Below are 72,089 nucleotides of genomic sequence, written 5' to 3'. Positions count from 1 at the left end.
TCATCCGAAAAAATGACGTTTTGCGATTCGTGCACCCAAGTTCGTCGTTGAGTACACCATCGCAGGCGCTCCTGTCTATGATGCAGCGTCAAGGGTAACCGCAGCCATGGTCTCCGAGATGATAGTCCATGCTGCTGCAAACGTCGTCGAACTGTTCGTGCAGATGGTTGTTGTCTTGCAAAGGTCCCCATCTGTTGACTCAGGGATCGAGACGTGGCTGCACGATCCGTTACAGCCATGAGGATAAGATGCCTGTCATCTCGACTGCTAGTGATACGAGGCCGTTGGGATCCAGCACGACGTTCCGTATTACCCTTTTGAACCCACCGATTCCATATTCTGCTAACAGTCATTGGATCTCGACCAACGCGAGCAGCAATGTCGTGATACGATTAACCGCAATCGCGATAGGCTATAATCCGACCTTTATCAAAGTCGGAAACGTGATGGTATCCATTTCTCCTCCTTACACGACGCACTACAACAACGTTTCACCAGACAACGCCGGTCAACTGCTGTTTGTGTATGAGAAATTGGTTGGTAACTTTCCTCATGTCAGCACATTGTAGGTGTCGCCACCGGCACCAATCTTGTGTGAATCCTATGAAAAGCTAATCATTTGCATATCAAAGCATCTTCTTCCTGACGGTTAAACTTCGCGTCTGTAGCAAGTCGTCTTCGTGTTGTAGCAATTTTAATGGCCAGTTGTGTAAAACGCGGCCGAAAAATATTTCGTGCTCCTTTAAGATAGACAAACCAAATTACATCATCGACGCCCTGGGCAAATATGTTAGTTGGGCTGTCTATCTTAAAGGCGTACGGGTCATATTGCATGCTATGTTTATTCGGTCAATCCTGTCACACTCTTCTTTACTTACCGGCTCACGGGTTGCGATCTGAGAAGTGCAGATCTGTCCTTAGACGAGAGCAGAGTAGTCTACGTCTTGGCCTTACTGGGGTCTTCGGTACAACACCTGTCGAAGCTATACCTGTAATACTGAGGATCTGCCCTGGCAACATTCAACTGCAATATGAAGGGACGTGCTACTGATCAGGTCGAGGCAGGCACGAGTGGGTTGTTAGGTTAGGAAAAATAAAACAGACAGAAAAGTCGAAACATCTAAGTGAATGAATAGAGCCTAATCTATCAAAGAAACCCTCGTGTCACGCATTAAGAAAATCTAAATGACACAAAGGAAATACATACATTAGGTCCCAGTTGAGATTGAGTTATGTCAAAGGTGAAAGTTGAAAATTTGTGTCAGACCGGGATTCGAAACCAGTTGTCCTGCTTACTAGGCAGATGTGCTGACCATTCCTTGTTCGCTCTTCAACAAAATCTTTCTTTTTCTAACCATATGACTCCTAGTAGTTTGAGTATATAGTAGTTAGAATATTTTTATTTAGCTTGCCGTTGTTGCTACTTGCTGTAATTGCTGTAGTTCGTGTTATGAAGATTTTCTGTGAGGTAAGTTGCTTACGAAAAAGAATGGGGTTTGCACTATCGGGATTCGTGACTCAAATGAGTTTAGGCAATTAACAGAGTTGGAGGTAGTTTCCTATTTCTTTAATTTCATTTCTTTTTGGATTTGTATGATTGCTAGGACTCCTTGCAATTCAGGGCCATTCTTTTCTGTTAATTATTGGAAATCATGTTCACAATGTTTAGAAGTCAGATTGCGTTGGGCTTGTATATTGCGTGTAATAAAAGAGTTGGTTAAGTTTGTGTTGTCTTTGTCAGGGAAAATTTTGTAGGTCAGTGAAATACAAAAAAAAAAAGGATAAACAGGCAGTTTTAAATTACTTCGTGTCAGCAAAAAAGAATGCCGTAAAACTTTTAGTCCAAAAAGGGTGTCAGATGGGATATGTTTCTAACAAATCAAAATACATTCTGAAACATCCCGCACACAAGAAAATGAGACTCCATTTCACTAGAAAATCTTCAGAGTCCTACCAAATCAACCCTACGCCTGTCATAAGAGACCGGTCCTTTGTACCCTAGAGCTCTGTTCTGCGGGTCATTTCTGTTTGCTCCACCCTGTACAAGCCAGCACATACTCGTTTGCTTCTACACTACAATAATATTCGATATTAATAACGGCTAAAACGAACACCCAGGGCCATTTGCCTATGTAACGGTGTCCAGCGGTACCAGTTGAGTTTCGGTGTTTCATACAATTAATAAACCGAATCTAAAAATTTCAGTTCTACCAGTATCTCGTCTCCTACCTTCCAAACTTCACACAAGCTCTTCTGCGAACCTTGCAGAACTAACACTCCTGGAAGAATGGATATTGTGGAGAAATGGATTAGCCACAACCTGGGGGATGTTTCCAGAATGATATTTTCACTCTGCAGCGGAGTGTGCGTTGATATGAAACTTCCTGGCAGATTAAAACTGTTTGCTGGACCGAGACTCGAACTCGGGACCTTTACCTATGCGTGGGTAGCTAAGATGGTAGAACACCTGCAAGCGAAGGCAAACGTCCTGAGTTCGAGTCTCGGTCCGACACACAGTTTTAATTTGCCAGGAAGTTTCATATCAGCGCATACTCCGCTGCGGAGTGCAAACATCTTTCTTCTGAAAATTTCAAATGGTGTCATAGTTAAGAGGTATAATATTACGTTCAAGGTTTAACAGAATAGCTACTAAAGTCGCAGACTGTGTATTTGTTTTGAGGAAGCGTAACTGCACAGCGTACAAGTTGCCCAGAATGTATTTATCCGGTATTTGAGATTGAGAGAATTTAGCCACTTCCAACAAACTTTACACATAGTTGCAAACCATCTTGAAAACTAACTCTCGCTAACATTCACACAAAATAATGAGACGAACAAAGTCTACAGGTCACAAAATTTACGCTGTTCGTGCAATAAAACTCCAGCATTAATTTATTACTACTTTACGACTAACTCTGTTCCCAAATGACTTTATTTTGCAGACGGTATCCACGTGTATCACTGAATATATCTGCAAAATTATATCATCATACATTGTTTTGTACATGGCAGTTGGATTCTTTAAAGACTCGGAGGTGTAGGGCTTACTGATATTTGACCATTTAGTGCCATTTTATGTTTTGTGTCGTCAGAAAATACATGCTAATGTGGCTGGATTTGATAAGGTATAAAGTGGAAGAGTTACATATACTGACACTATATATATTGTATTGGACGGCGTTTCGTCATGTTTTCTTTCTTATGCGTTTACAGGACGATGCACAAGTGTTGAAGCACACAGATTCCAAACAAACTACTGTGCCACACAAACACTTCACGATATACCTCATGTCAGTAGCAGTTTCTAACATGTGCGTTATAATTGTGGTCTTTGTTTACAATGCAAATACTAACCATTAAACATAGACATCACTTGTTTGAGTTTCTTGATATTTGAGTAAGAGAGTACCTTGTTTTATATAAGCAATTCGTTTTCAGACAGAAGATCATTGTTATTTAAATTTGTTTTACTAAAAGTCTGTGACTGAAGATTTACACAAAAAGTTTTATTCTAGAGATCTGCCCTTTTTTTATTCTTTTTCTTCTTTCAAAAAGTAGGCTATTCCAGTCACAGAGGAAGTTGTTACCAACATTTCCTTGATCTCCTAATGTCTCTTTCACCGTTCGGACGCGATGATAAAACTTCATATGTTACGCTTCCTTCTTCCATTCTCTGCAAATGTGACAGCTACCTTTTTTTTTATTTTAGTTGATTCCGTCTCTCTTTTAATAATGTTCATTTCTGTGCATATATTGTTATTTTTAAATATATTAAATTTCATGTGACATTTCAAGTAGTTGAGGAATATACTGTAGGTAAAAACATCAACATTATCATTGATTTTTTTTAAAAAAGGAAATTTAAAGAGATTATTAATTACACTAAACTCGTATTCATTTAATGTAAATACATAAAACTGCAACCACTCACTTTTTTGAATAATTATTTATTATTTCCTTTTAGAACCTTTTCAGGTTCATCTTCAGATTGTTTCCCGGAAGTCACATATCTATTTCTAGCATAAAGCTGGGTGCTGGCTTGCGACAGTATGGGTGGCTTTTTTCTGTTAGTTTCCTTTTGTCAGCTTCGGTTGTGATAGCCGGTTGGTACATCACTTCACTCACTTTTATACAATATGTTTGAAAATCACACTGTGATAGCGAAACTTTGCCAGCATCCGGCATGTGCTATACAACTCTTGATTGTTACCTGTAACAATGGAAGCAAACAGATGGGCACTAACTGAAAAAAGCCGCCCATACTATCGCAAGCTAGCACCCAGCTTTATGCTAGAAATAGATATGTAGCTTCCGGAAAACCATCTGAAGATGAACCTGAAAAGGTTCGATAATCGGTTCATGGAATAGTAAATGACTATTCAATAAAGCAAGTGGTTGCAGTTTTATGTATTTATATTCAATTAACATTCACAGGTTCTAAAGTACCCGTAGGGGATAAGCTTAACATGTTAACTTAGATTTAGGGACAAGACCTATCTTCTGAATTGCAAATAGTATTGGGAAATCAACACCACAACTCATTTACAAGGTTCTATTTCGTATTTATCTTTATATATTCTAAATTGAAATGATAACAAAACGATCGCTCTTAAAAATTTTGAAGATGTGTTAAAAAGCTTTTGACTATTATTTCTAAAACTCAGGAAAATTTCTTCCTCAGATGGTCTGTTTTCATATAGGAACGTGTGTGTAATTTTCAGAAATAGATCGCAAAAGAGCTGACACTTACATGTTTAAAAATCACCTGAAAGCATGTTGCAGCTCGCCAACATCGTAATGCTGTCAAACGCCGAATTCTTAGGGAACTGATGGATTGGAACGCTTCTCTATTCGTTGTTTTATTCTCGAAGTGTATTGATGATGTGTTACATAAATCTGGCGTCAGAGTAATTTTCGTATTGCCTTTTCTTCTGTTCTAGGTAAATTATGCCTCTGACTAACGAAGGGCGGATCCAAATGAGTTTGCTGCCAGGCGCTAGTAGCTAACGGTGAGTTGCTGCAGAATGCAGTAGGATACATTTGTAAAGCACAATTATAGAGCGCTTTTCACCATGCTGATAGACGACATCAAACGAACTAATGGTCCATATATCGCACACCGCTAAGAACTGTTGCTGGTGAGAACACCAGTAGCAGTGTGTTGCAAAACAATAGAAAAGGGTTACACATTTCAGCAACAATTTTTATGTAATATTGAGGACGCGTTTTGAGTATTTGTATCTCTGTGACAGATACAGCTGATTCTTATACAGGGTTATTTAGGTAATTCGTTCACCTCAGATATTTCCTGACCCGTTTTAATATATCGTAATTATGTTTCCACCCAAATGAATAATTGTGATAATGTTCTCACTAAACAACGTATATTATCTGATCAAAGCAATTTTAATTATAGGGTTATCGGTGTGAACAACGGTTTTTCAAGTGTAACTAAAACAATGTCCGCTCTTAATATCGTAGTTCAAAAGGGGTTGCATTCAGCGGCGTTTTACTCCCCAAAGTCTGATCATTTCTTTAAGAGAAATTATAATATTTACAACTTAGGATTTATTTGTTTTGAACTTGAATCTAACTGCTATCTTACGCTTAATTTCGTGTTGTCAGGTTGACGCGGCGCACCAAATGTATCTGACGACATTCAGAAACGCCTCTGGAGTCAGATGTTATAAACAGACATCACGTACACGGTATTATAGACCTATGCTTGGATCGTCATCAAAACAACCAATGGCAGTCACCAGGTTACCAAGGCGGTTAACTGAGTGTCTATAAATTGTTTTCTAGCCGTATCTTAAATATCATAGAAAATGAAAACTATCTGTTCCAGTTAACAAAACACGGTCATTATCAGTAGTATCAAACTAAAGGGCTAGGTTTCTTGTTACGCTTCTTATCTGCCGTGCAAATAGACATAAGGAAACCAAATAACCTTATAGTAGCTACAATAAAAAATAGCTTAACAAGGACGAAATAATGTAATCTGTTGGCTAAGTTGATTTTCTGCCCTGTTACCACACATATGTTATGAGACGCATGTTTCTAGCAGGAAAGTCCCTAGCATTATGTAATTTGTTAAATTTCATCAATAAAAACCGTAATTCCACACCTTTTAAGTGGAAAAACTTCACTAAATGAATTGGAGTGTTGTGAGTGGGTCACAAACGTTGCGGGAATGCCGTTTCAGTCCAATATTATGTTCAATGATGAGCTTGTTTTTGGGAAGGTCTACACTCAGAATATCTGGTACCGATCATCAGAGAGTAATCATCAGAGTGTCCTCATAGATTCATGGTTTCAAAAGATTAAGAAAAGAAAGTCACCGCATTGTGGTGTGATATGGAATGCGTACATTTTTCTTTTTCATTCTAGAATGATGCTGTATAAAAGTTGCTAATGCTCTGAGGGCGTAGGTATTTTCTCGGAGCTAATCGGGCTTTAATTTTACTTGCAAATCATACTCAAGTGAAGGTCAAGGAAGCTAAAAAAAACATGTCCCATTCTAAACAACGAAATGCTCTATTCTGGTGGCATGTTTCGGCTAGTGAGTGCAAAAACAGTATCTCCAAATGAGTGAGACACACTGTTGTGAACGTTCTGAACATAACTAAAAATCATGTTTTCATATTCATTTATATCAAAGTTACGAGCAGGCCGTAAATTAAAGTATCAGGGCTGTCGTTTCAATTTTCCACGATTCTTGTTCTCCTGACTACTATTTTTCTTCACAGGGGACTGTAAAATGTATTCATTTTTTCTGTCTTACTCTGCTGCCATTTTCACCAGCTCCTCTCGTCCTTCTCGCTTGAGAAATACAATGGAGGCATTTGACAATACCGCGCCGTCATACTGGACGATTCCCCTCCTATGACGTAAGAGCGCAGCGTTTCCAATGGACATGCTTTGCGCCGAAGCTACGTCAGAGCAATTAGTGAAACGAGGTTTTAATGGCGATTACATTACTCACTGAAGATTGCGTATGAGTTAAGTAAAAGTTCCGCAGTCACTCTGAGAAATTTGATATGCAATTTCACTCTCATTATACACTGTTATAAAGACGCTATTGAGCTAACTGAGAAGAAAAGAGAATATCAGTTTCATGTAGAAACTGTTAATGTACTTCCAAACTATCATCAGCACCCAGGGAAACGCTTATCTTTTATGTAGATGGCCTTGATTTGTCAGAGAAAACTGTATGTTTGTAGAAATAGCGACAATACAAAAAGCAGAGTGCAAAATCTTCCACAGAAATATTATAACACCACTTAGAACAATCCAACCTATTACTTAATCGATCCGAAAGGAAACTGTAGCCTTCACTGGCTTATATTCGAATTCAAGTGTGAAAATTCTGGATTAGCTATATAAGGTGACTCTTATTAACGCTAAAAAAAAGGAAAAACGAAGCATCCTAGGTGACGCTGAGATAAGTAATTTAATATAAGACACATGGGCCGCAAATGTCGGGTAATACCCTAAAGGCGGATGACAAATGTTGAGCATTTGGCGTCACCAGATGATGCATTTCACCATCCGTGTAGCGACTGTGCTTGTCGATCCTACCCTCACGGGTGTGGGCAGTGCTGCACATCGATCTTTTTTCGAACGCCTTTTGTACATGTGATCTGTTGTAAGTGTAGAGCCGGACGGTGTGGCCGAATGGTTCTAGGCGCTTCAGTCTGGAACCGCGTCACCGCTACGGTCGCAGGTTCGAGTCCTGCCTCGGGCATGGATGTGTGTGATGTCCTTACGTTAGTTGGGTTTAATTAGTTCCAAGTTCTAGGCGACTGATGACCTCAGAAGTTAAGTCGCATAGTGCTCAGAGCCATTTGAACCATTTTTTGTCCCTTCTTTTTTTTGTTAACAGCCTTCATTAGTAAATAACACGTAGGTCATTTCCTCGTAGCTAGGCATTAGGAAGATTACTGTACTTTGCAGTTAACCAGCAGAGACCGCGAGAACGGTAAATAAAATAGTAAGTCTACCTCATTGTTAGGATGAACAGGAGCGAGAGACCGATGGGCTCAACCACTGCACGTGTGACGAAGTGCGTCCTCCTGTGACGTCACATATTCAACATTTCTCCCCCCACTTTTGGGTTATTTCCCGAAATTTGAGGCCCCAAGTGTCTCATGTTAAATTATTTGTCTCAGTGTAATCTACCTCTTATCGGGGTTTTTTGAATACTAAGGTGGATGACAGAACGTGAAGGAGAACGTCTCAGTTCAGAATGGGTATCAAGTTTTAGTGTGGTGCATTTTTCAACTTAGACACTTTATCACTCTTCACCTGAATGTTATTTTCTCAACGTGCATTTTGTTGTGGTGTCTTAGGCTCTACAGTGGGCGCAGTTACGATCTTAGACTTATTTTGCGAAGCTATTTTATGTACGTAGCAAAATGTTACGGCCGCTCTGTGGAGATTAAATTATGTGGTTATGGATTTATTATACAGTCAAACTTGTGAATCTAGACTGGTGCACAAAATTAAAGCAACAATCGGAAATTTTGCGAAGTGACGTTTATTTTGCCATAAAACAGTATAAACAAGTGATAGCAGAGTAGAAATGACATAAAGAAAACAGAACGTAATAAACTGCAACATTTATAACGGTAGACTCAAATGTCCTTCGTTTTTCTCCAACTTAACGGATGTACACACACATTCTGACAACTGGTTAATGTGCTCAGTATGTGGTGCGACCACCTCTGGCACCAATACAGGCCTGACAACGACGGGACATGCCATGAAAGATGTCATCAATCTCCTGTTGAGGCAATAACGCCCATTCTTCCCGCAGAGCTGCTCACAAGTCTTGGAGACTGGTTGGTGGATGCTGACGTGATGCAACCCGTCTCTCTAGTGCATCCCAGAGCGTACACGTCACGCCATGCTTGCAATATCTTTCGTTTCCAAAAAACAAACATCACCTTGCTCTGTGAGGTCGGGTATTATCGTCCATCAATACGAAGTCTGGACGAACAGCAACTCGCAGCAACCGCGAATGAGATCTCAAGGTGTCCTCACGGTATGTGAGAGCAGTTAAATCTTGCTGATTCACCCGTGCAATTTCATGAAGAGGTGTTGGAGTGGTCAGCATAGTCCCTGCCCACATCATTAGGGATTCTCCTCGATATCGGTCTCTTTCCACAATGTCTGCGTCCCCAAATCGTGTTCCACTTGCTCTCCAGATGCGAATCCGTCGAGAATCACTCTATAGAGCAAATCGGGAGTCATCGGTGAAACGAACATTGGCCCACTGTTAGACAGATCGTCCAGGTGGCACGTTGATAGCTCCACTCTAGGCGTTCCGTCCTGTGAAGATACGCCAGAGTAAAAAGACAGCAGGTGTCTCAATGAAGGCCATTCTGCTGAAGCCTTATGTACACCGTTTGCCTCGATACAACACGTCCAGGGGATGCTGCGAGGTCAAATACCAGTTGCAGTGCAGTAATAAGGCGGTACCGTCATACCCCTACAGCCAAAACGGCCTAATTTTTATGATGTCACACGTGATCGGCACCGTCCTGGTCTCCGGGGTACAGTTTCGGTCTCTATAAACTGTCGCCTCATCCGAGAAACAACAGAACGATCCACATCAAGCCATCGGATCACATCAGTTTACGACTCTCCTGCTTCCATTCTTCCATTCGCCCTCCACAGCAGAGAGTCTGTAGGTGTCTTCTGTGTCCCCTACTGCACCGTCGGTGCCTGTGTGCGGAGCGATTATGGATGTGGGGCTACCCTGCAAACACTACCCCGCTTGAAAGGTGCCCTCACGTTATTGCTAGCGTGGTTTTCCGTTGATCGGAATGTCGTCTTTGGTGCAGAAAACTATCGTAACGACGTTGAGAGTTTTTGTGATAACATCGTGAATTAGACATAGGACGGGGAAACAACAGTTTGCTGCTTTAATTTTGGATACCAGTGTAATTTGTATTCACTATAAAAATTTTGTAGTTTTGTGCAGCGTTTACAATCAGTATCAGATAAAAGGATTACATGCACCAGATGCAGAAACTAAATTATGGTACATGATAATTGCTTTCATTTCCGCAAAATATTATATTTTGCAGTGTAGCTATCTTTAATGCAGTCACTCATTACCTTTCCCTCACACACTACGATCAAAAGGAAAACAATAATTTGACAAATATGCTGGTGATTATGTCAGGTTTGCTTCCCCCGGTGTTAGCTACTACACTGAGATAAATGGAATGATGGCAGGCAAACTTTTATCGGGAGTAGTGTAAACCTCCACGCTGCCTCACAGCATATTGGCGACAGTGAACGCAGTGCTGCACGAACAGAACAACAGCCAGCAGTTTCTGCACAGTCCAGGCTAGACCAGACCTTTAGCGTTAGTTGTGGCGTCTGTAGCTGGTAGCTATTGCTCCTACTCAGATTCAAAAATCACAGTGATCTCTGAGCACACATAATTGATCATAAGTATTCAGACACGAATATGTAATGCGGAATTGAGCACTACATGTCACGAGAGGCGAATTCGCCGATATAAAAGGAAGCAGAATGGGTAGGTCAGCAGAACTCAGTGTCTTCGAACCCGGACTATTGGGCCGATTTAATCCGAATAACAAATCAATCAGGGACATTACAACCCTTCCAAAACTGCCCAGGACAATCGTTAGTGATGTGATTGTTAAGTGGAAACGCGGAGAAAGTACCACAGTGAAACCTGGTAATTAAGGATGGCAGGATTGGGTTTCAACTGTGGAATTGCTATTGGCTTGCTTTGCAATTTCACTCCTTTATTTTAGTAAATACTTTTTGAAAACAAGGCAATGAGGTCGCAATCAGAATTTTAAGGCAATTAACCACTATCACGGCTGAAGACCTTTAACGCTCATAATGGAAATTATAAAAAACATTTAGCAAGCATACATAAAATACACACAGCAAATACTTTGGAAACAACCCAATGTGGTCGCAATCAGAATTTTAAGCAAGTAACCACAATCACACCTGAAGGCAATTATTAAAAGTTAAACAAACATGCATAAAATACAGACAGCAAATAATTTTGGAAAACAAGTCAATGTGGTTGCAATCAGAATTTTAAAGTAAGTAACCAATAACACGGTCGAAGGCCTTTTAACGCCAAAATGGCAATTAAAAAAAATTAACAAATATACTGTCAAACGACGACTGGCATAGCAAAGTTAATCTTAAACAAACAAACAACAGATCACCAAACAAGTGAGACAAATGATGGTAACTTAATAATACAACAATAAAATAAAACACAAGGGCCAGTGACAGACGGTGTTCCAGGAATCGACCTCTGAGTAGGTCACACCAAAACCACTTTCGCGAGCGAAGAGAAAGGCAGCCAAGAGTTGCATTAAGATCACAAAATGGTAACTCAGACTAATGGCAGTCTAACGAGCGACTAATGATAATCTTGTTGAGGCTACCTGACATCCAGCAAAACAAATGCAAGACGTAAAATTACGCCAAAGCTGGAACCGGCAGTCTGGGCTCCGGCCGCAGAATACTGTGCTTAGTACACATCTCAACAGACTGGTAACTGGGGCGTTAACGGCCACAAGACAGAAAAATACCACTGGTTGAACTTAACAGTGTAAGAATCTGAAAATAGTAAATAGTAATTAGAAGCTCAGGAAAGCTAATCAGATCCGCCTTCCCCAGGTACTCCACTCGGTGCTTTTCGCCTCGGCGACAGTACGAGCAGCAACACGAGCGGAAGTCAATGGAGAATCGCGAGATTTCGCAATGGTGGAGTTTTCTCTACGCGAATTGCAATGCACTCGGCTTAAACAAGCAGGATCCGGTTTCGACGAGGTCGTGCACCCTCATGCTCACTACCCTTGGATCCGGCAGTCCATATACGCCGTCAGCGGTCCCGGCGTGTAGTCGTTCTGTGCGGACCTCCCTGCTTCTCCGTACCCAACCGAACCCACACACACACACACACACACACCACATGGAAAAGGCACGAGGTCACTTCAAAGAGAGGGCAGCAGAACTACATATCGATAAGCGCCGCTGCTGCCACTAGCGGACAGGCAACGCTTACGAAACCGAGTGGCGCCAGTGAACACGAGAAGAAGACAAACAAAGCAACCATGCCAGCTTAACGATACGGTCTTGGCAGAAATCTACACATGGCACCAACGCGAGCTGCAGCGCGGCTCACACAGCTAAGCCAAAACCAGGGCAGGCGTCATCTACTAACGGATAGGGACCGTCGAGCATTTCCGAAGGTCGTTGTAAAAAATCACATGAAATCAGCTGCAGGAATCACTCGCGATTTCCAAAGAGCTACCAGCAGTCCCGCTAGTGTTGTGACTGTGTGTAGGGACGATTGTCGAGCAGTTCCTCATAAGCCACATCTCTGTAGCTAACCGATGCTTGAGATGGTGTTAAGAGCGGCGTTACTGGGCGCTGGATTACTAGAAGCGAGTTACTTGGAGTGAAGAATCACGCTTTACAGTCTAGTAATCCGATGGAGAAGTCTGGCAATGGCAAATGACTTGAAATCGTTGGGTGCCATCATGTGTAATGACAAAAATGAAGTAGAGGGGAGGTGGTGTTACGGTTTTTGGGGGGGTGGGGGAAGAGGGGGGCTCGTGATTGGATTGAGCCACCTTGTGTTGCCTAAGAAAATGCTATATGCATAAGCAGAGGCAGACCATTTACAGTGTTATGTACTGTGTATAGTAGAGAAGGAGTTCGGAGACGACGATTGTTTGTATCATCGTAACAATGATTCTTGGCACTTAGCAGCACCTGTCAGGTGATCGTTTGTGGACAATAACGTTACTGAAATGGACTCTACTGCCCAGCCTCCCGATACGAAATCATTGGGATGAGTTACAATATGGACTTCGCTCCACACTCCAGCGTCTGTCTTCACCATCTTCTCTGGTTTGTTCTCTTGAGGAAGAAAGTACTGCGATTCCCCCACATACATACAGACACGTCACTAACAGTGTCCTCAGCAGAGTCCTAGCCATTATAAAGGCAAAGAGTGGTTCAAAAATGGCTCTGAGCACTATGGGACTTAAGAACTGAGGTCATCAGTCCCCTAGAACTTAGAACTACTTAATCCTAACTAACCTAAGGACATCACACACACCCATGCCCGAGGCAGGCTTCGAACCTGCGACCATAGCGGTCGCGCGGTTCCAGACTGAAGCGCCTAGAACCGCTCGGCCACTCCGGCCGGCGGCAAAGAGTGGACACACTCCTCATTAATATCAACAAATAGGTGTCTGGATACGTTTGATGGTATATATAACAGTCTCAGGTCAATGGTATTATTACCAGTTTTCACTTATTAAGAAGTCATCATCAGATGATTCGCGTACATCATATAGTAACTTGTAACCTGTACAGGTCCGGACACACTTACAATGAGCTCACATCAAGGTGATACCCTGAAAATAAAAGGAAAATTTTGCTGTTTCGACAATACAATAACTATGGCCGAAGTAGAGTGATCGTGAAGTCCAGACAGGCAACGTCTAGAAGAGTATTTCAAAAAATGGCTCTGAGCACTATGGGACTAAACATCTGAGGTTCTCAGCCCCCTAGACTTAGAACTATTTAAACTTAACTAATCTAAGGACATTACACACATACATGCCCGAGGCAGGATTCGAACCTGCGACCGTAGCAGCAGCGTGGTTCCGGACTGAAGCGCCTAGAACCGCTCAGTCACAACGGCCGGCAGAAGAGTATTTGCGAAAACGAATAATTTGTTAACATTGAACATAGATTGAAAACTTAAGAAGTCTTTTCTGAAGGTATTTGTGTGGAGCGTAGTCTTGTAAAAATTTGAAACTTACAACAAAGTAGAGCTTTTGAAAGTTGTTGCTACAGGTGAATTTTGAAGATAGGGTGAGTATATAGGATAATTAATCAGGGTGTATTGTATCGAATTGGAGGAAAAAAATGAAGATATGACGCAGTTTGACTAAAGAAGGGGATCGGTAAATAGGACACATGCTGAGTCTTTAACGAACAGTCAGTAGTCAATAGGGGGAGGAGTAAAAACTGTAGGGAAAGGACAAAGCCTGACTAAAGCAAATACATTAGAATGGGTGTAGGTTCAAATGGCTCTGAGCACTATGGGACTTACAAACTGGTGTAGGTATCAGTAGTTATGCAGAGATGACAAGGCTTGCACAGAATGTTTCACACCAGCCCTCGAACTAAACACTACCCGCCGGTCGCTGTGGTCGAGCGGTTCTAGGCGCTTCAGTCTTGAACCGTGCTGCTGCTCCGGTCGCAGGTTCGAATCCTGCCTTGGACATGGATGTGTGTGATTTCCTTAGGTTAGTTAGGTTTAAGTAGTTCTAATTCTAGGAGACTGATGACCTTAGATGTTAAGTCCCATAGTGCTTAGAGCCATTTGAACCATTTTTAAACACTACGATAAAAAGAACCAGAAAAACAACAGGATAAAATAGAAATGTCCTATAGTCATTCGATTTCTTAATTCAAGTAATTAAAAGCCTATTCATAGTTACAGGAGTAATACCGCTTAGCATAAGGTGGTGGTGAACGTCGATGTGTAGTGCGCCCATTACAACAGTGCGGCAGCATGCGTCGGCTACCGCGTGGGTGGAAACAGGGCAGATCTTAAGCCTTCTCCTGAGACACGGCTGTGCTGTGACCTCACAGAGTGTGCTCGGGCCGGAGCTCGTCGTCTTTTCATTAGCGTAACAGCTCTTAGGACACCTGGCGGCCGGCCGACACGCGCAGGACAGCAATCACGGAGATGGCCAGCGCCCACGCCTGCTCCACGCGACCATTGTCAGCGCCTTCTCACGCACACACACGCACCTCCTCTACTCTCCCCTCCCTCACCACTCCTCCTTTCCCCCTTCCCACCACTCCCTTCCCTCCCCCTTCACCCTTCTTCTCCGTACACACTTTACACCCTCGTTCGCCGCTTCCTATCGCGCCAGGCGACGCGCAATTGCGCGTTACTTACGCTGGCGTTGGTAACTACTTCACCTCACCTTCTCCTCCTGCACGACTACACCCGCCAACACCACCTCCCTTTCCCCGCCCTCCCCCCTCCCCACTGGTGCTTTTGGATTGAAAACTTGAAAACACTCACTCGCCTGTTCTCTCTCTCTCTCTCTCTCTCTCTCTCTCTCTCTCTCTCGCTCTCTGTAGTTTTTCTTGCTTTAGTTTTCCCCCGGCTTTTTTCTCTGCGCACATACTTCTTATTCCGAGGGGTACAAACCCGTTGCGGATCGACACCCTAATGAGTTTTTCACCCCCGGACCCTCACTGGGTGGCATGTAATGCAAGCAGAGACCTCGATCGAGCCGAACATAATTAAAAGTGCTTATCACTCTTTTCTTGAAAAAGGCGGACGTCTGCTTAGCAAACGTGCTGTATGCTGTCTTACGATCGACTGCTCAGTTTCCCTCAAACGTGCCATGGTAAGTGAAGAAACAAATTTTTCTCCGGCTTGCTGAACGATTTGTGCGTGGCACTTAGTAAAAGCATTTAGGTGTAGTACAAGGTGAAACCTCCCCTTAGAAAAATTTATGAATTACTGTGCTGGTAAACCCCTTAAGTTATTTGATTTTCAAACAGCTGAGCAAAACTGAACATACCCAGACATTTTTCTATTTACTTATTCTCATCATCACTAAACTGACACAATATTTTTAGCGCAACGCAATCTGACTTTCAATAATCCCTACAAAAGAATGGCCCTGACTAGCAATAACATATACCTTTCATGCATCATTTACAAAAATCTTCGTTGTATTCTGACTACTGCAATACAGCGAGTGCCAATACTGCCAGCTAAATGAAAGATTCTAACTATTGAAGGCACTAACGACTGATAGGCATAGTTAGCAAATGAAAGATTTTGATAGAGAACAAACAATGTATTTACCTTAATAATATTCAAAAGTCATCATATATATATATATATATATATATATATATATATATATATCAGTTCATGATATACAGTATTACAAATTTACTCTTCCTGATAGACATACGTCCAGATCGTCCGCTCTCAAAATTCTGCCATCTCTCTCCCCACGTGCACCCCTGCTGACGGCTCACCTCCAACTGCGCAACGCTACGCGCTGTTCACATCCAACTGCCCAACATTACAGTAGCGAATATTCCAACAACGCCAACCAGCCACAGACTGCACACAGCACACCCAGTGATTTTGATACAGAGCGCTACGTGACGTTACCAACATAACAACCTAAACAGCCTACTTACAAAGGAAGCAATGTGAAAGAAGACGATCACGTAAAATCAGTATTAGGTAACACGAATTGTCACATAAATCTGTTGGAAGAGATCTGGAAAAATGTGACACATTTGTAGAGAAAGCTGTTTGCAAAAACGCTAGTGCAACCAATCATCAATAAGATTCTTCCAGTGTTCTGAGTCCTTAATAACTGCGGATAACGACATACAATACCCAGTCACATTAATGTGACCATCTGTCAAAAGCATGAGTAACCACCCTTTGCATTGCGGACCGCTGCGAAACGTGCGGGAGGAGATTGTTGTTGGTTGTTTTTTGGGGAAGGAGACCAGACAGCGAGGCCATCGGTCTCATCGGATTAGGGAAGGACGGGGAAGGAAGTCGGCCGTGCCCTTTGAAAGAAACCATCCCGGCATTTGCCTGGAGCGATTTACGGAAATCACGGAAAACCCAAATCAGGATGGCCGGACGCGGGATTAAACCGTCGTCCTCCCGAATGCGAGTCCAGCGTCTAACCACTGCGCCACCTCGCTCGGTTGTGAGGGAGGAGAGTCATTGACATTATGGGTGGTACCGATAAGGATGTGGAGCCATGAAGACTCCAGTGTCGTGGCTAGCTAAGCTAGGTTTCCCATTCAGGATCCGTGGCGCTTACAGCCCGATCGAGGTGGTCCCACAGATTCTTGATTAAGTTCAAATCCGGGGAGTTTGTTGACCAGTGGAGTACGGAAAACCCATCGTGGTGCTCTTGGAACCAAGCACTTACACTACGAGCTGAGTGACGCATTACAGTGTCCTCCTAGTGGACGTCATCGTGTGGAGGGAAAACTGACGGCATGAAGGGGTGGACATGATCCCCAGGGATAGATGCATATTTGTGTTGATCCATTGTGCCTTACCGAATGACGAGACCACACAGGTAATGTCACGAATACATTTCCCGGATCATAACGCTCTCTTATGCAGCCTGTACTCTTCCAACAGGTGTTTGCTTTCAGGCGTTTCACACCGTACACGCCAACAGCCATGAGTCCGATAGAGCATAAAACACGATTCATCTGGAAAGGCAATCTGTCATTATTCAGTGGTCGTCCAGCTGTCGTACTGGCGACGAAGAACAGACACCAATCACCGTTCGGATTGCGTGACACGCTCCTCTAATGTCTGAACATTATCGATGGGTTGGGCACACACCAGTGCCTCTAAACGGTCCCACAGAAATCCAACGGATTCGGCTCCGCATCTTCTCCACAATGCATCGCACATTAAGTGTTGCGGTGAGCTACTGTCGCACGATCCGTAGAAAATGGGACTGTGCCCCGTCGTGCATAAACCGTAGTAATAGTCTTTCAGTGAGGATAAAATTCTTCGATGGAGCTAGAAATTGATAGCGCCGAAATCAGTGATACATAGCACCTGTTAATCAATTAGGTAAAGAGTACGGCACTATGCGTCTACCACCGATCACTCCTGCCCTAACATTGTTACTGAAACGATCTTGATGCCTCACCTCTGGCTGCTCAAGGAGTTGCATCGGCTCGCACCTGCCTATTGTGGTAATTTACTTTGCCATCTCTTGCAAAGCCCTACACAACCGGATGCTACACATTACCTGTCACATGAAATCGGCCGACATCTGAGCAGGTATTGGTTTCCGGACAGAAACAAAGGTCATGCAATAAAAAACGGCAATACAATACCAAACAATAAAATCTTCTCAGTGTTCAGACCGCATCAAATCAAAGTTAAATGTCATCCCTCATGTCAGAACATTTTTCCCAACAATGGGCTACTTGGTGGAAATCTTCGATGTAAAAGTCTGCATTTTAGATGTTCAGGAACCTTTCACTACGAAAATTTCCTCAACATCGTATTGGACATGCCTGGGACGTAATGGTTTCTGCTTCTGGGGAAAGAGGAAGTCGTCACTGAGAGCCATGTATGAATATGCTGATGGGGCAAAATCTGATAGTCCCAAGAAGCAGGACGTGTTATTGTGTCCCGTGCAAAATGAGCTGGGGCACTGTCAACGAGCAGTAACATCCCCTCAGACAGCAGCTTTCTGTGTATTTTCATTTTAACAGCCTCCCATCATCTTGGTAGGATATGTCAATAGCATATGTGCCGATTTGCCCCGTACGAGCACATCATCTGTGAGTACCACGCTTTAGCAGCAAAAAAAAAAAAAAAAGGACCTCATAAACTTTCCCGATGGTTATTGGATCTACACTTGTGCACCTATCTAAATTTGAACTCACCAAATTGTTATACCGTTATACGAAGTTTTTTTTTTTAAAAAGTCCGGTAATTTAATATCGTATTGCAAATACCCCTTTGATTTGACTGATCGCTGACACCAAGAAATGCCATACAAAACAGTACTACTGATTAACGGTAGATGACTAGTGTAACTTATTCTTCATTTACTCTTTCATCGAAATTCTCAAGCCTTATCTAAATAAGAGGACATTGAAAGCAAACTTTGACGACGTGACAGGGCTTTGGAGTCACATAGGTTCTCGAAAGGGAGCGCTGGGAGGTGTGCAGGTCAGTGGCTTGTAGGCCACTGGACAGTCAGTCCTATGTATTGCCCCAGTTGTGTGCCAGGAGCACTGTAGACAAACACAGATATGATCTCCTGCGGCGTAAGACCCTAAGCCGTGACTCCTTTCAGAATCTAGAACTGAAATGAGGAGTGCTGTTTTTAGTGAAGTTCAAGAAGACACTATTGTCCACAAAACGTGGAAACCTGTGTTTTCTCGGGAAAACACCATATACCATAGATGCTATATCGAAAATGAATGGGAATCTGCAGTTCTGGGATGTTCGGAAGGTGTGAGACGCCGCTGGCTGTTAACTTCACAAAAACCAAATGTTTACTCAACAGAAGAATTTCCATGATTAGCTAATACGAACAAAGTAGAGGTTATACAGAGGATCTCGCTTGTGCCGATGACGACTTACACTCTGTGATAAAAAGTATTCGGAAACCTGGCTGAAAATTACTTAAGAGTTCGTGGCGCCCTCCATCGGTAATGGTGTTGGCCCACCCTTAGCCTTGATGATAGCTTTCACTCTCGCAGGCACATTCGATCAGGTGCTGGAAGGTTTCTTGGGGAATGGCAGCCCATTCTTCAAGGAGTGCTGCACTGAGGAGAGGTATCGATGTCGGTCGGCGAGGCCTGGCACCAAGTCGGCATTCCAAAACATCCCAAAAGTGTTCTATAGGATTCAGGTCGGGACACTGTGCAGGCCAACCCATTACAGGGATGTAATTGTCGTGTAACCACTCCGCCGCAGGCCGTGCATTATGAAAAAGGTGCTCGATCGTGTTGAAAGATGCAGTCGCCATCCCCGAATGGCTCTTCAACAGTGGGAAGCAATAAGGTGGTCAAAACATCAATGTAGGCATGTGCTGTGATAGAGCCACGCAAAACGACAAGGGATGCAAGCCCACTCCATGAAAAACACGACCACACAGTAAAACCACCGCCACCGAATTTTACTGTTTGCACCACACACGCTGGCAGACAACGATCACCGGGCATTCGTCATACCCGCAGCATGCCATTGGATCGCCTCACTGTTTACCGTCATCCGTCACTCCACACAACGTTTTTCCACTGTTCAGTCGTCCAATGTTTATGCTCCTTACACCAAGCGATGCGTCGTTTGGCATTTACCGACGTGATGTGTGGCTTATGAGCAGCCGCTCGACTATGACATCCATATTTTCTCACTTCCCGCCTGTCACAGTCCTTGCAGTGGATCCTGATGCAGTTTGGAATTGCTGTGTGATGGTCTGGATCGATGTCGGCCTATTGCACATTACGACACTCTTCAACTGTCAGCGGTCTCTGTCAGTCAACAGACGAGGTCGGCCTGTACGCTTTTGTGCTGTACGTGTCCCTTCACGTTTCCACTTCACTATCATATCGGAAACGGTGGACCTACGGATGTTTAGGGGTGTTGAAATCTCGGGTAAAGATCTGTGACACAAGTGACATCCAGTCACTTGACCACATTCGAAGTCCGTGAGTTCCGCGGAGCGCCCCATTCTGCTCTCTCACCATGTCTAATGCTACTGAGGTCGCTGTAATGGAGTGCCTGGCAGTAGGTGGCAGGACAAAGCACCTTATACGAAAAACGCATGTTTTTGCGGGTGTCCGGATACTTTTGATCATATAGTGTACGTCATTCGCCACAGAGATGGAAAAACAGTGAGATGCCTTTTTCACTGTTAAATGGTAGGACGCGGGATATTCATTTACCAATTGATGAATCCTTCAGAGAAGGAGAACAGCATTTTCTAGGGGACATTTTTAACTGTTGTCATCGCTTCCGTAGCCTAGTTAGTTCAAATAAAGAGCAATAACTTGAAAATGCGAGTTTTCCTTAGATCGGACACACAGTACAATGTTACTTCTTCTTCAGAGAGAGTCTTGACAGCCAGGGTCCTCTGCCAGTGCAGATGTATCGAGGAACTTAGATTTCGAGGAGATTCACATTTAGCCGTTGGTGAGGGTCGTTGGTGTGCTGCCAGTGACTTTGTCTGCAGCCACTCCGCATTGCAGGCTCCACCTACAACTTATAGTGGTGAGATCAAGCTACAGCCGTGACGGACATACAGCCACTTCATAGAATTTCATAACTTCAAGCGTCACTTTGAAGACTGGCATTAGGATTCAATGACTAGCTTGCTTTTAACTCTAACCACAGGTTTAATGCATTCCCTTCTTTAGTACTACCTGTCTTTTCTACAAACATGGTGACAATCAGGGTACAAATTTGCAATTTAAATTGTTCCTTTTACATGATTATTGGAATTTTAGCCCAGACCATTCAATCAGGTATGCCAAGATTTTACTAGAATAATATTACTATTGCCTGTCAAATATTTTCTTTAAGTGAATGAACCGAAATAATTGTCATAGTTTCAATTAGTAATCATTTAATTCCTAATTCACTATTTTAGAGGATGAGTCATTAACGTATGACAGGTACAGGGCCCAGTTGGCACATTTACAACTTTGAATCACGTGATTGTGACTTCACTGAGGTATCTTCCGATACCATTAACTTTTTCACCCCTTTCCTCTTCGCTTTCTTCGCTGGTGTTGAATCCAGGCCCCACATCTCCAGCTATCCCTGGTCCTTCACCGAGAGATAGTCTGCCTCTCCACTCTTCACCATTCAGACTTATTCGGCTACAGTCTGCGCCACCTAACCAATGTGTCTCATGGTGGTAGATTTTTCTTTTTTTGTCATCTGAGTTCCGTTGTGCACGAAGACTGCAGACCCGTCCGCATAGCTGAGTGGTCAGTACAGCTGATTACCATGTAGAGGGCATGGGTTCAATTTTCAGCACTCCCAGGTGTTTTTCCTTAATGCGAGGCCTCGAACAAGGTGCACTCAGCCTTGTGTTTCCAACTGAGAAGCTACTTGACCGAGTAGTAACGGCTCCAGGTCACACAAACTGGCAGCGGTAGAGAGCGGCGTGCTGTGACCCCACACCCCTCCATATTGCATCCAATGACGGCACTGGTGGAGGAAGACGCGGCGGTCGGACGGTACCGATGGGTTAACCATAGCTTATGGAACGACTTTACGGGGTTTGCTACAGTGACATATACGCTAATAAATAAAATATTTACGTATGTAACTTCATTTTTTTCTCCGTGTTGATTAAAACTTCATGACTGCCCACTGTAGAGAGATCTGTATAGGAGTGCACCCGCTGTATCACAGTGTGTTGCTCTATACAAGCTTCTGGAGTTTTTCATGGCTGTTGTAATGCAAGCTTCGGCGCGTGACTGGTGACTTCGCGTCATCATATTCACTTTCCGTTCATGTCGATTCGACTCACAACCTAAGAAATATGGAACACGCTTTTGTCGCGAAGAATACGCGCTCAGGCGTAGGCGGTAGGCGCTAACGATTTCGAGAATTTTGCGCCTTGTTTCGCCTATTGTTCCACCCAAATTGCGGGCGCCGACGCTATACGAATTAAAATGAAACGACTTTTTTTCGCAGCTGACAAGCGTTTCACGGAGCTCTGATTTAAAACAAATACATTGAGTGGAAGTTGCAAGGTGGGGCTTGCCTTTTCCTCGCTGTTTCAATACCTGCGTCGAACAATGGCCTTCTCTGCTCCTTTAGAGCCGAAATGCAGGTACGCAAACAACGTTTCTTTCAAACCGCGTTTCGGTTTGTACGCTGCAGGGTTCGAATGCGACTCTCTGCGGCTGATACACGGGAACTCCTACGAGTTCTGTGTTTTACGGGTTGACGTCACTTGTAGTATTGCGCTGACGTGTTTCCACGCATTCGAACTTGAATCGCAGGAAGCACATACCAACCATATTTTAATTTTGCTCCAGGAATGCACGCGACGCCTCATTTTGATTATAACAGTTAGTAGCTCTGCAGTAATTAAGATAAAATTACCATTTGGAAAGCTCCGACGTAATATTGTTTTACAGTTCACTGTTTAATTACTGCGGGAATTTCATCATTTCAATAAATTCCACAGTTAATAATGTAGATTTAAATGAATGATAAATTCAGTCTATACAACCTTTATCTTTCACTAACCTTTATTTAATAATGAATATGTTGGTGGATAATTGTTGGAAACCTCACACGCAGGAACAGTTACAGTGCAGAGAAAATAACAAATTTTTTGTCACGCGGTTTTTGTGCAGAAGTCTGGGCGGAGAACACATGAATGAATTTAGCAAACCTTAAAAAGTTACAGTTAACTTGATGATAAGTACTGTTCATAGTTCAAAAGTGTAACCACCAAGACTCCATGACAAAATCAGATACAAACGTACACCTTTCTCTCTCCACCCCTCTCCAATGTGATAACCAGTTCCCACTTCCACTTCTTGTTTTGCATTCAGTGTTCACTACGTAATTCATCTCCCCCCCTCCTCTCACCAACAATCCTTCCCGCACCACCACCTATGTCACATTTAGATATTCAACTCTTACACAATCGATCTGGGAGAAACATGGTACAAACCAGCGTCCGACCATCCAGATCTCAGTTTTCTGTGATTTTCCTAAGACGCTCCAGCGCTCCAGGCAAATGCCGGGATGGTTCCTTCGAAAGGGAACGGCCAATTTCCTTCCTCATCCTTGACACAATCTGAGATTGCGCTCCGCATCTAACACACGCGATGGCGACGGGACGTTAAATCCGTTCTTCCTTCCTTCCTCCCAACTCTCACGCTACCCTTTCATTTCACTTACATATTAAAAAGATACGCAATATAATTAAAATGGCATGATAGGCATTTGACAAACTCCAGATAAAGAGAACATTTTTTAGATTAAACGGAAACCAAACTAGCGGGGACTTTGACAACACCAGTCACATAAAACACACAGATACACGTCTTGTCAAAGTACTGAAACAAACACTTGTGGTGGGTCTGAATTGTGTCGTATTTCACGACAAAAAATTTGTAGTGCAGCAAACCAATGTGTGATTAGTGAGGAAACATTGGTGTCAAACGAAGGAATACTTCAAGAATATGCAAGGAAATGACAGAATGAGATTTTTCACTCTGCAGCGGAGTGTGTTCTGATATGAAACTCCCGGGCCGATTAAAAGTGTGTGCCGGTCCGAGACTCGAACTCGGGTCCTTGGGTAGCTCAGATGGTACAGCACTTGCCGGCGAAAGGCAAATGTCCGGAGTTCGAGTCTCGGTCCGGCACACAGTTTTAATCTGCCAGGAAGTTTCAAGGAAATGACATTTCACTTCATGGTGTAAGCGAGTAAAATCACTCCCTTTACATTTCGTAACGAACTATTCTTAGATCTAGAAAGCGAACCAATGGGTAAATATGTTCGTTACAGACTAATGACGATGTTTTATCTGTACTATTGGGCAAAGACAAGACATTGTTTGACGTTGTTACCAGTCTCGAAAAGCTTTTGTTCGATTTACTTCAAATTTACACACGACGCTCTAATTAACGTTCGGACGGACGGATGCTACATACCTTAAATGTGTAGCGTACATAAAAACGTACAATATATAATTATCTAAAAGCAACAATGTACAGGTTCTGTTGAAACCGACAGCGAGAAAGAAAATGCTGTGCTTTGCTCCGAAAATGTGTGGTGTCCGGTTTCTTTCTTTCGTCTGTTGTAAATACCATGGTGGAGCATTTAAACCAGAAGAAAGATTGCTCATCCTTCATGTATTGTCTTACCTATTATATAATTTTCAACAATAATTTACTCACACTTATATACAATTTTAAGTAAAAATTTATTTACCATAATGTGTTTTTTTTTGTTTTTGTCCCCGTAGTCGGTTTAAACAAAATACAAGCAAGTTGTCTCTTTGGCTTCTGATTAGAATAGTACTATTGAACTAAATCGTCTGAAACTTTTTAAAGCCATCTGATCGCAAATTAAAACTAAATGTATTACTGTCACTGAAGCCACTACCTTCACAGATCCGCGGCTGGAGAGGTCTCGTACTCCATATACCAATGGTCCCAACCGATTTACCCATTCGTTTTAATCCACACACATCAAAAAAAGTTTTGCATCACACCGGTTCCCAGAACTCCTGAAGATAGACGTTGACTGTGGATATTGTATCACAGATACAATCCCTTTGACAGTTCAGCGATGTCACTAAACTCGCCCAAAGATGTAAACAACAATGCATGAGCAGCACTTGTTAGACAGAGGGGGTGCGGCAGACGATCAGTTCCAGTCATTCCATCAGGAAGGAGGTATACGGCTCGTGTCGTCTGTAGTTCAACCATGCCTAGAGGGTCAATATCGCGGTTCGATCGCGTCCGCATTGTTACTTTGTGTCAGGAAGGACTCTCAACAAAGGAAGTGTCCAGGCGTCTCGGATTGAACCAAAGCGATGTTGTTCGGACATGGAGGAGTCACAGAGAGAGAGGAACTGTCGATGACAAGCCTCGCTCAGGCCGCCTAAGGCCTATTACTGTAGTGGATGACCGCTACCTACGGATTATGGCTCGGAGGAACCCTGACAGCAACGCCACCATGTTGAATAATGCTTTTCGTTCAGCCAAAGGACGTTGCGTTACAACTCAAACTGTGTGTAATAGGCTGCATGATGTGCAGCTTCACTCCGACGTCCATGGCGAGGTCCATCTTTGAGACATCATGAAGTGCGGTATACATTGACCCAACAACATGCCGAATGGTCCACTCAGGATTGGTATCACAGTCTCTTCACAGATGAGTGTCGCATGTGCCTTGAACCAGACAATCGTCGGAGACGTGTTTGGAGGCAACCCGGTCAGGCTGAACGCCTTTGACACACTGTCCAGCGAGTGCAGCAAGGTGAAGGTTCACTGCTGTTTTGCGGTGGCATTATTTGGGGCCGATGTACGTTACTGGTGGTCATGGAAGGCGCCGTAACAGCTGTAAGATAAGTGATTGCCATCCTCCGACCGATAGTGCAACCATATCGGCAGCATATTGGCGAGGCATTCATCTTCATGGACGACAATTCGCGCCCCCATCGTGCACATCTTGTGAATGACTTCCTTCAGGATAGCGACATTGCTCGACTAGAGTCTGAGGGATCTACGCCGAATCGCCATTGAGGAGTGGAACAATCTGGACCAACAGTGCCTTGATGAACTTGTGGATAGTATGCCACGACGAATACATGCATGCATCAATGCAAGTGGATGTGCTACTGGGTATTAGAGCTACCGGTGTGTGCAGCAGTGTGGACCACCACCTCTGAAGGTCTCGCTGTATGGTGGTACAACATGCAATGTGTGGTTTTCATGAGCAATAAAAAGGGCGGAAATGATGTTAATGTTGATCTCTATTCCAATTTTCTGTACAGGTTTCGGAACTCTCGGAACCGAGGTGATGCAAAACTTTTTTTGATGTGTTTATTGCATTTCTCAATCAGGGTTTCTTTTGTAATAACAACAATAAACAAGACTCTAGGTCAGAGGAAGGAGGAGATGTACAGAGAGCTAACTGACACAGAGAGGAGGAAGGGGGAGATGGACAGAGAGAGGGGGAGAAGGCGATGGAGTAATGAGAGAAGGTGAAGAGTTGATGGACAGAGAGAAGGGGAGGAGAAGGATATAGACTAACAAGGGAATCTCCCCACGCACCCCGCTCAGATTTGGTGGTAAGATGGCCTGTTGGATAGTCCGTCAAAAACTGGACACAGATCAAGCACGAAAACAGGAAGAAGGTGTACTGAACTGTGGAAAAAAGAAGCAAAATAGAAAGAGCGTCTGAAATAACCGTGGCGTTGTGCACATGTGTCATGGTGTTAGACTGCGAAGGGGGAGATCCGGGCTCAAATTTCCCTTATAGCACACTTTTTTTTTGTCTTTCTTTTCGAGGAAGTTATGAACTACCCGTCCGTTCATTGAAGTGTCTGTTCGCTGTATTCAAATTTGTGTCTGTATCATTGTGTAACGTCCATTTTGGAACAGCGACGTGTAACGAAGGGACCTCCAGACGTACGTACCTCCTCTCTGCTGTACATAAGTACCACATGTTATGCCTCTTGCGTTGCGGGAACAGATATATCAATGACCGGACGGACGGTTCATAAATTTGTGAGAACTACGAGGGCACGAGAGAGATGTGAATACGGATCTCCCACTTTGCAGTCCAACCCCGTGACCACATGACCACGACGCTGTGGTTCTTGCGAGTCGCTCGATGTGGCACATCTTGAGCTTGGACCCCTCACTGTTTCTATTTTGCTTCTTTTTTCACAGTTCAGTACAGCTTTTTCTTCTTTTTATGATTTATCTGCATTCAGTTTTTGGCGGACTATTCATTGCATCATTTTACCACTAAATCTGAGCAGGGTGCGATGAGGAGTTTCCCTTGTGAGAGGGGAGGGGGGGGGGGAAGGAGAACAAGATGGACAAAGAGAGAGGGGAGGATGGGGGATATGGACAGAGAGGGAGGGGGAAGAAGACGAACAGACAGGGAAAGAGGGAAGATGGAGATCATAACTTATATCTAGCTCCCTGACGTATTTACCTACATCTAAATCTACATTTATACTCCGCAAACCACCCAACGGTTTGTAGCGGAGGGCGGCACTTCACGTGCCACTGTCATTACCGCCCTTTCCTGCCGGCCGGAGTGGCCGAGCGGTTCTAGGCGCTAAAGTCTGGAACCGCGGGGTCGCGGGTTGGAATCCTGCCTCGGGCATGGATGTGTGTGATGTCCTTAGGTTAGTTATGTTTAAGTAGTTCTAAGTTCTAGGGGACTGATGACCTCAGATGTCAAGTCCCATAGTGCTCAGAGCCAACCTCGCTTTCCTGTTCCAGTCGCGTATGGTTCGCGGGAAGAACGATTGCCGGAAACCCTCCGTGCGCTCTCCAATCTCTCTGATTTTACATTCGTGATCTCCTCGGGAGGTATAGGTAGGGGAAAGCAATGTATTCGATGCCTCATCCAGAAACGCACCCTCTCGAAACCTGGACAGCAAGCTACACCGCGATGCAGAGCGCCTCTCTTGCAGAGTCTGTCACTTGAGTTTGCTAAACATCTCCGTAACGCTATCACGGTTACCACATAACCCTGTGACGAAACGCCCCACTCTTCTTTGGATCTTCTCTATCTCCTCTGTCAACCCGACCTGGTACGGATCCCACACTGATGAGCAGCACTCAAGTATAGGTCGAACGAGTGTTTTGTAAACCACCTCCTTTGTTGATGGACTAAATTTTCCAAGGACTCTCCCAATGAATCTCAACCCAAGACAATTAATTTTATGTGATCATTCCACTTCAAATCGTTCCGTACGCATACTCCCAGATATTTTACAGAAGTGACTACTACCAGTGTTTGTTCCGCTATCATATAATCATACAGTAGAGGATCCTTCTTTCTATGTATTCGCAATACATTACATTTGTCCGTGTTAAGGGTCAGTTGCCACTGCCTGCACCAAGTGCTATTGGGAAGCACAGCCGGGTTCGCTAGTATATCAACAAAAGTAAATGAGTATGGTGATATAAACAAGTATTTTCTTGTAGCTTCACATAGGATATAAATACCTTCAATACAGTATAACAATTTGTCGGTGATCTTTGTTACAGTAGTACTTCATAATTTCTGGTGGACAAACCATCTCTGTACCGATAAGCAGACAATTAGGGGACAAAAAGATGAGACCTTGTGCCTGTGCGTGGGACCACGGCTTCCACAGAGGACATGTTCTGCTTACTACAACCAAGGTTCTCCGGACTGAATGCTACCAGATGACACTTGTCGGCGGACGCATTAAAAATCGTTACGTGCGCGCTGAAGAGTCCTTTGAGCGACACGCGATCGAACTTGAAACTCCAAGTGACTGTAACGGCGATTTCTAGTCTGAATGCAGTCAACGCACCGGCCGCCGCGCCCGCTTGTCAAAGAGGACGCCGTCCATTGGCTGAGTACAAAGCCGCAGACGGCACGCCATTGGCCAGAACCGATGGTATAACGAGGCACCACGTGTTTCTAGCAGGACGTGTGACCGATAACGCGATCGTGTGCCATTAATTATCTCCTCGCGTGTTAGGCACTGCACAGAGCGATTTTTGTATAACGAAGATCGCAGCTACAGGCGTCCGACTCGTTCGTTTCTTCTTTTTTTTTTTTACCTTACGCTGTCCGGCGTTGAGTAACAGTCCCCTCCTTTTAAATCAGTCAACAAACACCAAAAAAGATCAATTAGGGGAAAAGATCATCTAGTCTCAAATTTTTGCACAGTGCTCGGAAGAAGTGTCCTGAACTACGCTTGGGAAAGACAGACCTTTTAAAACCGACACCGGTACTTTAGTTGTTAATAAGGGGTATTTTTTGGCATTTAATTGCTCTCAGCTATAAGAGATGCTTATTAATTTTTACTAATAATAGAGTTAAAACATCGAAATATCACTAGCCACAGCAGCAGTGCTAGAATTTTTCGTTGTTAAAAGAACCTTATTTTTAAAACAGGGTTGGTCTTTATTCGCAAAATTTGCGTTGATTTGAGACACTACGTTATTACAGAGTGCGAGAAAAGCGATCAGTTCTGTTTTAATGACAATGCCGACAGAAACGATCAAGAAATACATGGCGTAAGAATTGGTACAGTATTGCTGAGACCATTATGTTCCTGCCGCCGTGTGTCACGCCTTAAGGTACGCGTGTACGTGCAGTGTGCAACACTTGCCCTCGTCTGGTCTATACGGTAGTTCTCGCTGTTGTCGCCGAACGTCCGTTGTATTGTACACTGGCGTCAAACCTAGTCTGGAAATATTTTTACGAACAGACGTAGCAATAAAGTTCAATGCTTCATTTCGCTTTAAAGATTAAAGATTTGTCTGCCGTTTCTAGGAAATGGCAAAAGAGCGAGGAAATTATAGTGACAGTGCTAAATAAAAAATTAACAAATCATTCATAGTACAGAATCAAAATAGAAAGTAGTTGATGAGCTGCATGTGTTTTGATCTGCTGCCCGTGTCTACATAATATACCTTCATTTGGTTATGACACTTAAAAACGGATATATTAACACGACAAAACATACACTATGTGATCAAAAGTAATCAGACACCTGGCTGAAAATGGCTTAACAGTTCGTGAGCCCTCCATCGGTACCGCTGAAACTTAGTATGATGTTGGCCCACCCTTAGCCTCGATGACAGCTTCCACTCTCGCAGGCATACTTCAACAACGTGTTGGATGGTTTCTTAGGGAATGGCAGCCCATTCTTCACGGAGTGCTGCACTGAGGAGAGGTATCGATGTCGGTCGGTGAGGCCTGGCACCAAGTCGGCGTTGCAAAATATCCCAAAATTGTTGAATAGGATTCAGGTCAGGACTCTGTGCAGTCCAGTCCATTACAGGGATGTTATTGTCGTGTAACCACTCAACCACAGGCCGTGCATTATGAATAGGTGCTCGATCGTGTTGAAAGATGCAGTCGCCATCCCCGAATTGCTCTTCAACAGTAGGCAGTAAGAAGGTACTTAAAACATCAGTGTAGACCTGTGCTGTGATAGTGTCACGCAAACTTAACAAGGGTTGCAAGCCCCCTCCATGAAAAACACGACCACACCATAACACCACCGCATCCGAATTCTACTGCCCGCGGTTTTCGACTTATTCGAGAAAAACGTAAACTAGTGACGTTTAAAACCACTCCCACCCCAACACTCATCCGCCATGGGTCAGCATTTTTGGCATGTTCAGATGGTTCTGAGCACTGTGGTCATCAGTCCCCTAGAACTTAGAACTACTTAAACCTAACTAACCTAAGGACAGCACACAACACCCAGTCATCACGAGGCAGTTATGGCATGTTGTTCAGGATATTTGCTCCTGGCACAGTGCAAAAATTTTCGACTACACGGTCTTTGTCCCCTTTTATACCTTCATTGACGGGACTATCCTGGGGATGACTAACTTACTGTCTGTGTGATTAAACGCTTATGGCAGACTGGAACCACATAGAGTGACCTTTGTGAATAATGTGTGTTTTGCGTTGTGGGTGTACATAAACTGTGGGGAAACAAAATTCTGCCGGCCGGTGTGACCGAGCGGTTCTAGGCACTTCAGTCTGGAACCGCGAGACTGCTACGGTCCCAGGTTCGAATCCTGCCTCGGTCATGGATGTGTGTGATGTCCTTAGGTAAGTTGGTTTAAGTAGTTCTAAGTTCTAGGGGACTTATGACCTCAGATGTTAAGTCCCATAGTGCTCAGAGCCATTTGAACCAAATAAAATTCTTATCTGTCACAGGCACAAAACTGTGACCCCATATTTATATTCATATTAGCCTCTTCCCTGCAGCTTCACCAACCTACGAATTTGGCACGTGTGTTGAACACACCTCTTTCCTACCACTGTCCATCCTACCACCTATCTGTCTATGTCCTCTTGCACCCCCCCCCCCCCGCCTCTCTCTCTCTCTCTCTCTCTCTCTCTCTCTCTACATCTACATCTACATCTCCTCTTCCCCTCTGTCTATTTCCTCGACCCCTTCTCTGACCATGTCTTCCTTTCCCCTCCTCCATCTGACCATATCCCCTCCCATTCTCTCTTTCCAGCTCCACCTCCCTTACCCAATTGCCCATTACCATTCCACACCTTCCACCTGCCTCATGAACCCCCCTCTCTCTGTGCATTTCATTCTCCCTATCATTGTGTCCATCACCTCCTCTATCCATCTCAGGCTATCACTAGCCATGCTCATCAGTATGTGTAGCCCCTGCAATATAGTTTGGTAAAGCACACATAACACACCTGTCATACAGGGAAAACTACATATCAAGGGCTTAAAATTCATTTATTGGCCCTGATGTATAGACAGCCATGTACAGCAGGTCAAAAAAGCAGGCCAATACTGCTCGAGCATAACACCCCTGTCATGTATGGCAGTCTACATGTCAGGCCCAAGAAACCGTTTCTTACCCCTGACATGTAGGCTGTCCTGCAAATCAGGTTGATTCAGCAGGTCGATACTGTTCCTCCATAACATTACTGTTGTGAAGAGTAGCCTATACTACAGGGGCTAGAGAAACTCGTATTTGGAAGTATCTCTGCTCATATTGCAACTAGGAGAATATAAACCCCACATGCTGATACTTGAGAGGACTGCTGCTTCCATGCCAAATTTGGCTGTAATCGGTCCAGGGGTTGGGAACATATTTCGGTCATACACTCTAATTTCTATGTACCATAGTGTATTACCGCCATAGTGCATGAATAAACTTTTATCGACGGAAAATTGTGCTGGCGTAAGCTGTCGGTAGCACACTGGTCGGTAAAGATGTAGCGCGAAGATCGATACTAGGTGCTGGATCAAGGGCGCCTATCACGAGAGGGTCCAGACACCAACCCACGAGCAACAGGCCGCCAACGGCCTCTCGGCAGCATGTATTTAGGCCACCACCGCTGAACGGAGGGTCTTACTGACTCACTCATCGAGTTGGCGTCTGTCCTCGTACATTTGCAGAGTGGGCTCAGTTGACAACACAGGTTATGACAGTACATAGCGACCAGATTAGTGCCTACAGCGGGACTAGCAGTGAGACTCAAGTTTGTAATAGCAAGATTACCGATATTGCCTGCAATTGGACTATTTACTGATGAGCTTGTACTATAACCATATTAATCCACATGTACATTTGTGTTCTAGAAAGAGGATTCCGGCCACCCATATCAACATCTCCTGCTTCTATGTCCTGCTGGAACACTCCCACTCAGAACTGGGTGAGGATGAATATTCGCGCAGCACACCACTGTGTGACGTAAGTGCTGCCGGGAAGCGCTCCCTGCCGGGTCGGAGATGGACACCAGAGAGCTAAGCCGGCTGTCTGAACCGCCATCCCGCGGCCGGTGTTTGCGCTGCCCTTTGTCGCGGTGTATTCAGCGCTGTTTGCGCACCTGCGCCCGCTTTTGTTCTTTTCTGCTCGTCTTTTGTCGCGCGTCTGCTTTCTGCCCAGAGCGCCCGAGAAAAGACAGAGAGCTGGTGCTGCTATTGTTTCAGCGGTGGAGCGCGGCGCGGAAATCGGGTTCGTGAGCCCGGTCTAATGGGCCGGCGGGCGACGTGCGACGTAACGCGCGCATCTGCCCATTGTCGGTCCTTCCCATTCCGGGGGCAACCCTAAAGCATTGTCGGCGCGTGAAAAAGGCACTGCACACCTGCGGCCAGTCGTAGGTGCAGGAATCTGACAGTGCACAATGAGCACGCTGACTTTTCACGGCGATCAAAAGAGATCTAGTCCTTTATTGTACGCTGTGATGGCTTCATGGCTAACGATCTCATCTGATATTGTTTGCTGCTTTTGTGTCACATTAGTCACACGCGCTGGAGGGAATCTCCAACAAAAAAAGCTTCATTGTCCTCCAGATGGCATTGCTTGGAAAAGAAATATTCTCTTCCCTCTTACTCCTTTCCCAAGTTCCCTTCGATACAGAAGCGCGAATGCATTCAGTCCTTTCATTATGATCTCGATGTTCCTATGCTGGTTGTTGCAGGTTCCTTTTCCGTTTCTGATCGGCTACTACTAGGATCGTATACACTGTTTAACAACCGCAGCAGAAGGGTCACTTATTGTAGAAATTTCATTTTGCGCCAGATTCGTTATCAATTGTATATATTTATTTATTTAATCTTGGCTAATATACTACTCTCACTACGAAGTACGTTAGTGCGTACACTACGTGACCAAGTATCTGGACACACACATCTGTTGCGAAATTGAATACTAGATTGGCGGACCATCCAGTATAAAAGGGTTGTGTTGTATTGTGTTGTCATTGAATTTCACCTGAGTAACAAATTCATCAGGTACATTTCGATGCTTCTAAACGTGTCTAAGCTGACAGTTGATATGACTGTAAAGACAAAACGCAAAGGAACAACGATAGCTAAACCAACACAGGCAGGCTTCATCTTCTCACGGACAGCAACCGACTGTCGAGCACTGCAGAGAATGGTTGTAAAAAACTGCACGCAACCAGCAGAAGGAATCCCTTATCAGTTGTAAACTGCTGGCAGCAGACTAGTCGCAGGATTAGCCGCGGGATCAAAGGCGCATTGTCACGGTTCGCGCGGTCCCCCCCCTCCCCCCTCCCCCTCCCTCCCCCCCTGTCGGAGGTGGAGGTTCGAGTCCTCCCTCGGGCATGTGTGTGTGTTGTTCTTAGCGTAAGTTAGTTTAAGTAGTGTGTAAACTTAGGGACCGATGACATCAGCAGTTTGGTCCCATAGAACTTACCACAAATTTCCAAAACTTTTTTGCAACAGTCCAAGCAGTTCAGCTAGCACAATGACTACATGGATGATGTTGCAAACAACCTTCGTAATACGATAGATGGGCTTGGGCATGGCAAATACATATGATGGCAGGTAACCTTCTCGAAGCAGAGTCAACAGTGAAGTCGAGAGAAAGTGCTGTTACTGTATTAGGATGTTTTCCGTGGTTAGGCTGTGCTGTCGTTTTGTGCTTAAGTAAGGATGAATTCGCAGTGATGAATAAATACGCGAGGCATTTAAATTATTAGACATAGTGTTTCTCCAATTTATATTTTTTCTCATTATACTCATGTATGTATATTAACATAAATTGCCTTGATAATTTTTATGTTGTGATTCACAAATGCAATGTAAATGAAGGAAACGAATGAATGTGTCAGACAAATATCGGAGCGCTATTTCATGATTTGCGTCACTGTTGTGCGTTATTTTCTTTCGATTTTGAAACTGACGGGGTTGAAGTGAAGTACAGTTGAAGGACATGCGCTATTCTTCAACATGATTGGCGTGATCAGATTGTAAATTGAAAATCGTTAACTTCACTCTACAATAATTCTTCAGTTGCTTAGGTTTATTCACTTCGACCTGAGTCGTAGATGTGTCATCGACACATTTTTACACTATCTCTCTACCGTTCCACGCTCCTAATAGCGTGCAAGAAAAACGAGCACCATCACTTTGAATGAAAAAGAAGAAAACAGAAAAAATGGGTTCCTCAGCTTTTAGAAGAAGAGAAGTTCAAAAGCTGAAATGGAGGAAGTACGAGTTCTGCAGTCCAGTCAAACAAATCGGAATTGTTGTCAGTGTACATCGCTGCAAGCTCTTATTGAATAAGTAGATCAAGAAGGTGGAGTGGAATGTAAGGCCGTTCACATGTCCTTCGCAGGACGTCTGGAGGGGAGATTTGCCTTCTGAAGAATATCCCCCAGAGACGGCGGAAAAACGGAGGGGTTCGGAGCAATTTTCTCTGTATTTTTTCGTGCCCTCATCTAATAGAATATATTATCTCATATTGTCCCAGGCATTGTAACTTTGGAGGGGAGTACATGCAGACAATATCTGCCAGCTGACATCATCAAGTGTCTCTCAAAACGTTTACCATTCCCGAAGCAGTTGTATTCGCTCTCTTGCATTTATTCTTTTTTAACGGCCGAAATCAATACAGAAGTCTGTAGTGGACGTAGTAAGATTAATGTTTCACGCCACTTGGATCATAAAAACGACAAGTTGCCCTACGTTGTTTAATGTGTTGTAGTATTTCCCTTCATAGGAAAGGAGCAAATAAAGATATCTGGTCTAAAGGTAACAATTTTTTTTTTACCCTAGAATAGTTACTCATCTACACCCACACCAATACTCTACAAGCGACGTTGTGGTGTCCACCTTCTGTGTTGCATTCGCGAATTGTGAGTCGGAAGAACAACCATCTATTGATTTCAGAATGAAGTTTAGAACTTAATTGTGGGTATGTTACTTTTACTTATATCAGTAGTTATATGTAAGTGGATCAAACGGAAAATGTAATTACTTAAGTAAGTCGAGTATTCGTTTCAGCAATAACGAAAAAACATTCCAAACAATATTAGCACACACTCCTTGATGCCACGAAACTATGGACTGAAAGGTCAATGAAAGGCATTAGTCCACTCTATGCTACAACAGCCAACGTTCCTGCCTTAGATCGTTCAAAAGTATTTGCTAGCCTCCTCCCCCCCTCCCCCCTTTTCGTTGACAATTCGCGAAAATGTTGCAATGGCGTCGTTACGCGACATGTTTACAAAACGATTCGTGTAAATGACGAAAAACTCATTCACAGAGGTGACAAGTAGCCTGGTTTGTTTGCTAACCGGTAGCATCGAAGGATTTTGTTTTGTTTTAGAGACATCAGTATCGATATCGAAAAACCTGTTCTTAAACTCGCAACATCGGTATTCTATAAATATTGATTGTCATCTAACATCCCTCATACTGAAGCATCAGTCTTAACTGCAAACCGGTGCATCGGCTTTTCACACTTCTAGCCAAGGCTGTTTCTAATTCAGTTCGGCATGAACCTATACGCCACCTACCCGTGCCGGAGCGTATGCGGTGTTCAGAGCCTGCCTCTCCGGTAGTTGTCATCGTGAGCGCTGGGGACACACTTTACGATAAAAAGTATACGAACATCACTTTTTAATGCGAAATTGACCACTAGATGTCAGGAGATGAGGATCGACCAGTAAAACGTTAGTCCACTTTCGAAGTCACTGACATGCTTCTCTATTGATGACACAACACATTCATCAATAGAGAAGCATGTCAGTGACTTCGAAAGTGGACTAATAACTGGATGCCACTCGACAAACAAGTCGATCGGGACATACCAACTTCTCTAAAGCTGCCTAAGACAATTTGTTGGTTATGTGACTGTTACGTGGAAACGCGAGGGAACAACCATAGCTAAACCAGCACCGGGCAGACCCCATGTACCAACGGATAGTGTGACTCGCCGGGAGGAGACGCGACTCGTAACGATGTTCGTCCCCGTCGGTGTGACGCGGAGCACCGCCTGTAACCCTCGTAAGAACACAACTCCTCGCGTGGCTTAGAAACATTCTGTTATCTGCCAGCAACAGTCTTCTCAGTTTGTGCGAACTGGTAAACTGCAACCATTAATTTTTTGCCCGGTCAGTTCCCTGATGAAATAAAATCTTGATTCTTGATTTCATCATTACGGTCGTTTTTCACATCATACATAGCGAGGATGAAAATTTGCTGTATACTGTTCCGTTTCTATGCCGTTGCTACGTCCAGTTATTAACAACGGTCCGACGTAACTCCAGAGATAACTTATGTTGGAATAAATGTTTTTTTTTTCTTTTTTTTAATATACGCTGTAATACTGGTTTAAAGTAATCACTCATCACTGTCCATTATTCATGTATTCACTTAGTCACTTAAAATGTTTAAAGAGTCTATCAACGTGCATTAATACACATTACATTGTCCGTTTAATGAGTTAGGCGTCACGTAAAATTTACCTTTTGATTCAGATTTTATTGCCTCTACAACACACGCAAACCGATATGTCATTCAAGATTAACTTCTGTTCAGTTGAGTAATCGTGAAGCTGACGACAACTTTTGACTAATCGGCGTACTTATCATTCTTCGTGTCTTCGCTTAATTGTGTCCTACTCAAGACTACGAACTGTTTTTCTGTCGTTGATCCATTGCTCTCAAGGCCTGTAACTGTTCATCAGTACGAAGGCTAAGTCCGATACACCAATATCACTCAATTGAAGTCTAACACTTTTCTTACTACACCGTCGCGTTGAGAACGGTAAAGATTAACTTTCATCAGTCGAATGACTGAGCAATACTTCAGTCTCTATCTCACGAATTATCAAACTTCCAAAACTGAAACAATCTAATAGCGTTTGCGTCCAGACAACTATCGCAAAAGTACTCTAGAGCGACAGATGAGCAACTATCTAACTGAACATTTCCATATCCGAGTTGGATTGTAGTCGCATTGAATTTCCTTTTCGATGCGGCTACAACTCTCTTCCATGGTAAATGTTATCTTTGACTGAATTACTTTCTTGGATTTAACCTTCGTTCATATGATTTTGTATTTATTCTATAGATGTTTGATAAAGAATCTATGATAATCATTTCGTTTTATCTCCCCTTTTTGTGTGCTATTCTCAGTATTTGAATAATATAGGTGTTAATCAAAATATTACAAGTGTAGATTGTATCGTGAATAGTTGCCGTCACTGTCAAGATGTCTCACTTCCCTACTTTCAGTTTCCACAAAGTTTGTTAATTGGGGTTTTCTGTCCTTGGGGCGTTACAACAGGGATCGTCGAGTATGGTGTAGGTTTGTCGTAAAAAATCTCATCAAATCGGAGAGAGAGATCACTCTTGAGTTCCATAGTGCTACCAGCAGTCCAGCTAGTGCAGTGACTATGGCTGTGGAGATAAAAAGAGTGAAGTACAGTGGTCGAGCAGTTCCTCACAAACAACACATTTCCGTAGTTACTGTTTAACGACTCTTGAAGTGGTGGAAAGGGCGGCGACACTGAAAAATGGTTCAAATGGCTCTGAGCACTATGGGACTTGACTTCTGAGGTCATCACTCCCCTAGAACTTAGAACTACTTAAACCTAACTAACCTAAGGACATCACGAAATGTAGTGTGAGGAGGGCTACGCGAGAGGCGTTCAATGAATTCGAAAGTAAAGTTCTATGTATTGACTTGCCAGAAAATCCTAAGAAATTTTAGTCTTATGTCAAAGTGGTAGGTGGAGCAAAACAAAATGTCCAGACACTCTGTGACCAAAATGGTACTGAAACAGAGGATGACAGACTAAAGGCCGAAATACTAAATGTCTTTTTCCAAAGTTGTTTCACAGAGGAAGATTGCACTGTAGTTCCTTCTCTAGATTGTCGCACAAATGACAAAATGGTAGATATCGAAATAGACGACAGAGGGATAGAGAAACAATTAAAATCGCTCATAAGAGGAAAGGCCTCTGGACCTGATGGGATACCAGTTCAATTTTACACAGAGTACGCGAAGGAACTTGCCCCCCTTCTTGCAGCGGTGTACCGTAGGTCTCTAGAAGAGCGTAGCGTTCCAAAGGATTGGAAAAGGGCACAGGTCATCCCCGTTTTCAAGAAGGGACGTCGAACAGATGTGCAGAACTATAGACCTATATCTCTAACGTCGATCAGTTGTAGAATTTTGGAACACGTATTGTGTTCGAATATAATGACTTTTCTGGAGACTAGAAATCTACTCTGTAGGAATCAGCATGGGTTTCGAAAAAGACGGTCATGTGAAACCCAGCTCGCGCTATTCGTCCACGAGACTCAGAGGGCCATAGACACGGGTTCACAGGCAGATGCCGTGTTTCTTGACTTCCGCAAGGCGTTCGATACAGTTCCCCACAGTCGTTTAATGAACAAAGTAAGAGCATATGGACTATCAGACCAATTGTGTGATTGGATTGAAGAGTTCCTAGATAACAGGACGCAGCATGTTATTCTCAATGGAGAGAAGTCTTCCGAAGTAAGAGCGATTTCAGGTGTGCCGCAGGGGAGTGTCATAGGACCGTTGCTATTCACAATATACATAAATGACCTGGTGGATGACATCGGAAGTTCACTGAGGCTTTTTGCAGATGATGCTGTGGTGTATCGAGAGGTTGTAACAATGGAAAATTGTACTGAAATGCAGGAGGATCTGCAGCGAATTGACGCATGGTGCAGGGAATGGCAATTGAATCTCAATGTAGACAAGTGTAATGTGCTGCGAATACACAGAAAGATAGATCCTTTATCATTTAGCTACAAAATAGCAGGTCAGCAACTGGAAGCAGTTAATACCATAAATTATCTGGGAGTACGCATTAGGAGTGATTTAAAATGGAATGATCATATAATGTTGATTGTCTGTAAAGCAGATGCCAGACTGAGATTCATTGGAAGAATCCTAAGGAAATGCAATCCGAAAACAAAGGAAGTAGGTTACAGTACGCTTGTTCGCCCACTGCTTGAATACTGCTCAGCAGTGTGGGATCCGTACCAGATAGGGTTGATACAAGACATAGAGAAGATCCAACGGAGAGCAGCGCGCTTCGTTACAGGATCATTTAGTAATCGCGAAAGCGTTACGGAGATGATAGATAAACTCCAGTGAAAGACTCTGCAGGAGAGACGTTCAGTAGCTCGGTACGGGCTTTTGTCAAAGTTTCGAGAACATACCTTCACCGAAGAGTCAAGCAGTATATTGCTCCCTCCTACGTATATCTCGCGAAGAGACCATGAGTATAAAATCAGAGAGATTAGAGCCCACACAGAGGCATACCGACAATCCTTCTTTCCACGAACAATACGAGACTGGAATAGAAGGGAGAACCGATAGAGGTACTGAAGGTACCCTCCGCCACACACCGTCAGGTGGCTTGCGGAGTATGGATGTAGATGTAGATGTAGATGTAGATCACACACATCCATGCCCCAGGCAGGATTCGAACCTGCGACCGTAGCGATCGTGCGGTTCCAGACTGTAGCGCCTAGAACTGCTCGGCCACTCGGCCGACTGCGACGAAACTGAACAGAGGATGCCTGGAAACGAGTCTTCCGGAATCACACTGTACTCTGTGGCAATCCGATGGAAGTGGTTTGGTTTTATGAATGTCCGGAAAACGTTACACGCAGTCATTTTCAGTGCCAACAATAAAGTACGTTACAGTGTGGTCCCCTTATTGTGCTTTAGGAACGCCAAATAAAGAAAGACATGAGCACATTTTACATCGTTGTGTTCTGCGTACGCTAGAGGAACAGTTCAGAGGCAATGACTGTTTATATGTGTATGATGGTGCACCATGTCACAAAGCAGCTTCTATGGGCAATGATTTGTGGACTAAAACGTTCAATAAATGAACTGGCCTTCCCTGAGGCCTGACTTGAACCTAGTGGGACACCTTTGGGAATTAGAATGGAAACTTCGCACCAGACCGCTCCAGCCAACATCACTAGCTTCTCTGATTCGGCTCTTGAGGAAGAATGCGTTGCCATTCCTCAACATTCCAAGCAGAGTTCAAGCTATTATAATGGGTAAGGGTGGACACACCCCATACGAATGTTCAATAATAAGTGTCCGGATATCTTCGAATATTTAGCGTATCTTTGTCGTTTGTGAAACGCGTTTAGTACTAGAAACCCCCGCAGCTGTTTCTCATTTCCACCTCTCTTGCATGACTGTAGCAAAAATTGTTGCTGTCATTTACCATCTCTACCAGAGAGACCTTAAGTCCTACATGCATGAACACTGAAATACATTCCACAATATACGAATCTCCTGAAACAAGGCTAAACGAGATTTTCTCTTGTTACGATATTCTCTTTTAGACTTTGTCCTGATACAACTCGCGTCACGAGACTAAAAAGAAATGAAAACCAGTTTTTAAATAAAGCTGTGAACCACAATCGGATTTTTTCGCCGTTCATTAATTTAGCATACGTAGAAACATATCGAACATGGAATCAGCGAGTTTCGAAACTGAAATTAAATTGAATTCAGTGGCAAATATAACGTAACCGCAGCATGTGACGTTGGTCACATTGAGCGCTGGTAAGTAGTTTCATTAACAAAATTTATTGTTGAAGAGTAATTCGTTTTCATGCTGAAAAATTATCTGTTTTGTTCAGCTTCTTTCACCTAATATTAGTAAACCATCAGTTCTGGGTTGACGTATCAATCGGTATTAAGATTTCTTCTTAATTCACCACAACCAGAACGTTTATTACATGAATAGCTCACCCCCGAATTGGTTGTCCACGTTAAATAGTATTTCATTGGGTTACTGTGAATATGCATTAGCTTCTTCTTCTTCTTCTTCTTCATCTTTACTTGAAGCATTACTCTTATTCCAGTTGCGATTCCCAACTTTTCCTTGGTCTTCTGTGACCCCTCTCTCTCCAAATTTCGTGAGTTAAAATTTCGAGAGCTAGTCATTTATTACCCATTTTTCACTGTTTTCGCTCCGTTTTGTTTTGTGCTCGTGGAAAAATCTTGTTTGCCCATCAGTTTTCTTATGGGTTTGATGCGGCCTGCCACGAATTCGCCTCTTGTACCGATCTCTTCATTTCAGAGTAGAACTTGCACCCAAAGTCCTCAATTATTTGCTCAATATAGTCCCAGCGACGTCTTTCCATACATGTTTTACCCTCTACAGCATCCTCTAGTACCATGCACGTTATTCCCTGAGGTCCTATTACCTTCTCCCATGTTCTTGTCAGTGCTTTCGATATGTTCTTTCCCTCGCCGATTCTGCGGACGACCATCTCACTTCTTATGAGTCTACGCAATTTTCAACGTCCTTATGTAGCCACATATGTCAAACCCTTCGATTCTCCTCTGTTCCGGACTTGTAAAGTACATGGAGAACTGTTCTTGAATCGCCTCCGTAGAGTACTGTGCTCTACGAGTACATTCTCAGAAACTTCTTTCTCAAATTAAGGCCGATATTTGATACTAGTAGCCTCGTATGGCCAAGAATGCCGTCTTTTCCTGTGCTAGGCTGCTTTTCTTGTCCTCCTTCGTTCGTATGTCATGTGTTAAATTGCTTACAAGGTAGCAACATTCCTTTAATTCGTCTAGTGCATGGTCCCAATTTTAATCTTAGGTTTATCGCTAATCTCATTTGTGCTATTTCTCAATACGTTCGCCTTTGTTCGGCATACTCTCAGTTCATGGTGTGTGCCTGTTAGACCGTCCACCACTTTCAACAGGCCATGCAGATCTTCCGGACTTCAACTGAGGATAGCAGTGCCACCACTGCATATTATTATCGATATTTTTTCACTACGCCGGCCGCGGTGGCCTTGCAGTTCTAGGCGCTGCAGTCCGGAACCGCGGGACTGCTACGGTCGCAGGTTCGAATCCTGCCTCGGGCATGGATGTGTGTGATGTCCATATGTTAGTTAGGTTGAAGTAGTTCTAAGCTCTAGGGATTGATGACCTCAGATGTTAAGTACCATAGTGCTCAGAGCCATTTGAACCATTTGAACTTCTTTCTTCCGTCGGTCGGTATAAATATTTCTTTCATTACCCAAGGTTTCTTCTCAGGTTTCTTGTACCTGCATCTGTCTGTCTAACTTCTGTGATTGCCGTTCTTAGGGACGTCCATTCCTCTCCAAAAAGAACTGCTAGAGTTGGCACTTCACTCAGCACCCCTCGGATGCAGGAGAACGGTATCCCACAGGATTCTGTGTTCAGCGTCACACTCTTCCTCGTCGTCATCAGTGGGCTGCAACCTCTGTCGGGTTTTCCGTTACCCCGGCGTTGTATGTCGACGATTTTTGCATCTGGTGCAGCTCCCACTCGGTAGCATCTGCTGAGCGCCGGGCTCCAAAGCGCCATCCGCCGGGCCTAAGCGTGGGTCCTCTCCCATGGCTTAACGCGGGTTATGCATTTTTTCGGTCACCCACAGTACACCCCGTTCCAGAAATTTATTTAGGCATCCAGCACCTAGATGTTATAGCACAGTCCCGTTTTTTGGGACTGTTACTTTGACTTGTGCTCATCAAGATATGCATAAATAATTGACAGATAGGCCGGCCTAAGTGGCCGTGCGGTTCTAGGCACTGCAGTCTGGAACCGCGAGGCCGCTGCGGTCGCAGGTTCTAATCCTGCCTCGGGCATGGATGTGTGTGATGTCTTTAGGTTAGTTAGGTTTAACTAGTTCTAAGTTCTAGGGGACTAATGACCTCAGAAGTTGAGACCCATAGTGCTCAGAGCCATTTGAACCAATTGACAGATAATGGCAACAATAATACGAAACACTTTGACGTACCTGATAGAGGGGGTGGGAGAAAGGTTCTAATAATTGTGAAAGTGAATTAATCACAATCGTGAATTGCCCAGTGATGGCTGTGATGTTAATTGAAAGGCAAGTAGTACTACAGAAAGAAATGTCATACCTATTGTCAGATTTGAAAGCAGACTTAAAACAAAGGTGCAAGTCTCCAAAGTTAAGCTGGAAGTGGTCGAAATGTTATAAAGTGACTTTACTCTCCCTGCACATCATCTCACGGTTGCAATTCAGTGTCACCACAGAGTTGCAGGTGGAGGGCAAAGTAACTGTAGAATCAGTCATTGGTGGCACCAACGACACTCGCCAAAGCAAAGTGTAACTCAGCCCGAATTTTCTTTAACTCCCTACATGAGTTCTGGTGGTGGCAGGCTGGAGGTGTCTCCCGGCAGCCTTTTCTGGAAAAGACCCCAATGAAGAAGTTGAAGATGAAGTTTAAGATGAAGTGATTTCTGAACGGACGTTTTCCACAAGGAAACCTCGCATTACAGTGTTTTGCGTCTCCTGCATAATTGAGATTGGCTGGGCTTTAAATCTTCCAAGTGCTAGCTGATCACATTGCTCCTTAGAACATGCCAGTTCCTTTCCCTGGGCTATTATCTCTTTGGTTAACTACTACCGTGCATTCGAAAAGTTTTCGTAGAAAAACGCCGTCTAACTCTCTCTCCGTCTCGCGCTTTGAGCAAAGGATAGTCCTCGTTCGTCAAAGCCGACCTTCTCTGCCTAATCTCGTGTTTATTTATGTGAGTCATCCCTGTAATCTTGTAAATGTTGAATGCCCGTAAACTCCAAGACACACAGACACACACAAACAAAACATTTAGTTTTTGTTAAGTCAGCACCAATGGCATCTCACACTTTCATTTACTCGAAACTGTAGGACCACACACTATTTTCGTGAGTGGCATCCAGTCCCTTATGGAAGAAAGCTTAGCTTTCTACTTTTGTGCTTAAACCTTTCTGTTCCTAGCACTCTCCAACGTTGTAAACTGGTTTGTGGCAGGAGGTTTCCGTGCCACAGGGGATCTTACTTGCGTCTGTCGACAATGCTTGGATGTCCTCGTGTGGCCAATATATTGGACTGTCCGCCCATGAGCTATTGACTTGTGCCTCCCTCAGGTGTCCTTCCACGAGATTGCCTACTTTCACTCTCCTGCAGTCCATGTACTTCTGCAACATCTAGAATGCTTTCAATGTTTGCTCAATTTATATAACGTATGCAAATCTGAACCAAGTGGAAATGAAGAGTAAGGCCACGTTAGTCAATTCCTGGTATTCACTAGTTTATTCACTAGTTTATCATAGTCCTTAATGTCGAACAGATGTTCTGATCAAATGGGTCTTTCGTTATGAATTTACTTACGTTGCGTGACTGTTTTCTGAAAAACGGTCATGTAACGCTCGTTACTAAAAGTGTCAGAGGATTGGGATGAATTTCAATATCCAGCCAAAATAAAGCCGGTTAACATAAAATGTCTGACAAGTAGCAAAGAAAATTGTACATACGGCTTAATATCCCGTGTTCTGGGGAACTACTAGTGTATAACTGAGGAAATAACAGTCTATTTCATCTAATGTAATAGATATAATAAATTGTTATTTTCTCAGTTATACTCTGAACTACAAGGTCCTGGGAAATAATTTCTGTGGTTGTTGACAGAAGTCTGGCATAGTTTGAGCGATATTCAATCCACGCTGCGACACATAATGGTACAGAAACCAAACGTTGAATCAGAATTCGTCCTGGAGACAAATTGTTGTAACGATTAAACTATCAGATATAAATATAATTTCTAATTGTGCTTTAGCTGATGTTTTACAGTGCTGGCAGGAAACGGCCACTTCCTTGGAGTAGATTAAGCGTAATTAATTCTCGAAGTATGGGGTGAAGATGCTACCTATTCACGTCAAGGTCCGTTTGACAATACGGCAGTCTAAAATGTACATATTGTATTAAAATGTGTCGATGATTGACCGTCACAGTCTTACTTAATGTAAAGTATATTATTTGGTCCGATTTCAGCAGAAGAAAATTCGTATCAGGGCCAAACTTCCGTCGGAGCTCCGGCTATCGATCAGATTAAAATATTTTACAAAATTCTGGCCTCCACAAATGCGCATGTGGATAAAAGACTTACGATACGGTTAAGTAGTTGGCATATGCGGGTCAAGTAACGTCACGTTTCCCTTACCCGTTCAGAGCTCTGTCCATAACCATTTGTGATGGTACTTGACGTGACGCTTCCTTAACATCCAGTGTGAATTGAACTTAACTCGCCGAGGAAGGTTTTCCTTTGCAAGCGATAGAATGACAGTACTGTAGGGTCTATTGTGTGGTACTGACTGACTGCAGCTTCCGGAAGGTACTAGGCCCGCGATTTAATAGTCCCTTTCTTTGTGTAGAAATTTGGGGTTTTGGATGAGGGTTGTGATCGTTTGAGAATGGTAATTAATTTCTGGAGGTTTGGGGGGGGGGGGGGTTCCTAGATTTACATATTAGAATTAGAAGTAGAATTAGCTATTGAGATGCGTCGGTGGAAGTTCGCTCCTGAGATTGGGTGGAGTGGTTCCTAGTGTTTGTATTAGAATGCTCGGAGAGACTGCTGTACTGTTGTAAAGATCGAAGCTTCGTGTTGGGCAATTTGTGGTGTTTTCAGAAGGTTGATTTTGTTGTAGATATGAGTGTTGTGGCAGATCGGGGCGCACCAATGGCTGTTTCAAGAGTCTGAATTCTCTTGATGTTAGGGCTTGTAAGTATTTGCGCTGATTTCCGATCCGTAATTGATAATTGACAGCAGGAAGATGTTGAACGGGCTGTTCCTCAGCTTTCTCTCAAAGTCATTTACTTTTGTGAGAGGGTAAACTTGGTGTATGACGGCTTGTCCTCTATTGCAGATGTATCCCCGCATGCTTCTTAAATGTTAAATGGGAGTCGAGAGCTGTACTCAACTGTTTAATAATGGTTTTCCATGGAATGTCAATCTCATCGAGTGAGAGTCCATTCCTTTAAATATGAAAACGGTGTCTTGAGTTTCAATGAATTTGTGGTGACCTTACAGAGGAGTGCCCAGTGAGAATTCCTTCCAAATACTCGAGCAGTTTTGTTGTGATGTAAGTCAGATTTGAACAACTCTTTTAAACAGCCGAATCATCCGAAAAAGAGGCATAAATGGACTGAAGGTTGATGAGGAACATCGTTTGTATTACTGATTACAGTCTTGGTATCATGTTGGAGCCGTGAGGGACTCTTGCAGCTAAATTGCGCAGGCAACTATTGCAGTTTTGGATGGTCATAAAAATTTAGGCACTGCGCAGGAAGGAGAGAAATATTATGACTATGTGAAATGTGCAGTTCTGACGGATTAGTGTGTAGATAACGCCCAAGTGCCAAACGTTCTTGATAGCGTTTTCTGTATTTAAGAATTTGGCTCCAGTACTATGCCTGATTCGGAGCGCCGACGTATGCGCTCCATCATTCTCATCGTTTCGTGAATCGCTCTACTGCTTCTTCGAAAGCCAAACTGTTTTTACAGCAATTTTTGCAGTGTATTGGGGATGATACATTTCAGCGAGGTAGTGTGTTGATTATAGAGCAGTGGTTCCATACCTGGGGGGTAATTACCCGTAAGAAGTAAAATGAAACTTTGCGGAGGGTGAAAACAAAATGGTTTCGATGACAATTTAATGACCGCTGTAAATTGTTTGTTTAAATAATATTTGCTATTACGGTGGAGTCTAATATATAGCAGGTCACCATGGCGGCTATTTGGCACCAACTGCCGGATAAAAGCCTCTACTCGGCGTTTTGGTGCGTTGCGATTTTCGGCGATACGAGTCCCTGTTGCCCTTGCATATCTTCTAAATTCACCTTCTGCTAGTTTCTGTTCTCAGTTTTTTCTTACTTTTCGGAATCCAGAAAAAACTTCCTTTGGCCATCCACCAGCCATCTTACTGGCTACTGTCCAACTCACATCCTTATGTTTTTTTATCACAGTCATAATCGCATCTTCCTTTCTGGACTGTCCCATGACATATTTATTTTAATTTCTGCCTTTCCCACTAATTTGCATTTTGCATACATCTCACCGCTGTCGAGGCATCTACAGATACGTCTTCGTTCGTCATCAGGTTTCAGTTAGAAGCGGGGCTCATCACTGAAGAAAGTACTAATACAGTCAATGAGATTCCAGACCGAAGGCGAGTCAGGGGACGCCTCGGACAGCGGTAGGATGCAAACCTGATTGTCGTCCGCCATATAGCCTGACAAGCAGAAGTGATGGTCCACGATGTCATTTCATTCCATAGCAGGACCCCTTTGGTTGTCATCCGCGGCAGCCTTACAGCACAGTGGTACATCGCCGATACACGCCCCGTTTTGTTGCCCTACATATCAAACCAACCTGGGCTTATATTTCAGCAAGATAATGGCTGTCCGCACAAGGCGAACAATTTTCAACTGCTTGTCTTCGTGTTTGCCTGCAAGGTCGCCGGATCTCTCCCCAGTTGAGAAAGTCTGGAGCATTATGGGCAGGGCCCTCCAAGCATCTCGGGTTTTTGTTTCTAACGGGCCAATTGGACGCAATTTGGCACGATATCTCTCAGGACATACAACAAATCTGTCAATAAGTGCCAAATCGAATCACTGCTTGATAAGGCCACAAGGTGTACCAAAGCGTTATTGACTTGCTCAATTTTTGAAACTCTTTCTTTTGAATAACTCATCCAGTTTCTGTGAAATTGTAATCATTTGTTTGCCTTACATGTATTCCTTTGGGTGCGTTTTTCTTATTCTTCTTGTTGTTGTTGTTCTTTTTCTTCTTCTTCTTCTTCTTCCTCTTCTTCTTCTTCTTCTTAGAGTGTATGAAGATTCTAAGACCAGTTTCTCTGAATGAAGAAATATTTTCAGAGGGTGAAATTCAAGCGAAGGTACAGTTTCTAGGACCTCGAAATGGCAACACATTATAAAAAGATTTTCATTAGACAGAACTGGTATCATTTTAGCCAAGGGGCTATGGTTAGTACCTATTATTATTGAAAGAACACTTAAGAACACCTATTTCATTCGCCACAACCTGCAGGTGTGAAACAAGACCTTCGACTACAGTATCAATGGAAACAAAAGTGAAAATCTGAATGAACTTGGAGCAAGACTTACGATGTGCATTGGTGGACACCATGTCAAATATAAAAAAGGACTGAAACTTCCTGGCAGATTAAAACTGTGTGCCCGACCGAGACTCGAACTCGGGAGTTCCCGAGTTCGAGTCTCGGTCGGGCACACAGTTTTAATCTGCCAGGAAGTTTCATATCAGCGCACACTCCGCTGCAGAGTGAAAATCTCATTCTGGATAAAAAAGGACTGTTAGAAATAAGCCGAATCGGACTCCTCGTCGACTCATTGTTCCTTGATATAGTAAAAAACACAGAAAACATGTGAGGTTGAGTTGTTTTTTGCACGTTAGCTATTATAAACGTTTTGTCACTTAAAATACTGGGATGTTTAGTTACTTCCCAGACTTTGTTCAAGGTATTGGATCACATCTAATATCGTTAAGGGCTAGAGTTGCGCTCTACCAAAACTACGGTTCGGTGCTTTTGATACAGTACATAAATGACGTAGTAAATAGTAGGATTACCGGTAGTGTAGGCAACAGTGGTAGGAAACGAAAAATAAATGAATTTGTGAGAGGGGAGCATGGAGCCGACGACATCTCTTTATTTTTGTTTTTTCGTTGTTTGGGTTGCACGTAAGTGGAACCGTACTTCAATGTCAGACTGTTGTGAATTTTATATCCTTATAGTTTATAAATCGTATTTTACAACTACCACAAATTACTTGATCATGTAACTTGTGCGCTTTTATGCAACCAAAGCAATTACTTTTCAAACAAGTGCTGTTTACATGCAAAAAAGTGAAAAAATCTTTATAGTTATTGTTTTTATTTTGTACTCAATAGAATGTTCTTCACCATAATCAAAGGCAAAAGTTCACTATTATTATTGACAAATGCGAAAATTGTTTAGGAATAACAGAAATATATTTTATATAAGCTCGACGAAATATTGAATCCCTGTCTGACACATCTCTGTTTTGCATTTCTTCTTTTTTTTAATTTTTTCTTTTTCAGAAAATTGCGTTTTCTAGAGCTATATGATAAATCTGTGTCTCTTTATCTTTACTGCAACATCCCTTTGTTTAACACTGCAAATGAGCAGTTTTCGAATAAAACCTAAACTTAACATTGACGATTTCAATTTTGCTATAAATACTGTTTATTTTGAAGTAACAGTCGTGAGGAAAACTATGTAGAACAGAAATGTTCCGTACTTTACGCGGCCCTTTACATAGCCTCACTTAGTTTCTAAACCATTCACCGTCGCCTTTTGCGAGGGAACCTAGTGAGAGAATTATCGCAAATGTAAACAAGGCAATCGAAATGATGTAACGCCCTATAGGTATGCAACACACCGAACGTACAGATCACGCGGTTACTGTCTTCACTGACCAATGCTGCTACGAAAACTACCGTAGTTTTCGCTGACTTGCGATAGTTTGCAGTAGCCTACGTTAGTTTTACAACTTTATTCAGGGGTAATGGTCTCAAAAAGACGGAACCGCTGTTCTGGAGAGAGCGATGTGGTAACTGCGAGAGGGCGCGTTGATCTGCCGCGAGTGATGAAGACGAGGGCGCGCCGAGCTGGCTCGCGGGGAGCGCGTCCCCGTGCTGTGTGCCTTCTGCCCCCGCGACGCCCACACAAAAGGTGCGGAATGGCGGCACGTGGCGCGTTATTGTCCTGTTTACACGGCGCGTGGCGGCCGCGGGGGCGGCCATTGTCGCCACAACACTGGGTCAGCGGCGCTGACTGCTTGCTCCCTGTCTGCTGCCTAATGGCCCGGCTGCATCTGCTGATGCCTCCCACACCGGGCTCAAAACACCTCTCTCTCTCTCTCTCTCTCTCTCTCTCTCTCTCTCTCTCGACGTCCAGCAGTGCATCCGTACTCGGCGAGCCACCGTACTGTGTCTGGTCGACGATAAATACGAATCTTGTTTGAAAAAGAAACGAAAGACATCTCATTCCAAAGGAACTAACTTCACCGGACAGTGGTTGTCGAACAGGTGCACAAAACTATGGCCCTCTGACGTCGGTCGATTTTATTGAGTTGGTGCATACGTTTGTAGCGTTTTTCCATAAGTTTCATTCACACCTAACAGAGAATGTCTCGTCAATAATACATTCTCCTTCAGCATTTACAGCGTCTGACAACATTGGCATAACTTTTCGACTCCGCAACTGCAGAAATCGCTTGGATTTGAGACGAAAGACTCGTCGAGTCATGCCTGGAGTGCATTTTCGTCCTGGAAGGAAGTCCCTCTTATGTTGTTCGATAGAACGCGAAAAATGTGACAATCTGAGGGTCCAAGATTGGGTGAATAAGGTGCGTGCGGAATTACTTAACAACACGACTCCCGTATAGCGCATTTTGTCGTTTTAGTAGAATGCGGCCGGGCGTTATCGTGGAGTAGCACCATTTCACACTGTCTTCCTGCTCGTTGTTGTAGGATTGCGTCTGGAAGACGTCTCAGTTGTTGGCTACAAAAGTCAGCAGTGATGGTTATACTTTGGGGAAGCAATTCGTAGTACACTACACCCTCGCTGTTGCACCAGATGCAAAACATTATGTTTTGTGGATGCGCGCAGGTCTTCGTACGGGGAGTTGCTACTTTGTTTGGGCTCAACAATTCCTTTCTTTTCCTCCTGTTGGCATAAAGACACCATTTCTCGTCACCAGTAGTGATACAGAATAGGAATGGTCGGCGTTGTTCACGAGCCAATTGATGACATCAAGCAAAGACGCACATATGGCCAGCTGCTGATTTTTGTGATTGTGAGTTAGAGCAAGAGGTAGCCATACACACGAATTTCGAACCTTCCCCATTCCATAAATATGTCGCACGTTGCTGGAATGATCACAGTTCATCATATTTGCCAGTTCCCGAGTATACTGTGGACTGATACGTTGAAACGATTTTCACCAAAACCCGAAGGTGAAGAGTCACTAATGTCAAAACGATCCTTCTTAAAACGATGAAACTATTTTCTTGCCGTGCTCTGTCCAATGGCACTATCCCCAGCCTCCGCTGCTGTCGCCCCTCTACTGAACTCAAACAGAAGAATATGTCGGAAATGTTCCGATTCCTCGACTTGGCAATTCCAGGCTCCACTCACTACCAAATGACGATATGGAAACCGAAAAAGCAGCAACGACCTACAAGTAAAAAATAACAATCGATAAATAAAGCAAATTGCAACCGGAATGCCAACGTGCAAAACAAAAACGTAACGAACTTATGCAGCAACCTAATATAATTCTGGATCGTGTTTTATGCTCGCCGCCGGCCGTAGTGGCCGTGCGGTTCTAGGCGCTACAGTCTGGAACCGAGCCACCGCTACGGTCACTGGTTCGAATGCTGCCTCGGGTATGGATGTGTGTGAAGTCCTTGCGTTAGTTAGGTTTAATTAGTTCTAAGTTCTAGGCGACTGATTACCTCAGAAGTTAAGTCGCATAGTGCTCAGAGCCATTTCAACCATTTTATGTTCGCCTATTATGACATTTCTGGAGATCTTTTCTGTTGCAATCAACACAGGTTCCACAAACAACGGTCATGAGGAACCAACCTCGCTCTGTTCGTCCAAGAGACCGAGAAAGCAGTACATAGCAGTGCGCAGGTTGATACCGTGTTCCTTAACTTCAGACAGGCGTTCGATACAGTGCACCACCGCGTAATGAACTACATAGGAGCGTACGAAATATCAGACCAGCTGTGTGTATGGATCGGAGAGTTTGTATAAACAGAGCACAATATGAGTTCTCAGCAGAGAGGAATCTGCAGATCTAGAAATGACTCAATGCGTACCCCAAGGAAGTATTACTGGACGATTACCTTTCACAGCACACGATGACATGCTGAAAAGTAATGCCCCTGATTTTTTTTTATGTGAAAGCTTTTAAAGCTTTTTAAATAAAACGAACGTTATTAACATTCTAAATCTTTATTCCTCATGTCATTATATTTATTTCTCAAACTAGTCACCCTGGCGACGAACACATTTCTACCAGCGAGAGATAAATGGTTCAAATGGCTCTGAGCACTATGGGACTTAAAATCAAAGGTCATCAGTCCCCTACACTTAGAGCTACTTAAACCTAACTAACCTAAGGACAGCACACACATGCATGTCCAAGGCAGGATTCGAGCCTGCGACCGCGGTTCCGGACTGAAGCGCCTAGAACCGCTCGGCCACAATGGCCGGCAGCGAGAGACATGTTTGTTAATACGGCCACTGTAGAACGTTTGACTTTGTTGACGGAGCCACAACCTGACGACTGCTTGCACCGCTTCATCACTATCAAAGCGAAGCCGTCGTAGGTGTTCTTTAAGTTTTGGAAACAGATGGAACTCGGATGGGGTCAAGTCTTGACTGTATGGAGGAAGATCGATGACAGATTGTTCCAGATGCCGCAGCGCTCATTTGTGGTCTGGCATTGTCATGCTGAAAGATAAGGTGTTCCCTGTGTGGATGACCTGTTCGAATTAGTGGTTTTAATTTTCTGAGCTGTTTCTTATGCACCGACATAGTTACGTTAAACACCGCGATGTTACACGCTACAATTCGGAGCTCTCTAGTGGCAGAGGGTTACAATGTGCGTCAGCGCAGTGGGAACTCCTCTGAGTAATATCCATGACGTGTAATACCTCAACCGATACTGGGAACAAAATAAAAAAATTCGAAGTCATTACTCTTCAGCACGCCTTCCTATGTAGATAACCAAGAGGATAACGTCGGAAGTTCCACGAGGCTTTTCGCTGCCGATGCTGTTGTACACAGAGAAGTCACATCTCTACAAAAGTGCAGTGAAATGCACGAAGACATGGAAGGGATCGAGGCTGGGAGCAGGCAATGTCAGATAAGTGTCAACACACATAGCCGGCCGGGGTGGCCGAGCGGTTCTAGGCGTTACAGTCTGGAACCGCGCGACCGCTACGGTGGCATGAATGTGTGTGATTTCTTTAGGTTAGGTTTAAGTGGTTCTACGTTCTAGGGGACTGGTGACCTCAGAAGTTAAGTCCCATAGTGCTCAGAGCCTTTCGCATAAATAGAAAAAAAAATGTTCAAATGTGTGTGATATCTTATGGGACTTAACTGCTAAGGTCATCAGTCCTTAAGCTTACACACTACTTAACCTAAATTATCCTAAGGACAAACACACACACCCATGCCCGAGGGAGGACTCGAACCTCCGCCGGGACCAGCCGCACAGTCCATGACTGCACCGCCTTAGACCGCTTTCTTTTTATTCACCAAAAACAGTAACAAAAATGGCTACAATGAAATGACATAAATAAGGTGACAGCGGCTAATCCCGCGCGGCGCATAAATAGACAGAAGGGCCCATTATTGTACGATAACAGCTTTGCAGAACGATCACTGGAAGCAGTCATATCTACAAAATGTGTAGGAGTACGCGTAGGAAGCCATTTAAAGTGAAGCGACCACATAAAACTAATTACAGGTAAGGTAGACGTCAGACAGGGATTCGCTGGATGTCCTCAGGAAGTGTAGTCCACCAGCAAAGGAAGTAACCTATCAAAACGCTTATTCGACCATTACTTGAATATTGCTCGTCAGTGTGGGATCCGTACCAGACAGGACTGGTAGAGGAACTAGAGAAGAAAAATGGTTCAAATGGCTCTGAGCACTATGGGACTTAACATCTGTGGTCATCAGTCCCTTAGAACTTAGAACTACTTAAACCTAACTAACCTAAGGACATCACACACATCCATGCCCCAGGCAGGATTCGAACCTGCGATCGTAGCGGTCACGTGGCTCCAGACTGAAGCGCCTAGAACCGCACGGCCACACCGGCCGGCTTCTAGAGAAGAAGAACATGTCGTTTTGTTACAGGTTTATTTAGTCAGCGCAACAGCGCCACGCACATCCTCAGCTAACTCCATTAGCAAGATACCACAAGAGAGGTGTTCTGCAGTATGGTGTGGTTCACTGATAAAATTCCGAGAGTTTATGAGTCAACTCGTATGTGTATTGCTTCCTCTTACTACAACTCGCGAAAAGACCATGAAGAGAAATTTGAGATAATTCACATTGAGGCTTAAGCACACTCGTTCCTCCGTCGCACAACATAAGGTGGCTTGCTCTCAAACACTGTAAATGGTGAAAAACTGTTTCCAAGAGGACGCTCCACCGCTGGCGTAAACCAATGCAGACAACTGATCTGTATGCACCAGTCGGTTGTATTGCGGCAGTAGGATGGGTCCAGGTGCAGACGCTGCAATGTATCAATGCGAACAGTTCAAACTGTCTACAAACAATAGTTTATCAGAGGCAGCTACGTAACTCTGTGTAAGATTAGTGGTCGTAAAACGGCGAAACCGACAGAGACTGAAGACAAGTGTCACATCTTGCCTATGCCAATCGGTTTCTAACCCGACAGTAATTACTGCTGTTAGTGAATGCTGGACCAGTTCAGTGTAGGGTATAAGAAGCGCGTCATCGAGACGCGGGAAACACTACAGTCGTTGTCGTAATGCGGAAACGGAGCGATGTCTGCCTGCTTAGCTGGGTGGTAACGTGCTTGCCTGAGTCTGGGTTCGATTCCCGGCTCGGGGACTATGTATTGTGTTGTCCTCATCATCCTTTCACCTTCATCATCGGCCACAAGTCGTCCAATGTGGCTCCGAATGAAATAAGACTTGCACTTAGCTGTCGAACCCGTCTGAGACATTCCGGCCAACAATCCCATACGATCATTCAACGGAGCGATTTATCTGACGTCCAAAAGGATACGATCATTGACTTTTCGGCCAAGGATGAAAGCATCACCGAAGCGGCTGAGTATCTGAAGTCTTCGCGCGCCACCGTGGTTAAAGTATACCGAGCATGGCAAAATGGAACCTGGTTCATACAGCCATGAAGAAGACTGGACTGGAATTTGGACGCCAATACCGCAACTGGACCTCCACTGAGTAGTGACGGGTGGTCTTTCCAGATGTATCATGTTTATCAAACACCCTGCAACAATCCTCAGAATGTTTATAGTCTGGAGAATTTTTTCGTGGTATTTCGTATGTGATCGCGTGATTTCGAAACGTACGATGGACCAACACAAGTATGTATCTATCCTTGGGGATTCTGGCCACCCATACACTCAGTCTGTTTTTCCTCGGTACGATGGCATGTACGAAGTAGGACAATGCAATTTCTCACGCAGCTCGCAGTGCACGTGCGTGGTTCGAAGAGTATCAGGAAGAGTTTGCCGTGATCGACAGACCACCAAACTCCCCCAATTTAAACTCAGTCGAGAATCTGTTGGACCATCTCGTCCGGGTTGTTCGCGCCATGAATCGACAACCGAGAAATCTAGCGCAGCTGGGCACGGCACTGGTCTCGGCATTGTCCGACACCCCATCCGTGTCCTCCAGAACCTCATTGACTCTCTTCCTGCACAGCTCGCAGCGGTCCACCCTGCGGAAGGTGGATATTCAGGATTCTGGCAGGTGCTAACATTAATGTACGCGAAGGAACTTGCACCCCTTCTTGCAGCGGTGTACCGTAGGTCTCTAGAAGAGCGTAGTTCCAAAGGATTGGAAAAGGGCACAGGTCATCCCCGTTTTCAGGAAGGGACGTCGAACATATGTGAAGAACTATAGACCTATATCTCTAACGTCGATCAGTTGTAGAATTTTGGAACACGTATTTTGTTCGAGTATAATGACTTTTCTGGAGACTAGAAATCTACTCTGTAGGAATCAGCGTGGGTTTCAAAAAAGACGGTCGTGTGAAACCCAGCTGGCGCTATTCGTCCACGAGACTCAGAGGGCCATAGACACCGGTTCCCAGGTAGATACCGTGTTTCTTGACTTCCGCAAGGCGTTCGATACAGTTCCCCACAGTCGTTTAATGAACAAAGTAAGAGCATATGGACTATCAGACCAATTGTGTGATTGGATTGAAGAGTTCCTAGATAACAGAACGCAGCATGTCATTCTCAATGGAGAGAAGTCTTCCGAAGTAAGTGTGATTTCAGGTGTTCCGCAGGGGAGTGTCGTAGGACCGTTGCTATTCACAATATACATAAATGACCTTGTGGATGACATCGGAAGTTCACTGAGGCTTTTTGCGGATGATGCTGTGGTGTATTGAGAGGTTGTAACAATGGAAAATTGTACTGAAATGCAGGAGGATCTGCAGCGAATTGACGCATGGTGCAGGGAATGGCAATTTAATATCAATGTAGACAAGTGTAATGTGCTGCGAATACATAGAAAGATAGCTCCCTTGTCATTTAGCTACAATATAGCAGGTCAGCAACTGGAAGCAGTTAATTCCATAAATTATCTGGGAGTACGCATTAGGAGTGATTTAAAATGGAATGATCATATAAAGTTGATCGTCGGTAAAGCAGATGCCAGACTGAGATTCATTGGTAGAATCCTAAGGAAATTCAATCCGAAAACAAAGGAAGTAGGTTACAGTACGCTTGTTCGCCCACTGCTTGAATACTGCTCAGCAGTGTGGGATCCGTATAAGATAGGGTTGATAGAAGAGATAGAGAAGATCCAACGGAAAGCTGCGCTTCGTTACAGGATAGCGTTATGGAGATGATAGATAAACTCCAGTGGAAGACTCTGCAGGAGAGACGCGCAGTAGGTAGGTACGGGCTTTTGTTAAAGTTTCGAGAACATACCTTCACCGAAGAGTCAAGCAGTACATTGCTCCCTCCTAGGTATATCTCGCGAAGAGACCATGAGGATAAAATCAGAGAGATTAGAGCCCACACAGAAGCATACTGACAATCCTTCTTTCCACGAACAATACGAGACTGGAATAGAAGGGAGAACCGATAGAGGTTCTCAAGGTACCCTCCGCCACACACCGTCAGGTGGCTTGCGGAGTATTGATGTAGATGTAGAATGTGAATGAGCAGTATGGTTCAGTTTCGTGTACGTACAATTCACTTTGATAATACCAGTACAACAGAAAAAAGGATACAACATGTATCTCGTGAGGTTATACTCTTACTTGTAAATAGCGAAAGTGAAAAATTAACGTTGTGCCTTGGTGTCGAAGAGCACTGCTCACTGCATTTGGACAAGAGTCCATTGCAGTGATTTGCAAATGAGGAGTATAATGTGAGCATCTGGAAAAGACTCCAGCTGCCAGAAAAACGCAACAGTCGGTGGGTAGTCAAGGTCGTGAAATATGTTTAATCTGTCAGTGGGCTGTGGATGGGAGAGGAAATCGGCGAGGCTGAAGGAAATTAGATGAAATCTGTCGCGACATGAATATGGTGCGAGCGCACGTGAATAGAAGGTAATGTATTCTATTGCGAGAAGTGCCACAAAACGAGGGAAATTGTCCCGCCTGCTGCTGAGGGGCCCTGGTGTGACTCACGACACGTCCCCACCCACTACACGCCCCGCTGCATCTGTTAGCGGTGTCATCCCGTCAATACACAAAATGAGAGACGTCGACAATGTGCAGAAATATTGTAATGCGCTGCAGCAGACCTTTTAACTAAATACCGCAGGTAATTAAACAGGGTGATTTTTTCCACCGTGTACAAACTGTAGGGAGTGATCGATCAGAGGATACGGAGTAAAAAAGGTATAATGAACTCACGTCGGGAAATGCATGGTTTCCTTGCTAGATCGCTTATTGAATCATACATTGTTACAGAGACTGCGGTCTAATACGCGCTGCACCACGAAGCCACAGTTATGTGTTTAAAATGGTTCCCAAGTGCCTTAACACATGCGTGCACGCGGCGTAGCATGCTCTGTCTCACATGTTCACATCGTCCAGGCTGCATCCGAACTGCGTTAAAGGCAGCATGAGTCCGCTGCTCAGTGTCTCCACATCTGGAATGGGCTCTGCATAGACGATACTTTTGAGATGGCCCCATAACCAAAAATCGCACGGATTGAGATTCGGTTAACGAGCAGGTCGTGAATCTGGATCCTCTCGTCCGATCCACTGACCAGGGAAGACAAGATTGAGATGCGTCCTCACGTTGATGGCGAAGTGGACTGTAACAACATCGTGTAGCAGCCACATAGCCCTTCGAATCATCAATGACACTTCTTCGGCAGAGGAAACAAAGTCATCCACAAGGAACGCCGATAGTTCCCGCGTGTTAGGCGACGTGAAAGGAAGACTGGTCCCAAAATAGGTCGCCAATTATCACAGCCTACACATTCCGGCTGCACCGATGCTAATGATTCGCTGTCACCATATTGTGGGGGTTATGGATGCTACCCAAAAAATGGTTCAAATGGCTCTGAGCACTATGGGACTTAACATCTTAGGTCATCAGTCCCCTAGAACTTAGAACTACTTAAACCTAACTAACCTAAGGACATCCCACACAACCATGCCCGAGGCAGGATTCGAACCTGCGACCGTAGCAGCCCCGCGGTTCCGGACTGCAGCGCCTAGAACCGTACGGCCACCGCGGCCGGCGGATGCTACCCCACAGATGACTGTTATGAAAGGAAGACTGGTCCCAAAATACGGTCGCCAATTATCACAGCCTACACATTCCGGCTGCACCGATGCTAATGATTCGCTGTCACCATATTGTGGGGTTTATGGATGCTACCCAAAAAATGGTTCAAATGGCTCTGAGCACTATGGGACTTAACATCTTAGGTCATCAGTCCCCTAGAACTTAGAACTACTTAAACCTAACTAACCTAAGGACATCACAAACATCCATGCCCGAGGCAGGATTCGAACCTGCGACCGTAGTGGTCGCACGGTTCCAGACTGAAGCGCCTAGGACCGCTCGGCCACAACGGCCGGCATGAAAGCTGAAGATAGCACTCTACGTAAAGGTGACAACCCTGAATAGGTTGGAGGACACAAATCTCGGAATCGTTGTTGCCTGGTGAAGAAACTAGCAAAATTGCTCCCGATTCGGTAGGTCTGTCGCTAGTAAGCCCTGCACACTTTGTAAGTGATAAGGTTAGGAACAGTTGTCATGGAGAATGTCTGTCTGATCCTGTATTGGCGGGCCAAGCGCCTGGTACTGACACGGCGGTCGCCTTCCACAGTGTTAATCACATTTTCCTCTAAAACTGGTGTCCGAACATTTCGGATACGTCCTTCATGATTTCCTGCTTCCTGCAAGGATTCTGTCCCAGACAAACGGCGAAACACAGTTGCAAACATTGGATTCTGTTGGTGTCGGTGTGGATAGGTCTGCTGATACAACCATGCTACCCGCTACTATTTGCCTTTCGTAAGAAAACACCATGTCGGCAAGCTCTCGAATCGAATCCGGAACCATTGTGTACAAATTTTATCACATCCACTACAAGGTGAGTCAGCAAGAGAAGTGAATCGGTCACAACATTACCAATTACTACGACAAGAGAGGGTGCTAGGGCATGACGTGTGAAGATCAGTACCATCCTCTAGGAGGAAATCATGCATGCTGTAGCTGTGGCTGCATGATACAGTGCGTGTTAGACCGCAATATCTGTAAAAAAAAAAGTATGATTGAATAATTGGTCTCTAGCACGGAAACCATGCATTTCCGGACATAAGTCATTAAAACTTTTTTGTGCCGTATCCTCTCATCGATCTGTCCCTAGAGTTCTTACAAGGTGGAAAAAAATCACGCTGCATACTGCCTGGCACCCAGAAGACATGATCAGATGTAAGTGTAACTTCGTACGTGTTCACAGCATCGTTGGGTTTATTAATGATTAGAGCTGCACTTATTTGTGATAGTTCGCAGCTCGTGGTCTTGCGGTAGCGTTCTCGCTACCGAGGTCGATTCCCGGCGGGGTCAGGGATTTTCACCTGCCTCGAGATGACTGGGTGTTGTGTCGTCTTCATTATCATCATTGATTCCCATTACGGTCGGAGGAAGGCAATGGCAAACCACCTCCGCTAGTACCTTGCCTAGTACAGCGGTGCGGGCCTCCTGCATCGTCCACTACGCTCTGTCAAGGAGTGTGGGACTTCATCATCATCATCTTTGTGATAAGTAGAATGGCCACCAGACGGCTTTAGTGTTTAGTGTTGTTACCAGGCCGTATAAAAGAGGCGTGAACAGCGTAAGACGTTGAGTGAACACTGAGAAGGACACGAAACCGCAACGTGCTCATGTGACAGTGCATTATCAGAATCTGACAGGATTTGAAAGTGGCCTCATTGTGAGCCTCTTCTTGTACGGCTGGTCGAACCGTACAATATCCAGATTTGTGGGGCAGTCGGGTGTGGCAGTGGCCCCATGTTGGACTGCATGCGAACGTAAAGGCCAGGCATACTCGTCTTCAAGGTTCCAAGAAAATGGTTCAAATGGCTCTGAGCACTATGAGACGTAACTTCTGAGGTCATCAGTCCCCTAGAGCTTAGAACTACTTAAATCTAACTAACCTAAGGACATCACACACATCCGTGCCGGATGCAGATTCGAACCTGCGACCGTAGCGGTCACACAGTTCCAGACTGTAGCGCCTGGATCCGCTAGGCCACTCCGGCCGTCCTTCAGGTTTCCAATAGAGCACATCTGGGCGCCACACGATCTGCACCAAGCCCATCGTCACCCCTTGACATTTGCGCCTGTCATCCGAGAACAAGCAGTGGACTGCTTGTGACATTCTGTGTCATCTCGCACCATTGGTTCGAGACCATAGCAGGAGTCACGAACAATGGCGTTCGAGTTTAGGCTTGTTCTACGCATCTACGTCACGTCTGCTCAGACAACCAGTGAGCGTTCAGTTTGTTTTGAGCGCTCTGCTGTGAATGCCGTAGCTAATGCGAGCATTAAACGTTATCATAGCAAGTTGATTAGTAAATTTCGATTCCATTTGTCGCGAGTTGTCATCACTGATTCTGGTGGTAAGTGATAAATTCTACTTAAGCAACTGAGGTATATAGTTTGCAGGATATGCGATTTCTTCAGGCGGAAAGGACACCCATGCACATACCGCAAGTGACGCTTGGAATAGTCAACAATGCAATCCCCGTCGGTTCCTCGACATGCGGGAACCGCCATCGTTCGTGGATCGGACTATGAATTACCATCCCACGTGTAGGCTGCCGTTGATACCACGACACAAACGGCTGTGTTCGCATTGTTGCCATGACTCGTTGACATTGCTGATGAATGGCGTCGCATTGTGGTTGGCGACGAATCATACTTCTGCAGTACCCCAGACCACTATCGTCGGCGAATATGATGGCGACCTATGGATGGGTACCATTCTTCCAATGTTTTGGAGAGGCACAACAGTGACACTCCTGGCGTCGTGTTGTGAGGAGCCATTGGGTGTGGCTTTGGGTCACCACATGTAGCGAAAGTCGGGAGCTCTATCTTCTTATCTCGTGTTTTCTACTGAAGATCTCGTGCTTGTACTCTTGTTAACTTTACTATTACAGAGATCGCCTAAACTTTATTATTTTTTTAATTGGTCCTGTACGCAACAAATTACTTACTTGGTCTTTCTGCTGCCACTGCTTGATCTGCTGTATTCCATTATTTAAGAAAAACATAAAAAACCTATTATTCATGCTGAGTGCAATGCATGTTCTGTATGGCGGCTCCTGCTGTTGCTGCGGCTGCTGCTGCTTACTACAACTACATATAATTCAATAGAAAGGGTTTGGTCAAATCTAAACTCGATAAATGATAACCCAAACAAGTAATTCCTTTTTTCAAAAACTATATTCTGAAAGCGATTCTTTCTCATTCAATTAATAAAACGCTAAAAGCTCTTTGAACGATCACTTTGTATATAAATCTGCCTCTAGTGGCATTAAAGCAATATTACAAATTAATCGAACTCTTGAGACAGACTGAAATACTTCTCAATTAAATAAATAGTGAAACAATTCCCTGACAATTACAAAAGAAATCAATGACAAAAATCAATATTTAATCTATTCGCCTAACCTTCCCTTAAGAATTCAACTCCTCTCATTATCAAAATTACCGTCTGCTGCTACGCACATAAACAAACCCTTTTCTTTAAATTAATAAGCGCGCTGCAGATTACAAAAAGTAACAACTCAATACCAAATCCTGTGTCGCTGCTGGCGGACACGGCAGTACGGCCGCTCGGCTACGACCCCTCGCCCAACACACGTGCGCACCACAGCAGGCGGGTTCCTACACTGGCTTCCAAACTGCCACTAATTAATCCGTGCGCAGCGAAGCGCGACAACAATATCTTAGATTCCGGAGCTTGTGTATGCGCGCTGTAGCCAACCTTTAAATCCTAAGAGAGTATTGCCAACTCTCAGTAGTAACTGACGTAACTCTGACGACACAACCGTACATCACGGGCATCCTGCCTCCTCACATGTTACATCTCACGTGAGGGTATTGCGGTACAATTTTTTAACACACAAGACACGTGTCTCTGAGGACGGTCCGACTGATGTTGAGATACTTTCGTTGACAGCAAGATCCACAAATGTGTATGTACAATTTTTGTGTTTGAAGTCCCACAAAACACACTGACTTTCGTGAGTCACGTGAAGGTTTTTGTGGATCCCACATTCCAAAGTTGTGGCGGTTAGCTTTGCTATTAATTTCTTTATGATGTTCTCTTTTCATTTTATGTTTTAACAGATTCTAATGATGGTAGTAGCCTAACTAAACTAGTTAACAAGCAAATTAAAACTGCGATCTTTGGGGGACGTTGTAATAAAATGTGCAAAAAATCCGTCTCAGAATAACTCAGACTTTGTCTTCGATTAACATTAATAGGGGTTGGGTTGTTCGGGGGAGGAGAGGTCATCGGTCTCATCGGATTAGGGAAGGACGGGGAAGGAAGTCGGTCATGCCCTTTCAAAGGATCCATCCCGACATTTGCCTGGAGCGATCTAGAGTAATCACGGAAAACCTAAATCAGGGTGGCCAGACGCGGGATTGAACCGTCGTCCTTCCGAATGCGAGTCCATTCTGCTAGCCATTGTGCCACCTCGCTCGGTAACATTAATAGTTATAACAATTGTAATACAGCCGTATGCTGTAAGTCATCTTCGTCCGTCCGTTGAGTTTTGCTTAGTCATTATTCGCCTTTCTGTCTGGAATGGCTACTCCTCTGTATCTGCTGTATAAAGCTTTCTTCGCCGTAAAGTGTCATGCAGGCGAAAGCTCACTGTAAAAGGAACTGAAACGAATTATCGTACATCCTAACGTAATCACAGGATAAGCAGAATTTTTATTGAAAATGCTTCCATCATTTTTGACTATCATGTAGAGGCAGCACGCGTTTCAGTCAAAGCTGAATGTGGTTTTACAGATGAAACGTACGGTCCTGCTTCTCAGTTACAAAGACCCTTACAGCTCTCACCTTTGGGAGATAGCGCTGAGAAAACATTTACACTGTATTGCCGGACAACGTGATCCGTGCAGGGGACATGTTGTCACTAGATAACCCTGTTTGGGTGTGATTGGGCAATCCGAAGAGGGGAATCAAATAACGCACGTGCGCAGCTTACAATTTGTGCTTCAAGGAAGAGTATGCACAATGCCGGATATTGTAGAGATGTCAAGCTGTAAAAAACTTAGAAAAAAACTCTTCACATGTACACTCGGAGATACTCGTAACTTACAGGCTGCTTAAATGCAAACTTGGAAGAATACATACGAAACGTTTGATGAATGCTTACTGCACTCAGAAAGAAAGCTGGTAACTTTATGCTAACGTTAGAGCAGTGTAAAGGACGTCAAATCGAACAACAGTAGCCACAAAACCAGAGACCTGGAATGCAGCGTTGCGGAGCTAAAGCCATGAAACGACAGCCAATCAAGGACCACCTCGCTAAGGTGTGTACACTTAACATAAACTGTAGCAGCTAATACCCGGTTTGACAAAGAGCACAGCTATCGGTCAAACTGGCTGTAGATAATTGTTTAAGACGAACAATCAAGATAGGTAAACTCCAAATTCCTATCTACGTCTGATATCGTTAACGCGATTTTCACGTTTCGTTCGTTGGGTAAAGCTTTGCTTATAAACGAAGTAAGTCAGAAGCACTGTAACGTTAGTAAGATAATAAACTTTAGTAAAGATGCACTCTGAAATATGGACAAATAAGGGACTACAACAAGAGTGTAGCTTGTCACTATCATTATTCATTATCTGTATAGGAGACATGATTAGAGAATGGAAACGAGTTAGAGCACAGTCAGGTATAAGTATTACGAGGAATAAATATATTAACATGATGTTTTCTAGAAAGATGAAGTATAAATTACAAGACAACGAAATTATAAAATGCATTACATTAACTATACGAAGTAACTGCAAGCTACAATCGGACTATATGCAGTCATCCACGCAAATTATAAAAGTGTGGGTATGTGTGTTCCACATCTTCTCCTAAACCACTGGAACGATTTCAACCAAACTTGGCACTCATGTCACTTACTGTCTGGGAAGAATCGGTGTGGGGGTAAGAACAATCTACCTGGCAGAGTGGTGGTGGTGGTGGTGGGGGTGAAACAGAAGTTTACCCCATCAAGCGGCCGGCCGGAGTGGCCGAGCGGTTCTAGGCGCTGCAGTCTGGAACCGCTACGGTCGCAGGTTCGAATCCTGCCTCGGGCATGGATGTATGTGATGTCCTTAGGTTAGTTAGTGTTAAGTAGTTCTAAGTTGTAGGGGACTTATGACCTCAGCAGTTGAGTCCCATAGTGCTCAGAGCCATTTCGAACCCATTACGCGCGAATACTCAGACTTTATTCATCCAGTATTTGAGAGCGAGAGGAACATACTTTACATTTAATTTCAACGTTTACAAAATTTTTTCTCGCTGACAACCCACACAAAATGATGAAAAGAGAAAAGTTCATCGCTTACTACATTTTCGTTGTTCATGCAGTAAAACTGCACAATCAGGCATGATGTTTCAATTTATTAGTTCTTTACTACTAACTGTATTCGCGATACATTTTGTGGACAGTATTTAAATATACAACCGAACGTACCTACAAAATTATATCACAGTTTAACGGTAGGCAGCCTAAAGATGTTCTAAGAACAAAACTGGTAGTAGCACAATAAATGTGTAACCTCAAAGCCGAGGTGGTTTTCATTAATCACTGTAAGTAGCCCTCGAGGCATCCTATAGACTGTTTCAATTACTCGCTCCATGAATACTTTCAACTACGAGTACGTGCAGCTGTCATCCCAGAGTAGAGAGAGGAGTCCGCGGACAGCGAGAGGTGTAATTTCTGAGGTTCCACGGTAAACTCGAGCACCTGAGGCCGTGAGAGGACGGGACTCGGGACTTATCTGATCAGGTGGGCTTCCGCCGCTGTGTCTTCCCTCGTGCGTACCCACGTCACGATATTTGGGGCGCGACCCACTGCCCCGTAGCATCTGGCCTGCGGCGCGCGAGGGCATTACCGCCCCCGGCGACAGTGCGAGCGCGCCCGCGCCTCGCCGGCTCTATAAATGATTTTGCCCCACTCGCCGGGGATTCCCCCTCGCCGCCCAGACAGCTGTCCCGGGGGATGCTTCGCTCCTGAAGGGGTGGGCAGAGAGGGGGAGCGAGGGGCACGAGAGGGGAGTCTGCGCCGGATCCAGGCCCAGGGGAAGCAAACCAGAGTGGCGAGGGCGTAACGCGGGGGAGGCGCCTCTGCTTTGTGCATATCCGCTTACACGACACAACTGCTAGGAGGAAAGAAAACGGAAACATACCGAGCGTGCCAGCAGAAGGAGTGTACTTCAGGGCGCGCCTCCATGATCAATTTCTAATATAAAAGTTGATTTTCCTCAGTGCCTACATCTAAACCTTCACGTATACTGCTCAGAGGCGCTGATCCACGAGGGGAGAGCGTGTCATTAACACTCACTTCCTTCTCCTCCCCCCCCCCCTCCCTTCTCGCTTTTCTAAAGAACTATAAAAAATGGTTCAAATGGCTCTGAGCACTATGGGACTTAACATCTATGGTCATCAGTCCCCTAGAACTTAGAACTACTTAAACCTAACTAACCTAAGGACAGCACACAACACCCAGCCATCACGAGGCAGAGAAAATCCCTGACCCCGCCGGGAATCGAACCCGGGAACCCGGGCGTGGGAAGCGAGAACGCTACCGCACGTCCACGAGATGCGGGCTAAAGAACTATATTTTGTGTTAAACATTTGTATGAAGATTCGATGTTCATATTTGTATTTGTGTAATAGGAGAACACGCTGCCTTCAAACTTTTTCAGCGCAGCTTTGAGAATCCTGGCTGTTCGCACTTGTATTTCTGCTGTCTACCTCCATAATGTAAGCATCGTGGGCAGTAATTATAGTGATTTCAGAATATATACCAGCTTTTCGTGAGTTACTTAAGTGTTGTTTTATTATAATTTAACCAGTTCACATGTTTAATTTCGCTACTCATTGTGTCCTGAGTTAAAATTTTTAGCATTTCTACTAGGGAAGGCACAACACTTCCATACAGGCTCCCACGAGATGACATTTTCCTTGACTTCCGGAAGGCGTTCGATACAGTTCCGCACTGTCGCCTGATAAACAAAGTAAGAGCCTACGGAATATCAGACCAGCTGCGTGGCTGGATTGAAGAGTTTTTAGAAAACAGAACACAGCATGTTGTTCTCAATGGAGAGACGTCTGCAGATCATAAAGTAACCTCTGGCGTGCCACAGGGGAGTGTTATGGGACCATTGCTTTTCACAATACACATAAATGATGTAGTAGATAGTATCGGAAGTTCCATGCGGCTTTTCGTAGATGATGCTGTAGTATACAGAGAAGTTGCAGCATTAGAAAATTGCAGCGAAATGCAGGAAGATCTGCAGCGGATAGGCACTTGGTGCAGGGAGTGGCAACTGACCCTTAACATAGACAAATGTAATGTATTGCGAAAACATAGAAAGAAAGATCCTTTAGTGTATGATTTTATGATAGCGGAACAAACACTGGTAGCAGTTACTTCTGTAAAATATCTGGGAGTATGCATACGGAACGATTTGAAGTGGAATGATCATATAAAATTAATTGTTCGTAAGGCGGGTACCAGGTTGAGATTCATTGGGAGAGTCCTTAGAAAATGTAGTCCATCAACAAAGGAGGTGGCTTACAAAACACTCGTTCGACCTATACTTGAGTATTGCTCATCAGTGTGCGATCCCTACCAGGTCGGGTTGACAGAGGAGATAGAGAAGATCCAAAGAAGAGCGGCGCGTTTCGTCACAGGGTTATTTGGTAAGCGTGATAGCGTTACGGAGATGTTTAGCAAACTCAAGTGGCAGACTCTGCAAAAGAGGCGCTCTGCATCGCGGTGTAGTTTGCTGTCCAGGTTCCCAGAGGGTGCGTTTCTGCATGAGGTATCTAATATATTGCTTCCCCTACTTACACCTCCCGAGGAGATCACAAATGTAAAATTAGAGGGATTCGAGCGCGCACGGAGGCTTTCCGGCAGTCGTTCTTCCCGCGAACCATACGCGTCTGGAACAGGAAAGGGAGGTAATCGCAGTGGCACGTAAAGTGCCCTCCGCCACACACCGTTGGGTGGCTTGCGGTGCATAAATATAGATGTAGATATGGTACTGAACCGCCATTGGCGTGATTTTTTTTACTGATTTACAATGTCTACTCCTATTCGTAATACATTCATGTTCAGAAAAAAAAACGGAACATCTTGAACGAGTGAAGATAGGATGTTCATATTCGCAGGACATTTTCCTTAGTAAGTTCTGCAGAAATGATTAGCATTTGAGCCATGTTCAAGGTCAACATCGATATGGTGGTGCAACGCCACCTACTGGTAAAATGTACCTAAGGCTCTCGTCGCTTTGAACCGAAGGTAATGGATCACAGTGACGTCCAGGATGCCTCGCAGACATTATGTGCGAACCGTACTGTCAAATCGGTGAGTTTGAAAGAGGGCACATTATTGGCATGAAAGTCCGCCCCTGGTAGCTGAATGGTCAGCGTGACGGAGTATCATACCAAACAGCCCTGGTTCGATTTCCGGCTGGGTCGGAGATTTTCTCCGCTCAGGGGCTAGGTGTTGTCCTTATCATCATTCCATCCCCATCGACACACAAGTCGCCGAAGTGGTGTCAGCTCGAAAGACATGCACCAGGCGAACGGTCCACCCGACGGAAGGCCCTAGCCACACGGCATTTCCCATTGGCATGAGAGAATGTGATGCACCCATCTTGGAAATTGCTCCTCCTGTGGGACGAAATGTTTCGACTGTGCAACGGGGGTGTGCAGAATAGTTCACGGAAAGCCGTAGAACACGATGAGATGAGTCAGGTCGCACTACCCTGACCATCTCCCGAAAAGATCGGCACCTCATCCGAATGGCATTGCAGGATAAGTTTTGAGTCCTCCTCACCTCTGGCGCAACAGTGTAACACATCGTACACTGTAAGGGGTTACTGTTTGTCGCCGTTTATTACGGCGTGGTTTATGTGCTTGTCGTTCACTTCTCCACCTACCTTTGACGAACGTGCAGAAACATGCTAGTGGTGTGGGGAACGACGTCACTGGGGACAGGAATGGCATCAGATAGTGTTTTCAGACGATTCCAGTTTCGGTTTGTTTGAAAATGATGGCCGCATTTTGGTTCGCTGCAGATATGGAGAGCGGCATCAAAGTGATTCCATTCACACAAGACATACATCGCTAGCTTAAGGCGTTAGGGTGTGGGGTGCTACCTGGTACAATCAAAAGTCACAGTTGGAAATGTGCAGGGCATTGTGACCAGCGTGACCTACGTGAATGACAAACGATGTGTGCAGTTCTTCGACCCAGTGCCAAGCACCACAGATGAACGTTGGAAACAAGTGAATGCGGGATGGATGGTTATTCCACAGGACGCTATTCGTACCTTATACCCGTCGATGCCGTGACGCATGGAAAAAGTTATCAGATCCCATGGTGGACACTGTGCCTACTAGGCAACAGGACGCATGCGAAACCGAGGTAACTGAAATGCTATTGATTTCTGCAGATCACACTAACGTACATGCCCTGAGAGTATGAACGTCCTGTGTCTAGTCGTTCAAGATGTTCTGTTTCTTTCTGAATGTGAATTTATGTGCCGAACCTGCAGTCATTCAGAAGAGAAGCCCAATTTTTTTAAAGGAACGATTAGCATTTCGCGATATGCAAATTACATCCGTTAAAATTCAGTCGGTCCACATCCTCTGTTGCGCCACTCCCAACACCTATCTGGGACCACATCTTCAGAATGGTGATGAAATTCTAAAATATCTGAGTTTCGTAGGTGGAACCCCAACTTGCGCGCCCCACGCTAAATCCATTGCACAGAAGAGAGCACATGTTCTGGGTTTCATGCAGTCACCGTTCTACTGCGGTACGGATAATGAGTGCGTCACAGTGTGGGAGTGAAATGACGAGGCGACTGGAAAGATGCCAGGGCTGAAGTGGGCGCGACAGTACGACTCTTGTGGGAAAAATGTCTAAATGGCACACATATTCACCGTGAAATGCTGGTGGTATATGGACCAAATGCAATATCGCGTCCAGTCCTAGTGAAATTTTGCCAACAGTCTGACCAAGGACGCTGAGACGTGGGTAATGCTGATCGGGGAAGGAAGGCCGTCGACTTCAACCACAGAGGACGATGTTCAGGCAGTCGAGGAACTGGTTCGCAGCAATCACAGAGAGACCGTCGTTGATGTTGCGCAGCAGATGTGCATTTCAGTAGGCAGTGCTCATTCCATGGCGCGGCCTCTTTCACCTGCACACAAAAGCGCAAGATTTCCGGTGTCTCTGCATTTTCTTGAGCGTTACAGCGTGGATAGGTATGATTTTTCTAAGCCGCATCATTACGAGCGATGAGAGATGGGTTCATCATTTCACACTTGCACCAAAGAGAGCGTCTGTGGAATGCAGACACACATCCTCAAAAATGGTTCAAATGGCTCTGAGCACTATGGGATCAAGACCTGAGGTCATCAGTCCGCTAGAACTTAGAACTACTTAAACCTAACTAACCTAACACGTCCATGCCCGAGGAAGGATTCGAACCTGCGACCGTAGTGGACGCGCGTTTCCAGACTGAAGCGCCCAGAACCGCTCGGCCACACCGGCCGGCACACACATCCTCGCTTCCACAGAAACAGAGAAGGTCGTGGCCACAGTTTTCTTCGAGTTTGAAGGTGTTGTGTATACAGCGTTTATGGCAAATAGCCCAACCATTAATGCTGAATCGTACTGTGCAACGCTGACATCTCTACATAACGCCAAAAAGAACAAGAGGGATGCAAAATTAAGCAACCGCATTCTTCTCCACCACGACAGCGCAACATCCCACACGCCGCGCCCAACGCAAGCTTTTCTTAACCGTTATTGATGGGAGGTTTGAAGCATCCGACATACAGTCCAGAACTTAGCCCACGCCATTTCCATGTTTCTGGCAAGCTGAAATAACACCTGGGAGGGAGTGGGGAGATATTTTCCAACGATGAGAACTTTACAAAGCGATACTCAAATGACTCCGTGACCACGGATCTATCGTCGAGGAACTGAACCAACGGTAGAGCGTTCGCATCGCTGCCTACAGAGACTTGGTAAGTATGTTGAAAAAAATAGTCTCAGGTATCTACGTCACTTTAAAGTGTAGTGCAGCAATCAATAAAAGTTACTCGCCCTGACACAATAATTAGCGACTTAATTTTTGAAATGCCCTTGTATTTTTACATTGATGACTTTTCTAATTTCAGAGCTAACTTCTAGAGAACAGAGTATAATGAAAATTAAGATACTCGAAAATAGCGAGAAAGTCTATGAATTGCAGGATACTCTTCAGCTGCTTGCGTACTGGCCTGTCCACGTGGATGGTCTTGAGGGTTGACCGTCTGCAGAGAACATTCTGGTCAGATACAGGGCACATTCTTTGGTTGACCGACACGATTCGTGGGTCTGTAGGTAGAACCGGCAAACCACGAGGAGCTGAGAATAAATAGACAGGAAGCGAACCGCGCCAATTCGTCGTCACAGATATTGTCCAAATTTGTGGTGTGTCCGGGGCTTCGTCAGGAATGAAAGTGACAGAAGTGGAACCTCCAGACGGTCAAGCCTTTATCAAAAATAGTGTTTTTGGCTCGGTTCGGGCGAGGCATAAACCATTCATGGTAGCATAGTTTCCAGGCAGTGTCTGGCGCAACTGGAAGAGTACAGAACGGTTTCTGAGGGTGGTGGGGTGGAGGCCTTATGAGGAAACATTTTTTTTTTTATTTTCAATTTGTACTTCACTTCTACTTCAAGTAGACCGAAATAATGCTAAATATATGATAATGCTTAAAGTATTTATTTACATTTTCATAAAAGGCCTGAAAAGGAAAGAATCAAAGGCGTACATGAGAACATCGTATGTAAAATTAGATACTTTTATTGTTCTACAGTTGATGCTTTACACATGCTGGGATGATATTGTCGTAAAAACAGAAATCTCTAATTTTCTCGGCATTTTGGCTCACGTTATAAACGCCGCATTTTTCCAGGCTTAGAGTTTCAGTAGAAAAACAAATTTGGTGTATAGTTGGAAAAGGTTCTCTCTCGTCGCTCAGTCTGGCAACTAACCCCGCGCTACGAATCATTTGCTACATATTGGCGACGATAG

The sequence above is a fragment of the Schistocerca cancellata genome, chromosome 7 (assembly GCF_023864275.1).
Source record: "Schistocerca cancellata isolate TAMUIC-IGC-003103 chromosome 7, iqSchCanc2.1, whole genome shotgun sequence".
In the NCBI taxonomy this organism is placed as follows: domain Eukaryota; kingdom Metazoa; phylum Arthropoda; class Insecta; order Orthoptera; family Acrididae; genus Schistocerca; species Schistocerca cancellata.
The sequence above is the reverse complement of the archived record's forward strand: the minus strand, read 5'-3'. Positions refer to the sequence as shown.